This window comes from Haliotis rufescens, unplaced genomic scaffold (genome assembly GCF_023055435.1).
Source record: "Haliotis rufescens isolate VD_foot unplaced genomic scaffold, xgHalRufe1.0.p SCAF_23, whole genome shotgun sequence".
Lineage (NCBI taxonomy): Eukaryota > Metazoa > Mollusca > Gastropoda > Lepetellida > Haliotidae > Haliotis > Haliotis rufescens.
Window position 1 is genome coordinate 2234889 of NW_025963924.1, and position 72089 is coordinate 2306977.

At 41.7% G+C, this 72089-nt stretch overlaps 4 protein-coding genes across 4 annotated transcripts in view; 1 reads left to right on the forward strand and 3 right to left on the reverse strand.

The window, feature by feature from the left end:
• Window positions 1-6207, reverse strand: part of LOC124118664 (serine/threonine-protein kinase Nek6-like) — an 11527-nt gene extending 5320 nt beyond the window's left edge. Inside the window, exons 1-4 of the mRNA XM_048401648.1 lie at window positions 6053-6207; window positions 2964-3224; window positions 2158-2258; window positions 12-108 (exon numbers count right to left, since the gene is read on the reverse strand). Coding sequence (XP_048257605.1) covers window positions 12-108; window positions 2158-2258; window positions 2964-3224; window positions 6053-6142 — 549 coding nt within the window. The 5' untranslated portion in view covers window positions 6143-6207. The remainder of the gene's footprint in view (window positions 1-11; window positions 109-2157; window positions 2259-2963; window positions 3225-6052) is intronic.
• Window positions 6208-7405: 1198 nt separating this feature from the next.
• Window positions 7406-21032, reverse strand: LOC124118668 (serine/threonine-protein kinase Nek4-like). The gene is made up of 11 exons (XM_046480871.2): window positions 20763-21032; window positions 17883-18143; window positions 15969-16069; window positions 12307-12403; window positions 11900-12007; window positions 11653-11796; window positions 10805-11140; window positions 10009-10087; window positions 9269-9314; window positions 8867-8951; window positions 7406-8312 (listed from the first exon to the last, which is right to left on the reverse strand). The coding sequence occupies exons 1-11, from the start codon at window positions 20850-20852 to the stop codon at window positions 8211-8213; spliced, it is 1449 nt and encodes a 482-aa protein (XP_046336827.2). The 5' UTR covers window positions 20853-21032; the 3' UTR covers window positions 7406-8210.
• A 6663-nt stretch (window positions 21033-27695) lies between these two features.
• Window positions 27696-33943, forward strand: LOC124118676 (segmentation polarity homeobox protein engrailed-like). Its single transcript, XM_048401809.1, has 4 exons — window positions 27696-27761; window positions 29087-31118; window positions 31548-31951; window positions 32937-33943. Exons 1-4 carry the CDS (start codon window positions 27696-27698, stop codon window positions 33300-33302), a joined length of 2868 nt encoding a protein of 955 aa, XP_048257766.1. The 3' UTR covers window positions 33303-33943.
• Window positions 33944-38412: 4469 nt separating this feature from the next.
• On the reverse strand, window positions 38413-43982 carry LOC124118665 (cysteine and tyrosine-rich protein 1-like). The gene is made up of 4 exons (XM_046480867.2): window positions 43773-43982; window positions 40727-40853; window positions 40360-40505; window positions 38413-38684 (listed from the first exon to the last, which is right to left on the reverse strand). Exons 1-4 carry the CDS (start codon window positions 43831-43833, stop codon window positions 38413-38415), a joined length of 606 nt encoding a protein of 201 aa, XP_046336823.2. The 5' UTR covers window positions 43834-43982.
• Window positions 43983-72089: the final 28107 nt, after the last annotated feature.

The following is a 72089-nucleotide window of genomic DNA, read 5'->3' on the forward strand; positions in this document are numbered from 1 at the left end:
ATTGATTGTACCTTGTGGTTGTAGCCCTTCATCTGAAATATCTCGGGACTCATGTAGCACGGGGTCCCTGCCATTGTGGACGCCATGTCAGCTCCTTTGTCCAGAATCCTACAAGAGAACAAGGATGTTACCTTGTGGGAGTGTGGATGTTACCTTGTAGTAGTGTGGATGCTTCATTGTGGTGTAGTGTTAACTAGTACAGTCCGTTTGACTCCAAATGAGAACGATGAATTGCAAAATAACTCGAAATCCAGAAGTGTATGAAACATCAATACGGTACTTGACCATGAATACCCTGTACCCAACAAAATCTGAATTTTGTTTATTTTAAGACCCATGACGGATGAAGTTCTTTAAGAAACTATCATGTAATTTTGTATAGAAATGTGTACATGACACGTAGGGGGACAAACCGTGGAAGGAACAGTGACCGTGTTCATTCAATGACAAGATGCGCTACTCAGCAGAGGTTAAACAGTTGATGTTGAATGTGTATGATTTCTTTAGAAGTGAAGCAGAAAGAGCAAAGCCTTTTTATGCAATTAATAAATTCTTGAAACGAGCTTCAAAAGCTCTTGGTATGTCCCCTCAGAAACTAAAAAATGTTGTTAGTCGACGAGATACAAATAATCAGGCCAAGGAGGTAGCGAACATGTCAAAACCACGCAAGGTTGAAAAATTAGACAGTTTTCAGAGGGATCAAGTCAGACGTGCAATTGTTAAACTGCACTCAGAAAATAAGTAGAATTTTGAAGAAACACCTTGAAACTGACCATGATTTACGTGTTACAAAGTACAAACTATAGCCCGTCTTCTTGAGATGAGACATGGGTAAATGCGTCACACACAGCCAGCAGTCAGTAGGTACCCAGTGGTGACTGTAAGGCGTCTGGTAGAAAGTTACCAATGGGAAAGGGTGAAAGACTCATAGTTCTCCATGCTGGTTCTGCTAATCAGGGTTTTCTCCCAGACTGTGACCTCGTCTTTAGAGCCAAGGCCAAAGACAACAGGGACTACCACACAGAAATGAATGGCAATGTATTTCTGGAGTGGGTGAAAGATAAATTAGTCCCTGCTTTGCCTACCAAGTCTCTCATTGTCATGGACATTGCACCATATCATAGTGTGCAGGATCCAGAAAGCAAGACTCCAACCTCTGATAACCGGAAAGGAGACATGGTTACTTGGCTGCAACGGAGGAACATTACCTTTCCTTCTCGAGCGACGAAACCACAGCTCTATGAAATCATCAAAACTATTAAACCTGAACCCGTGTATAAAGTTGGTATGGGGCATCGTCAAGGGTGATGTTGGGCGATCGAACACAACGTTCAAATTACGAGACGTTGAACAGTTCGTAAAGGAATCCCTTGGTCGGGTAACAGTAGAGACATGGAGGCCGTGTGTGGCCACAGTCGTTGACGAGATAGAGCCACATAATTGGTCACGGCCAGCAACAGTCCAACCTATAATAGTGGCAGTCGGTTTAGGCACCAGCAGTTTCGACGACGAGATCTATGGCATGAGCGAGTCAGATTGCGACTGAAATTATCATGAGACGGCCCCTCTAACGCTCTGTCATTTCCCCTACCACAGAACGTGCAGTGCATGCGTGCGCTGTGCCTTCCACGGTTTGTCCCTCCTACGTGCCATGTACACATTTCTGTACAAAATTACATGATAGTTTCTTAAAGAACTTCATTCGTCATGGGTCTTAAAATAAACAAAATTCAGATTTTGTTGGGTACAGAGTATTCATGGTCAAGTACCGTATTGATGTTTCATACACTTTTCTGGATTTCGAGTTATTTTGCAATTCATCGTTCTCATTTGGAGTCAAACGGACTGTTGTAGTGTGGATGTTTCCGTGTAGTAGTGTTGATGTTTCACTGTGGTGTGGTGTTACCTTGTGGGAATGTGGATGTTACCTTGTGGGAGTGTGGATGTTTCCTTGTAGTATGGATGTCACCTTGTAGTGGTGTGAATGTTTCATTGTGGTGTGGTGTTACCTTTTGGGAGTATGGATGTTATCTTATAGTAGTGTGGATGTCACCTTGTGGGGGTGTCGATGTTACATTGTAGTAGTGTGGATGTTACCTCGTAGTGTGGATGCTATCCTATAAGAGCGGACGTTGTCTCAATTACTGGTATATTTACCTTGCAATACCGAGGTCCCCAAGTTTAACGTCCCCTTCGCCACTCAAGTAGATGTTCTGAGGTTTAAGGTCTCTGTGGAGGATCTTTCGCTGATGCAGGTACTGTAACATGGAGAATATGTCCGGGTCGAACGTTACTTTCAGCCACGATAAAAATGTAATTTTAGGATGTTCGAATGTACATGTCCTTCTCCTGTATTGCCAGTAATACAATTTTGTGTTACCTTCTGCAAACAGGATGAGTGAGTGAGTGAGTATAGTTTTACGCCCCTTTTAGCAATATTCCAGCAATATCACGGCGGGGGACACCAGAAATGGGCTTCACACATTGTACTCATGTCGGGAATAGAACCCGGGTCTTTGGTGTGACGAGCGAACGCTTTAACCACTAGGCTACCCGACCGCCCCGCAAACAGGACGGAGAAAGCACCTTAAGCGGCCGGTTAACGGGATCGTTGGTCACTCCGAAAATCCGAGTTGACGTCAATGATGTGTACATCAAAATAATGGTGTCCCATGCGGTGACACGACAGTCATATTGCTACAATCGTCGTCAAACCTTACTTACTCCCCATACCGAGCACTCCATGGTTTGTATATACCAGAACTAGTCATTTGCATTGACAAAATCGTGCAATAGCTTCATGGCTTGCTGTGATGTACACACCGCTTTGTGTCGGGAATAAAACGCGTGCCCGAATCAGCATATCCCCATTTTCGTATCTTCTGGTAATGCTCTTCCTGAAACAGTATCAGTGAAATTATGCCTGGATGGTTCTTTCAAATTAGGTATCAAAAATCTTTTACCTTCAAGGCCTCTGCTGTCTGATACACCCAACACACGATCAAGTCTTCCGGCAGTTTCCCGCTGGAGTCTTCCAGGAAGTGGGACAGATCCCCGCCCTCGCAGTACTCCGTGAAGATGAAGAGGGTGGACCCGTTGAAGGTCGAGGCCACGTAACGCACCACGTGATCATGGTCCAACTCTCGCATCAGATTGGCCTCCTTCTCGGCACTGGCCCTCTCTTCGGTGTTGGCTTTTGACAAATCCACAGTTTTCAGGGCGAACTGGTAGATGAAAAATAATAATTAATAACATTGGCTGATCCAGATGTACTATGTCGTAGGCAGTAAAACTGACTGGGAGAGGTCTCCTCATAAGGTCTCGCCCAATAAATAAGAGCTGATTACTGTATCCCGAAATGGAAGGGATTCTCAGACTTGGTAATCGGTATTTGCTAACATAGATTACAATTGTGCTTGTGACAATCAATCTGTTTGTAAAACGACGATCGTAGATATGAAATTTCCGTTTTCAAGAAATTGGTAAGCAAGGCTTTCAAACATGGATGCGGCTTAAATTCACCAAGATACATCACCCGTGAACATCCGGGTTACGATTGGTTTTCTTCATGCTTGTGGTAAGAGGCGACTATGCTTGTAATAGGCGACAAACGGGATCGGGTGGTCAGGATCGCTGAGATGGTTGATGCCTGTCATCGTATTCCATTTGCGTAGACGATGCTCATGATGCCATTCACTGGATTGTCTGATCCAGACAGATTATTCACTGATCGCCGTCATATTGCTGGATTATTGCTGACTACGGCGTTAGACAACTTTCATCCATTCATTCATTTAGTTATCGACAGCTAGTGAGTGCGGAGGTAAACAACAAGCAAATAAACATAACGACGATACATCATCCGTATTATATACTCAATATACATAGCGAGAATACAGTTATGTACACATTTTAGTAATCTATCATTATAAACCAACATACACCGGGTCCATGGTGACCTGGTAATGCTAATTGGTTTGTCGGTGCATATCCGTGTTCGTGAACATCTGAGATCCCCATCATCTTTTCTCCAACACAAGTAACTTATATTATGATGACTCTTTATGTGGCAGTATGAAACGGGCTATATCCTAATTTTCTATAAACAATGTTTGAATGTAGGTAAAACAGAATTGAAAATGCAATAACATATGGTGAATGTAGTCTCTTTCATTCTCATATGTAAAAGATTTAAAATATACTCAAACCATTTAAAGTTATGATGGAACCCGTTATTACATTTTAAGAAAGACCGTAGTCGCAAAAGTGGATGCCTTTTGATAACTGTCACCTCATTGCGAGAATGAGGTCTATCCGTGAAAAACGACGTTGTTTGCTAATACATTATATTTGCTGTTGATGCGGTTAGAGCCGTATATTGTTGAAAATTAGATTCATTGCCTCTGTTTGTCCAATTAAAATGACATACATCAACCAAGTCAGCGAGCCTGGTCACCCTATCCCGTTATTCGCCACTTACGACAAGCATAGTCGCCTTTTACGGCAAGCATGGGTTGCCGAAGACCTATTCTACCCCGGATCTTCACAGGTCCCATGTAGTAGTAGTAGTAGTAGTAGTAGTAGTAGTGGGTGAACATATCACTGTGTTGTATACTGCCGAATAAAGGTTCAAAATAGTAACCTTATATGTGACTTTACGCAGAGTTGCGTCCCTTGAATGCCTCCTGCGTACAGTGTCCGTTCGAGAAACGTTCTTATATCGAGGAAACGGGGGCCGTACAGCGAGGTGGTGGCGAGACAATGTTTACTGCAGTTCAAAAGATAAAGGTTGTACCTGTCACGCTAACCTATCAATAGAACAGGGTCTAGGTTTCAGTGCTACACAACAGGCTGTCCATGCCTCAGTTGAGCCCAGTCCACCCTGGCATGATTCAGTGTAAACTCGACCCAGCCCTACTAACACGGTCCCCACACGGACATCTACTTTTATGGCTGCGTCTTTAAGCTGAGTCATCTGCCTTAACATAACAATGTGCGTGCAGCTGTGCGAGTACTGGGTACTGTTGTATATAGGTCGCTCCATGGCAATCAGTGCTCCAAACGATTAAGGTAGTACAAAATGCACACACGGACCCAGAGGGGTGTGTCTGTCTCTTTCCGTCTGTGTTTGTGCGCTTATGTGGTGGGGACACGGGGGACTCCTTTGGGACTTTTGTAAATGATATTAATATTAAATGAAACTGTGATTTACTCATTCGGTTGTCTGTAACAGCTTCTTATGCATCGGGTTACATCGCGAATACACCTTGTGTCCCCTCTTGAAGATCTGACACGGTCACTGTACTCCACACTAACTTCTAGACATATATAAGTGTCAATATGACATAACTTAAAGAGTCTCAAAGCCCTCCTTCAAAACCCACTCTGACGGCTTGTTATAGTGATGCCAATACAGCGCAAGTTAAAGAGAGAGAAGAAAACCCACTATGATTGTAGTAGTTAAACGTTACCGTTATTACATTGAGATACTATATAGCACTAATTACAATTTCGAAACCTAGGCGACAGAGTCCTGCATCTCAATATGATGACATAGCTTGAAGGAATTTAGATATAGCGTTTGTTTACACGCGTCGAAGTGAGCTAAAACATACATCCGTGAATATTGCATGCCATCCACTTAACTGACAACAGGGAGGGGAAGGTCGCTGGATTCATCTCCGGCCGTAAGACAAGGACTGGTCGACTCGGAGTCCGTGTGCTGTGTCTGAGTTGGGCATGGTTAAACTGCTGCAGATCTTAGTCGGACTGGGCTACCACGAAAACCAGCATTTAGTCCGGACTAGTACAAGCACACACACACACACACACACACACACACACACACACGCACGTATATGCTATTAAATATGGAATAACGTCGTTCATAGTGAACAGAATGAGTTATAACAAGACATCCGCCAGTCCCATACTAGTACTTCTAGGAGGTCTACATAAGTGTTTACACCCTACCTTCAGTATACCATAACCACCAGGGCGTCATGCCAACAAAGATGAACGCGGGACAGCGAACTGGTGAACTGTACATTACCCATTCCTGTGCTCTTTTGTGTTTGATGAGGTACACTGTTCCAAACGCCCCCTTCCCCAGCTCCCTGATGATCTGGTAGTCCGACTCCATGACAGTTTTGCGTAGTACACTGTTGTTACTGTATGGAAAAACCCTAGATCGAATTCAACTTGTACTTTCGCTTTGGGACTTCCGGGTTAGAGTTGAATTATTGTCATGACACTCATATGGCGTTGTGACACGCTTTCAGCTAAATATGAGAAGCGACGTGCTTTGTTGGGCTGAGGTGCTGTTATTACCCTTTATTTGTCATATATCAAACGAATCTCGAGTATAATAGAATATTGTGCTGCATGGTTGGTAGAGGCATTTACTGATATGTAGTTGACCCATTTGCCGAGACCGACTTTGGTCTAGTTCTTTTGATTACACACGCATGTACTTTTACAGGTATTTCTGAACGATTTCTGATATAATTATTATATTTGCATGGATTTTAGTAACAGAAAAAAATTGCACTGGATTGCATTAGTGACAGAACGTGACGTCGCTGGAACGTTGCCAACTTCCATTCACTCAATCAAAAATATAATTCAAAGTAGTTCACCAGTATAGAAAGTGAATGAAGCAATCCTTCGTCATTACCCCAAAACATTTCACTGTATCTTTTTACAGAAATTAATATAAGAAATCAGCATATATAATATGTTTCTTAAGAAATAGAATGCAGCTGTTCGCGGATGGTTTGATCTTAAATTGCAGGGGCTCATTAATATGACCGGGGGCTGACCCAGTCGTCTCAGACGCCGTAAAGCTTTGCCAGGATCTATTCATCGTCAGTTAGAATCCCATATCCGCCCTTATTATTATACTTGTTCCACAAACATGGAAACGTCTACGATCTGTCGCCATTGGGCCTTCCCCCCATGAAGGTGCGGGGTAGAATTATCTTGAACAATCCCTGCCTGCCGTAAAAGGCGAGTATGCCGTAAGAGGCGACTAGCGGGATCGGGTGGTCAGGCTCGCTGACTTGATTGATGCATGTCATCGATCCCAAATGCGTGGATCGATGCTCATGATATCAATCACTGGATTGTCTGGGCCAGAATCGATTATATACACAGACCGCCGTCATATAGCTATTATATTGCTGAATGAGTTGTTAAACAACAAACAAACAAACAAATCTCATTTTAATGTAAATTTTACTGACATGTAACGATTGTGTCTCCTCGGCCTGCATGTCAGCAGTCACCTGATTCATGTCCCGCCACAGTATGTATTCCTACACCTGGAATCTTTATCAATCTCGTCATCTGTGTCTGCTTTGATATATACAACTGTTTTTAGTTAAACTATTGTAGATAACACACGTTTTCGTTGTCGAATTTTATTTTAAAGATTGATTTTTACAAAAGCGGAATCTATACAAATGTTTTCACATTTGTTTTCCGATTCATACATTAATGAACCGAAAAATATCCAGTCAATTCTTAAATAAAATATATCACATATTGTTTTCCCGACACAAGATATTAAACTCACCACGACATGTTTAAATAATTATTCAGGATCTTTGGTTATCATGACATTGAATTGTAATTATTATTGTATTTTGTAATACATGTTTACACAAAAGACAAAATATATTTGAAGGTGTTTTTTTTCTCACATATTCTCGATCAACGAATTCTAGTTTTGAGCGAAAAAATCAACAAAGAAACCGATAAAAAGGAACTTGATGCATTCATACATTAATTACATTTGCATTGAAATATGACATCCACGTAGCCGTGGGGGAGAACCTTCAAGTGGAAATCATCTGCACAGACCCACAAGTCGAATTTGAAACAGTTGGATGTCTAAGGTAAGATACGATACATACAATGTTCCACGCAGCCATTAATGATTTTGATGCGTTGTGTATGACCTTCATTGTGATAGGTAATGCATGATTGAGATACATGTTGACCACGAAGGTGCAGATGCTTCGACCGGAAGTCCCAGAAGTGTTTACTTTAGGTTCATCAGCCCAAGCTGACTAATACCGAATTTAGAATCAGACACATTCTTGATGGCCTTTTGCAGTAAGTTGTATTTTATTCTTCCACATTGTTCTTCCGTAGATATCAGTAGACATGGAATCCTGTTATCAGTTGGGAGTTATTGTCCCTTCTGATCATCCAATCTTCTTTGATCCCTTTTCGAACAGACGCAAGTACATGATCTTCTCGCCATATTCCCGATACCTATCCTCCCCGATCAACCCAACGAGATGTGCCTGCAAGTACAAAGAGAATGAATCAGTGATGTAAAACAGACTTACATAATTTTACCAATATACTACTCTGTACTCATATCAGAGTGAGTGAGTGAGTGAGTGATATATGACAGCTATGTCACCACGGCCTTGTGGTAACCGAGTGTGAGCCAATCGAACCAGTGTTTGATAGCTTGAGCAACGTTCCATACCGTCGGGGCACGATGACACCTTCAGCTAAGTATACACTGTGACCACCGGATCACCATTTAAATCGACTCGGGCCTTGTGGTTAAAGCGCCCGCCCGTCATGTCGAAGACCCAGGTTCGATTCCCCACATGGGGACAATGTGTGAAGCCCATTTCTAGTGTCCCTCGCCGTGATGTTGCTTGACTATTGATATTTCGTTGCATCAATTTGTAACTTTCTTTTACTTATTAAATGTTAAAATCGTCAACAAGTACAGCGAAGACTGTGTCGGGAATGAAGCCTGAATGTATTACATTGTACAGGTAAACTTTAGCTGAGCGAGTGAGTGAGTATGGTTTGACGAAGGGTTTAGCAATTCCCCTACTTTCAGTTTCCCAGCATCTGGAACCGAATCCAGGATAGAGTACGCCTCTTTCAGTTTGTCCTCTCCCAGTCCTTGGGCACAGTCTCTGTTAAATAATAAGGATTATCAAACAATTGTATACAGTTCATTACTATGGTAACCAATATCAGTACGTGATATCTCTGATTTTCAGTGTGTAAGACAACTCCAGGGTCGTACCTAAGATTCCGTATCGTATCGCCCTAGTACGTAACACGATGGAGTTTGATTGTCAAATAGCGTTACTTTTTCGTTATTTCACGATGTCACGTAAAAAATGGTGTGACTACATGAACAATGGATATTCTTCTCTAGAATCCCCACGGAAATGGGTTTTTTATGAGTTATGTATTTGGATAAAACTACCAGAATGTTAAGACTCACTTCTGTAAACGCTGTATCTGGCTCAACATGACATGGGTTACTATGTCTGAAATTGTAGATGAAAGTTCGTGAATTCTCATGAAACATTGACCTATCTTATAAAGCCGTCTTTGAAAAACACGTCCTGTCTAACTTTGTAGTTACAAAAGTGAACCCTTATTACTTATATGGGTACAGAATACATGTTTGGAACAGGGAAAATGACGATAATACGTTCCATGTTAAAGTAAGAAATTTTGTAACATAACAAGCAAATTCCGACAAATCCAGAAACAAAGACAGCAGCAGGTCATCTTCCAACCCATGTTGGAAAACGTATTGCAGACGCGGGAAGATCCGGGTTAGAACATGCCTTCAGCAATCCATGCTTGTCGTAAGAGGCCACTAACGGGATCGGGTGGCCAGACTCGCTGAATTTGTTGTCGACGTATCCTAATTGTGTGGATCGATGCTTACGATATCCATCACTGGATTGTCTGGTCTAGACTCGATTATTGACAGACCGCCGTCATATAGCTGGAATGTGACGTTATACAACACATACACAAACACGTATTGCGGAGAGGATTAGTTCGTATGCCTCGGATTAAGGAGCATGGATAAATATTTGAAGCTAACAATGTAATATTTATATAATGGTTTGCTCTTGGAAGATATTCCTGTGAGATGTTCCATTGATGTCGTCTTTTCGCGTTACTGTAAATCATGCGATACAGCTGTAAATATGCTAGGCTTCAAACCTTTCCTGGTTGATGTCCCCATGCCCCCTGTACGGTCCCTGTCCGAAGCCGGCAAGATGGTTGCAGCGTTGAGTGTGGTCTGAAATAACAGCTAACTTCATCAGGGATCTTCACCTGTATGGCTTCCGTTAGTTGCGAATAACTGAATGAATGAATGTTGTCTAACGCCGTAGTCAGCGATATTCCAGCTATATAACGCAGCTTGTAAATAATCGTGTCGAGAAAACCAGCGATTGGAACCATGAACAGTCACCCATCGACATCAGGTCACGAAAATCTACCCAGCCTGGCCACCCGATCCAATCACGTCGACTCTTTTGATATTCAGTTAAACATTTCCTTGCATGCAAGTGTACATTTTAAGTACACAACTCATAAACAATCTCAAATGCCTAGTTAGCCAACAGTAACTATTGTATTTCCGCCATATATTCGACTTTTATTATGAGCTCCAAACATTGCTGACATCATTATTTTCCGACCCGTGAAGAACCGGGTAGAGAAAAGGTCTTCAGCAACCCATACTTGCCGTAAGAGGCGACTAACGGGATCGGGTGGTCAGGCTCGCCGACTTGGTTGATGCATGTCCATCGTATCCTAATTTCCTAGATCGATGCTCATGAATACCAATCACTGGATTGTCTGGTCCAGACTCAATTATTTACAGACCGCCGTCACATAGCTGGAATATTGCTGTGTGAGGCGTTAAACAATAAACAAACAAAGCATAAATATCGTGACGGCTACTTCTGACATATAGAATGAATATCGTGGTGTCCATGGCATTAATACTCACATCGGGAGACTGTGCCATTTTGCCCATCAAACCCAGCATCACTGCCTGCGTAACGGCCGCATGACCTGGACTCGGGTTCAGATCGACTGTCTCCTCAGTCTTCATCCTAGGCATGTGTCTGTTCGCTTTGATGGTTTCGTATAGATCCGAGGGTGGAGGCCGACCCAACCTCTTCCTTTGCAGCACGAGAGAGTCTATAGGAATACATATATCCTGTTCTCTGAAGGACGGGGAAGTGTTCAGCTCCACTGCCTGGAACATCTTGGAGACATCTACAGTTGACTCACCTGTTCCCCACTTGGTCCTGAACTTAAATTTCTTCATAATTGTCCTGGGCTAAACATAAGAGTAAATCACAACATGTTGTTATAAAACGGTGGCTGACAGCACAATCCACGCCATCGTCCAGGTCCCACATCGTAACCACCCGATACTCATTAGTCCACCATATTGTTTGTTTGAGTTTTAAAGCCGCACTCAGCAATAATTACCGTTATTTAAATACTGCCAATACGTTGTACCCTTGGAGTACGTGAAGGCATTTGATTTAACGCCGCTTTGAACAGTATTTCGGTTATGGGATACAATGGACTCTCGTGTCAGACATTTGTGATGAGCATGCAAAGGGCTTTGTCGAAGATGCAGGCTTTGGCTGTTTTGTTTTACCCTGGCGATAAGGTGTTGATAAGCCAAGAAATATAATCAAGGCGAAATTGTTATTCGAACCTACGATCATATGTTTCTCGCATGCCCATATGAGACCCAATTCTGCACAGACAATTGTGCGCCTCAAATAACTTGACCACCCGCGCCAACTTTGTACCCTTGCACCTGCCCAGTGTACATACCCTTTCAAGGTTGTCACCAAACTCCTTGATCGGGCTGTGGTTTAGCAGTTCTTCAGCACCTGGTCGTTCATCCGGGTCCTTGTCCATCATCGACTTCACTAGTTGGCGCAGCCCACCACTGTAAGATGCATGTATCGCAGGAACCTATGACAGATGAACGATGCTGTCAAACCTGACTGATGCTCTGGAGATGTTTCAAAGCAAATGATAATTATATCGGGTAACTGTTATTTCAGTTTCAACCTACTTTCCCAGCGACAATTGTATAGATGAGGCATGGCATATTCGTGGCGTCGAAGGCATGTTCCCTTGTCGCCATTTCGTACACCACACAGCCGAAACTCCAGATGTCGGTCTGAAACAAAATGTGGAGAGATAAGGGACCGGCCAGTATTTCAGCTATATGACGGCGGTCTGTAAATAATCGAGTCTGAACCAGACAATCGTAATTTGTTTGTTTGTTTGTTGTTTAACGCCACACTCCGCAATATTCCAGCTTTATGACGGTGGTCGGGGATACGATGACATGCATCAACCAAGTCAGCGGGCCTGACCACCCGATCCTGTAAGTTGCCTCTTACGACGAGCATAGTTGCCTCTTAAGTGTCTTCCCGGGTGGTTAAAGAGGTTTCTAAAAGTAAGGAAAAGGGCTACCTTGTGGTCGTATCCTTTCATCTCGAATATCTCGGGACTCATGTAGAAGGGGGTTCCTGCCATTGTTGTTGCCATGCCCATCCCATTAGCCAGAATCCTACAATGAATATGTTCAGTTCGTATTTCTTACAAGTTCTTTGGCTGAATCGACTTGCCACATAGAACCTAAATGTGTTGTGTGTACGTGATACTTGCATACAACACAATCCCAAATATCTGAGTGTTCTAAAACTTATTTTGAGTCGTATATAGAGATTGTTATTCGAGCATGTGTGTTACACTGATTTTACGGATCGAATGTCAGAATGTTTGTATTTCTCGAGTTTCGTAAAATCAGTGTAACACACGAGCGAATGAAATAACTTATTTTGCTCCCATAACAGGGCTTGATCTTCAATCGCCAGCAGTGGTTGTTTATTCGCAGTGGTTTATTTTTTTCACCCAATCTGATTGGCTGGCTGAGTGTGGAGAGTTGTGTCATCGCGTTTTGATTGGCTGGCTAAAAATAATTGACGGCACTATTTTTGGATCGAGAATACACGAGGTCGTCTAGTACAGGAAATCCCCAGCTGTCAAAACAGTACTGTAGTGACAATGTTTCCATTGCCGAAAGTTGGTGAATGAGAGAAAATTTGTGGGGGAAGAAGTGGTGTGATACGTGGAGATATATCAGAGAATTTCGGCTTCCCAATGTACCAGATTCAGTTGCAGGAAATGAGAAGACGGTAACCGAAGCGAGATACCGCATCGATATTACGGGACCAGGTGAGCCACTCCTGTACATTCTTTACTGGGCGTTTTCAAGGCTAATAACAAAGCTCATGAAACAGTTACTTAATTCATGTAAAAATACCGATGAAATAGTGAAACAAACCATATTGTTTGGTATTTTTTTTTAAAATAACTATCAACCACATAAGAAATGTCACGTTATAACGAAGTGTTGATCTAGAGCCGATCGATCAAAACCATATTTCATAGTTATATTAAAATGATCGAGACTTAAATTTCATATTTTAAGAAAATAAACACTCAGATAATATGGATCTAAAGCAATACTCAATTTTAATGCAGGAAACGATCGATCTTTGCCGGACGGACCGTACAACTCACGACCAAGATGTTTTGCAACCACAGCAGTTGTTTTCCCTTTCAACAGGTGGAGTTTATCCAGATCAATATGATTAATGTATTTTGGCCTATAATTATTTGGTATCTTTTAAACATGAAGACTTCAATTATTTAAACATACTATCTAAGGAAATTAAGAAACTCTTTATGAACAAACAACATTACCCCCTTTAAACTTGAATGTATTAAGTCATACCTAAATCTAAATAAACTCCAGAAAGTAATATATGTATTTATATTTTTTCTTAAATATTTTGATTTATTATAGGGAGCAGACAAAATGATGAAGATAAAGATGGTGGGCACCAATCAACCTTATTAGGTATTTTTTTCAAAAACAATATTCTTTTTTTTTCAACAACGATGTACATTTATGCATCTCAAAATATGTTTTGTATTTTAGATAGGATGAAATAATCTCAAAATTAATTTCATATTATTAGTTTTAGGTAGAAACTCAATATCACAGTTAATTATTTTCAGAATTAACAGACAATACAGAGTATTAAGACATGTAGAATTAGGTTTGTCTCAAGTATATTCTTTAAACCAAAGATTTATTATTTACCATGATTACTGAAAAAAACACTTCTCTAATAATGCAATTGTTATATTATCATAGCAGATAAAGAGCCCCAATATGCATAGCTAGCTTAATTTTAATGATAATTATTAAGCATTTCTTGGGATGATAAACTAGACATATGACAAAATAAGAAATGTATTTTTATTTATTATTCTTCCTTTACAAGGTTTACAGTGGTTTATTTTTTTCACATAATCTAATTGGCTGCCTGGGAGTGGAAAGCTGTGTCGCTATTTTAATCAGAGACCTTAAATTATTCTAATGTGTAAATTTTTCAGAACATGGTAAGTAAAGAAAAACTCAAATTTATTGGTGATGAAGAAATGACCAACAAGAGGTCCTCTTATAACATTTTACCATAAACCTCATTTATTTATATTAGCAATGTCTAATTTCGATTTTAATACATTTTACGAAAAAAAATCACATATGAACAGGTCACTAAAATTCATATTTATTATTATGTCTTGTTTTCATGAAGATAAAAAGAAGAAAATGTTAATCTTAAATTACCTATTATCAGTAAGTTTTAACTTCTTATCTGATAAATAAACAAAAGAATAAAGTTTGGACGTAACTGTTGCAGTAAAATAACAATGTAAAATTACAAGGGTATTAAAATGCAAATATTTGTAGAACTACTGAAATGACAATTTATTGTTTACATATATCCTATGTATTTATGTTTCACACACAATAAATTATTGTGCTTGTCAAATTCACATTGTTTCTTGTCATTCACAAATATGGGGAAATTAGATGACTCATTTAGTAACATTTTTGGTGTCATGATTGTTCACTGAATAAGTGTTTTTTTATATAATAAAAACACATGTGCTCACAATGTTCAGGAACAAAACAAAAACAAAAAAAAGACGACATGAAATAATCATCATTTTACATATTAAATTATTCAATGTAAAATTTGTTTTAAAGAGGAAAATTCGTCCAAAAATATTACAATCCATTGATGGATTTGAGAAGATGTAATCAGCTGATCAGTTGCCTGAGTTGGTATTTATAGAATCTAGCCTGATCAATCCTGCTGACAGTTCCTTTGGGCCCTTGTTTTTCGTTAACAATATTTTACAATATATAAGACACTATTTAATTTCCTCTTAATTGGGTTTATAACATTTGTTTCTAGCGAACAAATAAACGAATAACGTATTTACATACACTAAAAAGGTGGGCCTATTTAGTGTTGCGCATTGAGAATGATAGTCACGGCGAGACGAATGCAAATAAAGTTATGGGCCGAGTAATCCAAAGCCATTAACGAATAACAATCACATTACTAATTCTCAAAACGTTACTCCCATCAGCTTTTAATAGTTAACAAAAAACATAACATGAATGGCTTGCCTGTCACGGAAAACTCGTGTGAGTTGTCTTCGCTAGATCCTTTTTACCTGTTTATGGTGCAGTTGTCTTACTGAGCATATTCGAAAACGAGGCTAGGGGAAATCCCGAGTGGTTACTAAACACGGGAAATCTTCAACTACGAGCTCGACTTTTTATGGCGTATTGTTATGGGAGAAAAAAAAGCCTCGTTCTAATCGTGATAGATTAATCACTCGTGTGTAGATTTTTCGGTAACAACCGAACACAGTGGTTAATCATCTATATCATCCATTATAATCTTAATTCGGATAGTAAACCACAATTGTCGAATGACGTCAACAATCTTCAGTTATGACGTGGTTTCTAGTGTGACATCATTCTCACCTTTTGTCACAATAATATTCGAAGACCATGACGTAGACAATACAATGGGGTGATATTTGCACTATTGCACATACGACTTTTTAAAAAGCGCTCGGTTCCAAATTAAAATAAGAGGTATCTATGTGTACACTACAGTGGGACTACATCAAATTTCAAAACACAGTAGGTTTATCTCCTAATTGTTTCTGGACAAGATGAGTGTCCCAAGTATTCATACCTTGCAATACCAAGGTCCCCCAGTTTAACGTCCCCCTCCCCAGTCAGGTAGATGTTCTGGGGTTTCAGGTCCCTGTGCAGGATGTCCATCCGATGCAGATACTGCAACATTGAAGGATTGACTGTGTATTTGTTTCGGTTCATTGAGGTATGAATCGAAAAACCAATGTGCAAACTGTATGAATCCGCGTAGCGTATTCTTACAAAAGTTTGCACATTGGTTTTTCGATTCATACCTCAATGAACCGAAACAAATACACAGTCAATGCTTATAATTAAATTCAAAAACAAAAAACATGTTTTATCTACAATAGTTTAACCAAAAACAGTTGTATATATCAAAACAGACAAAAATGATGAGATTGATAAACATTCCAGGTGTAGGAATACATACTGTGGCGTGACATGAATCAGGTGATCGTTTAATTTATGCACATCACTTGACACGCCTACACAGTCAGTAGCCAATCAACGGAGAGCAGGATCAAAACAATGTTCATTGGACCTGTTAATTAAGACAAAGAGGCGAAAAGAACTGCAACAGTCAAACTGTAATGAACCGGAAGAAATATGTCCGGGAAAAGGCGGCTGTTTCAAATTACATAGTAAGTTACCGCCAGATTCAAACATTACTTCCCTGATTACGGTAAAACACAGTTGGAAAAATGCTTGTTAGAAATGAAACCCGAAGACATGAAATTTGAACCGAGGCGAGCAGAAAAAAAACAGGGCAGCGAGCCTGCACGTTTGCGGTTTCATTCGTTCTCGGCCTTCGGTTTCAAAGGTATGTTTTGACAATGAACATGCATGAAAGTCGCCAAATGTCCTGTGCATGACGATAAACGTGAGTAGAAAGGGAATTCCCTCGACTGCAATATTGGGATTCCCCGACATTCCGAATTAATAAAAGTAGTGTGCCTCGGTGGGCGTGGCTTAATTTCTTACATTCATTGGGAAATAAATGCAATAACACGTGACCAATTCAGCAATTCAGATCACAGGAATTTCAATGAACACAACGAAAATTTAATTATAAGGGGATGCCATGATACTGCAGGTTCTCTCGGATTCTCTAGCTTCGGTAGGGAATTGTAAACAGTGAATTCTATCGCCTATCAAAACAACGCATCAGTGACAGAGAATGGGTTAAAAAAAAAAATAATTTAAATTTAACGTCGCATCGGTATTATTTTAGCCATATAGTGACCAGTGCCAGAGAGGTGGTGCTTGTATGTTTTCACAAAAAAGCGTCATACTTTTTTATGCTCATCCTCGATTATCCAGGGTATTATAATCGAGGATGTCTTATGTCTTATTCAACATTCAAAGAGGACGATTGTGTTAATGACTGGTTGATAGTTTATGGTTTTGCCCGTGAATTGTGAATTGACATGAAAATGGGATATATAAGCTGTTGACCTGATCATTTCAGAAAAGAGATTTCTGATGGTTTCATATTACCAATTAACGATCTGCCAATACGATCTGTCCGAAAATATAACATACGACCTAGGCCTGAAGGCGTTGCGTCCCTTAGCCGGACAAGATTCTCTTGTCGTGAAACGTGTGGAAATAGTAAAAGTCAATAAGCTGACACGTTGTGATAGAACTGAAATTAAAGCGCTGTTAAACCCAACTCATTCTCACCCCTCTCCTCTGGTCGCTATATGGCTGAAATAATGCCGATGCGACGTTAAATTTTAACTCACTCACTCCTCTGACCAAACTAAGATGTCATTATAAGATTCACCACATCCAAGGTATATTACCTCCCATGCTAGGGCGGTGGGGTGCCAAGGTGATTAAAGCCCCTGTTTGTCATGCCGAAGGCCTGGGTTAGATTCCCCACATCTTGCTCTTGTGGCATGGCTTGAATATTGACAAAGACGGCGTAAAAGCATACTCATTCACTTACCTCTAATGCTAAAGCCGTCTGATACACCCAACACACGATCAAGTCTTCCGGCAGTTTCCCGCTAGAGTCTTCAAGGAAGTGGGACAGATCCCCGCCCTCGCAGTACTCCGTGAAGATGAAGAGGGTGGACCCGTTGAAGGTCGAGGCCACGTAACGCACCACGTGATCATGGTCCAACTCTCGCATCAGATTGGCCTCCTTCTCGGCACTGGCTCTCTCTTCGGAGTTGGCATTTGACAAATCCACAGTTTTCAGGGCGAACTGGCGGTGTGGGGAATAAGGACTGAATTAGGGACCGACCGTTTGATATTGAGTTGAAAATTCTTGAAAAAAGTATACCTCATACTGTTTTAGAGTGTAATCTTGTTTCAGTTAAACTTATATCGGGTATAGCCGAAAACATATCTTATCTCCAGACAAAAAGTGGTTGACGTCTTTTCGACGCATTAAAGCATAATGCTGTGCCGTGCTAAAACTGAAGCAATAAATCAAAGCGGTGTTCAACGTATACATAGTAGTGTGTCGTGCTGTTCACCTGACCCAGATCCGGTTAACAGACAGTCGTGACATAGACAGACTATTACAGCGTGCCTTTGATTACTACATATTGAGTGACCTAAGTCAACTGAGGTTCCCACATTTCTGGCATGCATCAACCAAGTCAGCGAGCCTGACCACCCGATCCCGTTAGTCGCCTCTTACTACAAGCATAGTCGCCTTTCACGGCAAGCATGGGTTGCTGAAAACCTATTCTAACTCGGATCTTAACGGGTATTGACGACAATGAACATACCCGTATGAACACCAACAGTTTAAATATTAGTTATTGTAACACACGCATTGAATTGATATCCGGGAACAACGGTGTACAGAAAGTAGTTAAAGTATTTTGATAGAATTAGATTCACTGATTATAACAGGAAAGGCTGGGATTGTGAAGGTGTTAGAAATTTGAACCATTTAATATACATAGGTTTTGTCATAAAATGAAATTGGGTTTAACGTTGCGTCCATAGCGACGTGCATGTATGTGTGTGTTTGTGTGTGGCTGCTTGTACTAGTCCGGACTGATGCCGATTTATAGTGCTAGCCCACTGAGATACCATGCCGCAGTTTAACATGAACACCCCACTCAGACACAGTATACTGACTCCGAGCCGACCAGTCCTTGTTTTAGCCCCTTTATATCGAGCGCCAGACAGGGTAACAACAAGTACCATCTTTTAACGTCTTTTGGTATGACGCGGGCGGGGATCAAACCCCGGACCTTCCGCTCTCCGGGCGGACGCTCTACCACTAGACCACGGAGGCGGTCGAGCTTATTGTAAATGACACATGTAACCAGTGTTCGAAATAAGGGTCGACCCGTAGGCCCGTAAAAGGTAGAATTCGTATCGGGCCCGTAGTTTCAAATGTGTATGGGTCCTTATGGCCTACACTAAAGTTACGTCTTGATTTATCTTTCACAATAAGCTGCAATTATTTTAATGAGGGCCTGAAGAGTTTAGTCACGGCCTGCAGCTTCTAAAGTCTGTGTCCTGATGGCAGCCTGGCATTTTTCTTTCATATTTCGAACATTCAGCCAGGTCTCAAAGTGGTTCGCATGTAAGATGAATTTGTCAGTTTAAAGCACAAACGTTCGACGACTTGTTAAAAGGGTCTAGTAAGTTTGATCCGAGTAATCCAAACACCTGATTGTCTGCTAACCCAAATGTTATGTATGATGTATGTTTCATTTCCTGCACAATGACACGTGTCTTCGTGTCACGCAAGGTTCTAATTACAACGTCTAGACCTCGGCTGAAAAATGGAAAATAGACGGGGTAGCACGTTCTCTCTTGACGAAGGTATCCGCTCCTTCTTGGCAGGTTTGATCCCGACCACAACACCGGCAAGAGTGAGTGAGAGAGTGTGGTTTACGCCGCATTTAGCAATATTCCAGCAATATCACGGCGGGGGACACCAGAAATGGCCTTCACGGGTCTTTGGCGTGACGAGCGAACGCTAAAACCACCGCCCCACACCCGCAAGAGGTTGTCAGTACGGAAAGTCAGAGACCAGCCTTGATACCTTACACAATGCGACCCGTGAAGATCCGGGGTAGAATAGGTCTTCAGCAACCCATGCTTGGCGACGATGCTTGTCGTAAGAGGCGACTAACCGGATCGGGTGGTCAGGCTCGCTGACTTGGTTGATGCATGTCATCGATCCCAATAGCATGGATCGATGCTCATGATCACTGGATTGTCTGGTCCAGACTCGATTATTTACAGACCGCCGTCATATAGCCGGAATATTGCTGATGCGGCGTTAAACAACAAACAAACAAATCTTACACAATGCAATTTCCAGGTTTATCAAAGTATTTCCGGTCAAATAACCCATGCAATCAGATAATCGAGGGTATATGTTCTTTGCCAAAACATCAGGGAAGACGCCATTACCATAGAGACACGTCTTGTAAGTCGTTACCCCGATTCGAAGTCATTGAACATTCGAAACAGCACATAACTGCCATGCGTTGTCGTGCGTACGGTAACGGAGAGGGACGGGTAGACGGCACGTAAACACAAGCACTAACTATAAACCATGCAAGATTTAAAGCATTGCCGGCATATGTGTTGTGGGCAATATTCATCCGTGAAATATTCAGTGACATCATGAAGATCTTTGCGTTCTAAAGAAAACAAATTGCAACAATGACACGTGAATTTCCGAAACAAGTTTTAACTTGGCGTAGTGTATGTATTCATATGCAATCCATCGACAGGTGTCAAACCCTCCATGTTACAAGCTTACACCACAAGGCGCTGTGTTACAGCTTGGCACTGTATCAACAAACACGATCACAAAACAGAAGGCAAATAAACTGTACATTACCCATTCCTGTGCTGTTTTGTGTTTGATGAGGTAAACTGTTCCAAACGCCCCCTTCCCCAGCTCCCTGATGATCTTGTAGTCCGACCCCATGGTATAATGGGGTAGTGAGTTTCTCTGCTCTTATTCCACGCACAGTACGCACGTTCTTTGTTGCGGTACTTCCGGGTCCAAGCTGAGTGAATGGCACAGATAGTACTGATTGGTTGTTCTTATCAACCGTTCAAATACAGATCTTAAGTGCAGGGTTTGGTACAATTAATCCTGTAATCTATTGCGTCTTTACCAGGGAAAGACTACCTATATGTTTTACGAGGTAAAGAATGTGTGCTATCGCGCTCTTACCGGATTTCCTCCAAACGACGCCCAGACGATGCGGCGTCTTTTAATAGACCTGGTCCCCATTGCTCGACAGCCCGTGAACAATAGGGGCGATTGATTTTCTGTTCTACTGGTTCCGGCCTCTATTTCACCAGGGCCCGTGACAATGGCGGGGGCATTAATTTACTGTTTCACTAGACCCGGGCCGTGAAGATCCAGGTAAGAATTGGTCTTCAGCAACCCATGCTTGTCGTACGTAAGAGGCGACTAACGAGATCGGGTGGTCAGGCTCGCGGTCTTGGTTGATGCATGTCATCGTATCACAAATGCGTAGATCGATGTTCATCATGTCAATCACTGGATTGTCTGGTCCAGACTAAATTATGTACAGACAGCTGTCATACAGCTGGAATATTGCTGACTGCGGCGTGAAACAACAAACTAAACTAAACCCGGTCTCTATTTCTTCGCGAACCGTGAGAAATGGAGATAATTAATCAATTTACCGGAGAAGAATTCATGATTTATACATTCACGACCGAATCGGCCGCTATGCCCCGGTGTTGGTCATACATCTATTCCCGATTATGTTTCTGGGTTTGTCAGCATCATACCCGTGCTCGTGGATTGCACCGAAGTGGTAAACGTTCAAGACCTGCATCACTTGGGGCTTTCCTCCCGCATTGAGCTGACACGCCGTGATATAACTGGAATGCTGTTAAAAGTGGCGTTAAACCTATCTCACCTACTCACTCATACATCTTTTAGAGAAAGTACGGTATACACTTGGAGACGTTGGTATTCAATTGGTAATATGAAATTGAGTGTTCTACGTTGACTTGTTTACGGGCGTGTCGTGAGTTCGTCTGGCGCTACATGTATGTTGGCTGTATAGAACTAAGAGAAACGAGACAATCACACTTGCGTCATTTAGACGTGTCAAGATCCTATGGCGTGGGGTTCAAATCCCAGGTTCGTCCTGATTATGACCCTTGGAATGCCGGCACCGTGGATCTCACCAAAGTGGCAAACTTCTACAACATGCATCACTTTGGACTTGCCTCATCTGGAGTAAGCCTGAACAATTAAACCAAAACTCACTCACTCACTCTCTTGGGACACGTACATTGTAAACATGATATTATTATATATGACTTGTTGAGACATGACAAGAATTCAATAACAGATATATAAGGATTGTGTTTTCCATACTGTACAAACTTATAGGTTATAATAGGGGCGGTCGGGTAGCCTAGTGGTTAAAGCGTTCGCTCGTCACGCCGAAGACCCGGGTTCGATTCCCGACACTGGTACAATGTGTGAAGCCCATTTCTGGTGTTCCCCGCCGTGATATTGCTGGAATATTGCTAAAAGCGACGTAAAACCACTCTCACTCACTATAGGATATAATAAAAGGGGAAATGTTGTCACAATTATTACTGATTATGACTTGTGTATTGCGCGATTGTGTTTTTCTTGTTGAGCTTTATTTGGAGACTTGTCCTAAACGTATTGCAGGCAAAATAAAGAAATGTGTGTCGTTTTATTCAAGTAAAAGGGTAGATTACCTTCCTATTTTGACCTTCTTAGAATGACTTTATTGGGTTTTTTAGATAGCTTTTGTTTACATGTGAGTAAGTGAGTGAATGACCAAACGATGTTCCACGTCTACAGTATATGTGTTCACTTTGTTTAACGCCGCACTCGGTAATATTCCAGTTATACGCGGGCGGCCTGTAAATAGTCGAGCCTAGACCACACAAACCAGATATTCTGATCAACGGTACACAATGTCAGATTACGATGCCACTAATCAACCAAGTCACCGGATCCATTCAGTCGCCTCTTGCGACAAGCACAGGTTGTTGGGGACAATATTCTATACCTGGTATCCCCACGTGTCCAGCTCAAAGAAAAAGAGAATATTTGTCACACATTGTGTACTGAGATTAACAGACATCTTAAGAATAGAAAGGGGCATTGCTCAAAGAAATAACTAAAAAAAAGACCTAAGAAAAAGGAGATAATAATAAGACGTAAAACAGACACAGAATTTCTGTGACTTTGAGAACAGTAACAATGAAGCGTCCTTAAATAATCCACTGTCAGTGTGACCGTGTGGTTAGACCTTCAGATTGTGTGAGCGTGTGCGAATGTGTGGACATTATGTATTTATTGTATTTGGGTTGTTTTTAATACCCCACTCAGACACAGTATACTGACTCCGAGCCAACCAGTCCTTGTTTTAGCCCTTTAATGCCGAGCGCCAGGCAGGGTAACAACAAAAACCATCTTTTGGTATCCTTCGGTATGACGCGGCCGGGGATCGAATCCCGGACCTTCCGCTCTTCCGCTCTCCGCTGACGCTCTACCACTAGACCACGGAGGCGGTCTATTTACAATTGAACACAAACAAATAAAGGTACAATTTTCCTTATCTAGTATAAAATAAACAGTGAGTGAGTTAGATGTAACGCCGCTTTGAACAGAATTCCTATTATATCACAGCCTGTCAGCTTGATGTGGGAGGAAAGTCAGACGTTTACCACTTTAGTGAGTGAGTGAGTTGGGTTTAAAGCCGCTTTTAACGGTATTCCAGTTATATCAAGGCTTGTCAGCTTAATGTGGGAGGAAAGTCAGACGTTTACCACTTTAGTGAGTGAGTGAGTTGGGTGTAAAGCCGCTTTTAACGGTATTCCAGTTATATCAAGGCTTGTCAGCTTAATGTGGGAGGAAAGTCAGACGTTTACCACTTTAGTGATTGAGTGAGTTGGTCGTAAAGCCGCTTTTAACGGTATTCCAGTTTTATCAAGGCGTGTCAGTTTAATCAGGGAGGAAAGCCCAAAGTGATGCAGGTCTCAGACGTTAACCACTTCGGTGCAACTCACGAGCACGGGTATGGTGCTGACAAACCTAGAAACATGATCGGGGCGAACCGGGATTCGAACCCACAATCATAGGTTTCTGGTGTGTCCAAGGGACGCAACTCTGCACAGCGAAACTTCCGTGGCCCCTGCCACTTTAGTGACACCCACGAGCCCGGTTATGGTGCTGACAGACATAGACACATAATGTTGAAAGCTGTTCAATCCCTATATCAAGATGTGAGGTGTGCAGTACGCGTGAATGATTATATAACAGGCTCTTGTAATGTTTCCAAGGGTGTTAAGCAAGGTTGTAAATTGTCACCAACTCTATTTTCTATTATATAAATAATCTAGCCACGGAGATAACGAATCTCAAATGAGGTGTACCATTGGATAACGAAATGTTATCCATTTTGTTATACGCTGATGATATTGCGTTGTTAGCACCAAATGAAACATATCTCCAAAATATGTTAGATATTGCAAGTACTTGGTGTTTAAAATGGCGTATTAGCATTAATGATGACAAAACCAAAATTGTCCATTTTCGGAAGAAATCCTTTGTTAGATCTTGTTATCAGTTTTCGTGTGGCAATACTCACATTTCTTATGATAGCGCTTACCGTTATCTAGGATTGTGTTTAAGCGAATATTTAGACATGCACAAGAGCTTTGAAAATCCGCTAGTAGAGCGTTATCTGCTCTATACACTAAGAACATTTATGCTGGTGGAATGTCATATGATGTTTTTACGAAGTTGTATAAATCGCTGGTTGAACCAGTTTTGTTGTATGGTGCCAGTATATGAGGCTTACATGGTGTTAAAGAAGTTGAGGTTGTGCACCATAAGCCTACCAGGATGTTTCTTGGTTTAACTAAATCTGCTCCTGTTCTTGCAAGTAGAGGGGATATGGACTGGTGCTCAGTTTTGGTTACTCAGAAAATAGAATGTTTCAGATATCTTTTCAGACTTAAATCTATGTAGCAAAAGCGTCTGTCTAATATTCACCGATGGTCTGGATGTTTTACCACATCTAGGGATAGTAAAATAATGAACCTTTTGAACCAATATACTAGTAATTGTACTCACTGGAAATCAGATGGGGTGTTAAACGCTATGTTAGGTATATGAAAAACGTTTGATCTCAAGGTGACGCAGTTAATTGGCACACTTCGCTTCGGAATGATACGGGTAATGTGAATGGAAATAAGTTACGTACCTACAGAAAATATGTACACCTTCAGTTGATTTCTATGTAAAAAAACATTTTCTTTAGAGACCACCGCCGTATTTTAGCCAAGTTTAGATGTGGAATTTTACCATTGTTTGTTGAGACAGGCAGATATCCCAAGCCTCCTATACCACTATCGGAGAGGTTATGTAAATATTGCAATTGTGATTTGGTGGAAGATGAATGTCATTTTTAACTACAATGCAGTTTTTATGAAGATTTACGGCATGATTTATATTGTGCAGCTGAAGAAAACAACCGAAATTATAATGTGATATGCGAAGAAGAGAAATTTAATTATTTAATGAATTCAAACGTTTTATAAAAATTGCTTGCCGCAACGCATTTTTAAATGTTAAGAGACGACAATCATCGCCAAGATTATCAAATTACCTCTCTCTCAATCTATCCTTTATTTTTCTTTCGTTGTTGAATCGATGAGTTTGTTATTGTTTCCTGTGAGTCTTCTTATTTCGTAGCTTAATTTCCCACCTCCCACATTGTATATATTATGTATATATTTTGTTTATATTGTATATAGTGTCTCATAAGCCAATGTCTGGCTGGACGCACCCCATAAACCTTTTGTCTTATGTGCATCGATTTTATATCGTACATATTGTGCGTGTGACACTATGTAGTCATATCTGTTTATTTTGTATCTATTCGTGATTGAATAAACAGTACATATTTTTTTTCAATAAAAAATCAAATTTCGTCTAGACCCTTTGGTATGATATCAGTATAACCGTTTGTGGGATTACTGAAGTACTCACGGAAATGAAAAAACCCTGTTTTTTCGATCTCAGATTTTAAATAAATACAGTTAATATACAAAATATATAAATATTCAAACAGCTCAATTAGTACTAATTGGGCCTTGGCACAAATACAGCATTTCAAAGGTTTTTATGTCTTTTTACACGTAAAAGTGTGTAAAAATATGAACAAAACAGACTATTGTGAAACTGAACATAACCAGGTGTTAGTAGATCAAGGTGAATGCCCATGACACCTTGACGACAGGTGAAAACAGGTGCTTGAAACCCACGTGCATGTGATTTGTCAGTGGTTAGTGATTTGTGAGTGGCTTTTAGGGATAGTGAATCATCGTCAAAATATCAGAACGTAAAAGTAACATATTCCCTTCTCAAACAACAACTTACATGTCATTATTATTATGTACATGTACATAAACATAGCTGTTATTTTTATTGTTGTTGGTGTTGATACTTTTTTCTAGGCCAATTTGCATAATGCCTATAGCCTGTTTCTGCCATGTCAATTTGTGCCTACAAATTACCTCCTGTAAAGTACATTTTGTATTGAGCACTGAGATAAAACTAGCAAATCCAGACTAGTACTTTTCCAGTTGTTTTCTTATTTCGTATTTACATCTACGTAATGCTTTGTGTCGATTATTAAATCCGGCAAAACAGGTTTTTTTCATTTCCATGAATATCTGCACCTAAACATCTTCTTTGTTATAATAATCTCCCCTGACACTCACACGATCAGCCCGATCAAAGCATGCTGCACGTGCAGAATCTATCGGGGTATCGTGTTCATTTCACTGTGACGTGTTGTTTTGTTCGCACACTGACAAGATCATCGTCCACAATACTCTACCATTAGTGACGACAGTAATAAAAACTACATAATAAAACACACAATAAAAAGTAAACGGAAAAAAATACAAAAAGCATTCATGACGTTAATGACGATGAAAATTGCCAAACTCAAAATAGATACAAGGATAAAAACGAAAACGAATATTTTGAGTTAATATAAAAAATGCATTGAGTGGTAGCTTGTCAACTTATAGAAAATGACATGTACATTCGCTAGCTACAATGTTAACTGTAGATTCAATCATCCACTTACTCACACAAACAAATCCCGACTGACAAGATTAACTCACGAAAGCGTGTACAGTGATATTGAGACGGTGGTAAACAATAAACTAATCACTGACGTGGCGCTTAAAACAACACACGTAATGCAATTCGCAAAACACCAATCAAAAACAGCAAGACTCTAATCATCTCTATCACATGTTTTTACTAATCTGCTGAGTGGCATGATTGAGAAGTCTCCGGAATGTCATCACAGATGGCTGGGGTATAAATATCTGAGATGAGTTCACTGCAAGCATTCAACTTGTGATTTCTCCTACATCGAAAATAAGTCACTTGATTAAGCTGAAATATCCTGACCAACGAAATGGAAGCATACAATGAGGTAAGTTGTCATCTGGGTTTTCATTGGATGATGTGAAATATGGGTTATAGCGCGTAATGTAAATACTATTGACCTTATTCGGGGGTAATACACTTGGATTTACCCCAGGTGGAGATCTGAATTTTAACATCATACCTTTGCTGGATATTTAGGGTATATATGAAATATGTTAACTTCCATTGTTTATTTGACATTATTCGTCAATAGTTATTGTTTAATATCATATTAATATCATAAAATATATGTGCCATATTATTCATGATAAGTGGCGTAATATGATTTTACCAGAGTTATCTCCCTTGGAGGTTGGAAATGGATGTCAATTATTTGTGTCAGAAAAAGTAAGAACATTATTTTCAGTGTCTATTCATGTAATATGTGCATTGACAGTGTAAACATATTTTCAATAGATTTGACTAATTTGGAATTGAAGATATGACCATCGAGTTAGTCCCATTGGTTTCTGGCCAATAATCATTATTATCAGATAAAGACTATAGTTTCAATCTCATCACAGCGACGCGTGTCAACACCTGCCAGGTAAGACGGGTTGAATAATTGGATGTTGAGGATTCGTCCGTTAGTTGAATCACTACAGCGTGCAGTCGTGTGTTGTAGAATAGTTAATGAATGACGGCAGTGTTTGAACTTGACCGGGGGTAGTTTGAACTCATATCAGAGTAGCATTGTCCGCCATAGCAAACGTGTCAAAAAATCACATTCTTCTTTTGACACCACCCCTCACCCGAGCCGCATGCTGTCTGCATGCGCTTGTGAACCTGTATCACGAAAACTAAATCACCAACTTCAGAGCTTCAGTTATTGAGATTAGCTCACCTGTTAACGTTTTAGCTGGCTTTGACTTTTCTGTGAATTTCTTTAAGGTCATTTTAAATTACAGATGCTCTGATGTTATTTGCAACCATTAAAGGTTTTACTAAAATGATACTATTTGACACAGAATTGCAGGAAATACTGACCTCATTCTTTCATGCTAAATATTTGTCCCCATTGCATGTGGTACATGTCTAGTTTTAAACTTACATATTTATTTGCTTATATTTCTTTTTAAACTAATGTATTAACTGCCAACGATCCGCTTAGGTGTCACTGTAGACTTGAATAGCAGGTTTGTCTCTCTGATTCGAGTATGATCATCAAACTTATACGTTTTCGATAAATCAGACGGGTATACTTATGTATATATTTCCAAGTCATTAACAATATAACTGAGACGTCAATAATATCTGTTAGAAATCTGGTCAGGAATTTCATAATTAGACAACTCTTAATGTTTCGTTGAAAAATATATTTCTTTCCAAGAAATACAAAATAATATCACTTTGTCCAAGAACAGAAATATTTGTAAGCTACGTACGTGAAATCTGTAATTTCTTTTCAAAATTTCATTTCCTGGGGGTTTACACTGCTGGGTATAAAAATGTGTAGAGACCCACTGAAATATCTGAAAATGTACGTGCCAAAGATGCTTCAGCACTTCATCAGGTATCATCAGATTCATACAAGTTTTGCATCCTGCATGATCAAGAAATGAATCACGTCTCTCGAAACCGCGTCTCACAATACACACGACCATTGCAATATTAAAAAAATGTTCGCTACATATTCGGCCGATTTATACGTATCTGTAACTCATCTGTTTCAGCCTCCGTCCAGCGCTGCAGCGTTACTAGCTCCACACTTCAGCAACTCCAACAGCTCCGACCTCCTGCCATGGCTTGCCTTCCTGAGCGACAAAGTAGACGACATTGAACAGGGCATTCCCAGAGCAGAGACCGAGCAGACGATTTGGACCCAGAACACCGACCACCTAAATCTGAACGAGAAGACAATCAACCAAATCAGCACGATGTCTGACATTGTTAAAGACGTCGCCCCCACAACCTGCTACAGCGACTATCTGTCTGCTACGCCTGTCACCAGTATGTCATACACGCCCGTGACAGGACCTTTTCACACGGATACTCAGAGAAGTATGCAGGATACATTGCTAGGCAACCCTGGACAGTCCTTTACGTTCAGTGCAGCAGATTACGCCAACTTCAGACAACATTGGTCCCACCTTCAGTCAAGCGGACAGGTCGTGACTCAACAGCCCCAATCGTCCGAACATCCTCGGGATCAAGGTTTGGCAGAACCAGAGCAACAGCCAGAGTCCCAGTGTCAACCCAGTCCTCTACCACAGACTTCCAACCAGCCACAAATACAGCCATTTCCCACTCAGACTCAGATTCACCACTCCATCCAGCCCTGGAATACGTTCCAGGTTCAACCTCAGCCCGGTGTACACGGTCAGCCCAAACCAGATATCCAGTGCCAGACCAAGTCCAATCCCGAGCCCCAAGTCCAGCCTGCACACCAGTCTGAGGTGCATTCTGTTCAGCTGTCTCAAGCCCAGCCTGTGTCAGTATCACACCATAGAGCACCGCAGCCTACTCGAGTTCCCCAGCCCAGTCACCTCATCAGTCCTCTGCTGGCTCAACATCACCCCCAGCTGCCATCAAGGCTCCGTAACTCCAACTATCTGGTGCAACCAATCATAGCCCGTCCGTCAACACAACGTATAGAGCCGAAAGACGACAGCCAGACACATTATGAAGACAAGGCCCCCGAGTCAAGCCCTCCTCCGGCCAGCGAAGACAATACCAGCCAGACCAGCCTCCAGATGCAGCTGAACAATCTGATCAATAGCACCCTATCTGGGATGCCGCAGAGGACAGACCAAGACGGACACGACCCTGGCTTGACCTCGGCTGACCACAGCGCTACCATCATTTACGGCCAGGCTGTTCCACAGCCTCAGGTCCACCAGACAGTTCAACAAACTCACTCTACACGTCTGCTGCTACACGATGGAGAGTCCGCGGACTCGCTTTCTGAGCCCAACACTCCTCAACCACCCAGTAGCCACTCATCCGAGTCCGACTCCAGTGATGACGACCGACAGTCTGTTTCCGATAACACTCCATCTGATTCAAGTTCAGGAAATACTCCTTATAGTTCCCTTGGCAACCAAGCTCCTTCTACCAACCCAGTTAACTTCTGGGAACAACACGTCTCTTCTGCCAAGATCGCTTCAAGTGGTTTGGCACACCCCAAGCCAGTGAGACTATCCAACGGATACCCGCCTATGTTTCCACCAGGCTCCCTACCCTGGGTCAACAGTACAGCCTACAGCCAGCCCTTCCAGCATCCATATAACGCAGGCCTGGGGTCCGGATATGCACCAGATCCAAAGCCGCAAGTGCCACCAGTCTCGACTGAAGAACACATCCCGTCTGAATCAAACGATAAGCAGACTCCACAAGAGGAGTCACCCGCCCAGACAGTGAAACCAGAACCGCATCTCCCGAGCCAGTCTGATGCTTTGAGTTACTTTCTGAGTGAGTTCCCGAGGTCCATGGACAGCCAGCCGAGCCTCCAACACCAGCACATGGTGTCCAGGCTCCACGACCAATCAAAGACATCAGATGCCCTAACCGCGAGTTTGGCGTCCAGCGTTCCAGCTCAACCAACACCAGAGAAGCAGGATGCTTCTGTCAACCCAGCCATCTTTTCCAACAACATTTTCATGTCACCCAGTTTCTTTACCCAGCAGATGTCAGGCGTCAACACGCAGTTACCCCCCTTCTCATCATCCCCAGATTCAAACCCGAGTCCAACATGTACGGGGAAAGGTATGTTCAATGAATTATCTATTAAAAAAATCAATTACGGAAGTAGAACATATTTTGATATTCCCCTCGGATGTACAGATACAGTTGACAGTATCAGCTATATCACAGATACCTGTAAATAATTGAGTCCTGGCTTGGCAAATCAGATGTTGGCAGAACGAGCAACGTTCCAGCCCGTCAGGGTATGAAGTAACACGTGGCAGGTCACATATTGTAACACTCTATCAGCATTTAGCTCGGCTATAAGGACATTTGGTTCTGCTAACCTTTTCCATCACCAAACGTCAAAGGTGTTCGTTTCTGTAAGGGATATGTTTTCAATATACATTTAGCAAACGATCTCTCGAGAGAGAATACATATGTCGTGCTGTGAACTCGAGAATAATACATGGGTAACACTGCTATATATTTATCGTTGTCTCCTTTCAGATGACTCTGCTATCGACGTCAACTCCAGTAGTGTCTCGCCATCTTCTTCCATCGAATCCAGAAGTAGTCCTGAGCTCACCGCATCACACCTACCCTGTATGGAGGACTCCAACTCCAGCCTGAGCGACACCTCCTTGATGAGATCCAGGTGTTCGTCTGCCAGTTCCATCTGTGACACCTCCATCTCCTCGACGGCGTCATCCTCGTCGTCTACAGGCGCCACCAGGGGCAAGAGACCCAACCCCGACCCCGACATGGGGTCCTACAAGAAGAAGTCCCGCACCAGCTACACCCCCGGTCAGCTCCGGGCGCTGGAGAGGGTGTACATGGAAAACCCGTACCCGGAATGTGATACCATAGACAGGCTGGCCAGAGAACTGGATATCCCTGACCAGAGGCTGAGGGTACGTGTTGTCTCTGAAACTTGGAGTATATCTAGACCCGTGAAGATCCAGGTCGATGATAGGTCTTCAGCAGCCATGCTTGCTGTAAAAGGCGACTATGATTGTCGTAAGAGGCGACTAACGGGATCGGGTGGTCAGGACCGCTGACTTGGTTGATGCATGTCATCGTATCCAAATTGCCTAGATCAGTGCTCATGATATCAATTACTGGAGTGTCTGGCCCAGACTTATTTACAGACCGCCGTCATAGAGCTGGAATATTGCCGAGTGCGACCTCAAACAACAAACAAACAAATAAATAATATCTAAAACATCTATCTGAAATTGTTTGATAGGCATTATCTGAAAGTGGATCAGAATCTGTCTCATGTTGTATGGGGCACGAGTGGCCCAATCGATTAAGCCGATGGCAGAGTTGCGTCCCTTAGGCGTGCCAGAATCCCATCATCGAGGTTTGAAATTCCTGATTGTCAATGGCAGTTTCTAGGTCTTTCAGCACCATACCCGGCTTGTGGATTTCACCGAAGTAGTAAACGTCTAAGACCTGCATCACTTCGGGCTCTCCTCCCACATTAAGCTGACACGCCCTGATATAACTGGAATACTGTTAAAAGTGGCGTTAAACCCAACTACTCACTCACTCATGACTCTTGCGTAGTAACGGATGCAAACATATACTGATGTAAAAAAGAAAGAGAACATAGATCACAATTGCAGAATAATGTATTCCGTGTTCAAAAATATTCACCATGGCATTAAAATAAAATCCAATGAAACGTTATTCTCTGAGATGTTCCCTACGTTGCTCAGCTACTTGTTTGAAAGGAAGAGTACAAAATCTCCTCCTTAGCAGTTGTCTTCGTTTCCTTCATTATAGGTGCTATACATATTTAATATATTAATATATTTAATGTAACATATGAATAATGCATCTCTTCCCCTGATTATTGTGCCCTCTTCATGAAATATTTCGGGTCTGTTGTAGGTGTGGTTCCAGAACAAACGTGCCCGGATGAGACGCCAAGCCAAACAGAACAAGCAGTCAACGCCTCTACCGCAAGTCAATCCCTACAACGCTCAGCCAATGTCCGCTCTTATGTCAGCCGCTTCGCCATACTCCTTCCTCCCACCGAACGCCATGATGGCCCCCGGACAGGCAGCCCAGATGATGCCACGCCCATATTTCCCCTACCCCCAAGGTGCCCCAGGATCTATGATGCACCCAGGGGGGTCTCTACCCGGAGCCCCACCCCAGCACCCCTCCCTCCCCCACCAACAACCCTCGGTGCTCACACCCCAACAGAGCCAGGTACAGAGGCTGTATTCATTCATAGCGCACAAGCAGCAGTAGCTCCAACGACGTCATTGCAACATCGTCCACGACACGTGTGACGAGACTCCCGCTAAATGAAGACACACAAGTGCTAAACATCGTATAGTGACTAAACATTGAAATATATTTGGTGCAAAAGATCAATTCTTGTCAACAATATGTACATTCGTATGCTAACGTGTTTGTAGTTTTAGAGCAAATATTTGCATGGCTTATGTGACTAACATTTACTTTTGTTTCTCTCTTAGCTAATGTGTACAACTGTCACGTTAGGCTCCAATTCTTGTTGTATTTATAAGCAACCAAGTGCAATCCGATGTAACATGTGCATGCGTATTTGTACATGTGTTTTAATTTATTCAATTTTGCTACGGATTTTTATTCATACATTTCGATCAGTATGTATATTTAAGTAATAAAAAAATAATCAAATGTATTGTTTTGTTATTACAAACAGAGTTTACCAAAATACCTTATACACATTGATTAAATCGCAGGGACATAATCGATCCTCGAACTATAGATGTATTGTAATTGTCCGTGCTTTAGTTTCATTTTAGGGGGCACGAGTGGCCCAGTCGTCTAAGGCGCCGCAATTCTCTGTGCAGAGTTGCGCCCCTTGGGCACGCCAGAAACCCATGATTGCGGGTTCGAACCCCGGTTCAATCCGATTATGTTTCTAGGTTTGTCAGTACCATACCCGTGCTCGTCACCGAAGTGGTAAACGTCTGAGACACGGCTCCCACATTAAGCTGACACTCCGTGATATAACTGGAATACTGTTAAAAGCGGCTTTGAACCCAACTCACTCACTAGTTTTACGTTACACTATCATCATATAACATCGGTGTGGGGATGGGTATTGACTGCATGCTAGAGCTAAGAAGGGGGTGAGAATGGAATTGAGGTGAATGTGTTGTTAAATATATGCTCTGGGATCCTGTTCTCATATAACATTTCTGTGAAAATCCAACTCCTGACTGTCTTTTTTTCTATAACGTGAATTGTTCTTTGATTGGATTGAATATCAACTGGATAGGCTTTCTAAAACAAACATTGGATCATTACAATGGAAATATGCTATCTCTCTCTCTCTCTCTCTCTCTCTCTCTCTCTCTCTCTCTCTCTCTCTCTCTCACGTGCAAAACATGCCCTCGTATGACACATCTCTATAACAATTAGACTCAGAGCAGTCCCTTTTTTCAATTGGAATCTTCTTTTAATAGTTAATATCCGAGATATATATTTTGTTCTTTCCTTTGGGGTGTTCCGAATGCACTGACACCTCTGGAAACTGACAATGTTTCAAAACTTAATTTTGTATTTTCAAGATCATACGAGACATCATTTTTATTTTATTGCAACAAAATGCAGACTGCACTGGATGTGCAAATGTTTCAAAATACGAGGTGTTGTTAGTGGTTGTTCCACGCGTGAGCCTTTTGTCCTATTGAAACCCTGTATATTACTTGATAGTTAGATTGGTTCTCTTAAATCGGACAGCACTCTCCAAAAAACTATATGACTAGAGGGATGACTTCAACTTTCCAGTTGTCAACTTTCCCTTTATGTCGAGCAATATTCCAACAGCTCCAGCCTTATGTGTTTACATTTCACAACTTTTGGGGTACAGTCGAACATGCTCTTTCTACGACTCGTGCTCAAAAGTTGTTTGATAAAGGTTACAGCATTCAATGCCTCATTAAAGCTTTCAAAAGGTGGATGACATTTCCAAATCTGACGCATCAGTGACAAGAATGATGTCCGTTGCTATTCCCTATTTTGACTTGTACCATATGTTCCCCTTTTTCAGGTGAACAATTGACTTGCCTTTACATGTGTTTGTGACGGGTGTTACCGGTGGGGCAGGGTACGCTCACCTTCTCGCGAACACCTGGTATCACCACCATTTGATGGTGATTCATGGACGCATTCTCGTGATGTGGTCGGAATTGTACAACCGCCTCTGCTTTTGGTAGAGAATTATTATGATTACGGAAATGGTTTTGTCGCTTTTATTTTTCGCGAAGATACCATTGTTATATTGTTGCTGTGGTTATTTCTATAGACAAATGAAACGGGCAACTTCTTCAATTACAAAAATGCTACACAAAGTTAACGCAAAGCAATTAAATTCTTTTATTTTTTATTTATGTACATTATTTGCAACAAAACCATTATTCGCGTTTATCGAGTCTGTACCATACCATACAGTTACATTTGATTAATTAACACATTTCAGAATTAACAAACATTGTGAAAAAATCAACATTGTACGAAACGGAAAACTATTTTGCAAGAAGCAATTATTATATTATATCTTAAGACTGGAGGAACAAAACGGATGGCCTAAAGAAACTTTACCATAGTTTGAAATCACTGTAGTTTAAAAACCACAACCGATAGATGCATGAAGTAAAATATATTGAAAAGATCAAAATCAAAACGAAATCAATTTTAAATTGACAGTGATACAACATCCGATATTGGTATGACCGTTGACCGAATTGAGGTGGAGCAGCATAAACAAACTTTCAACATAATGGACAAAATGCATACCCATCGAAACTCGCTCACGTTCAATGACGTGTCACATGAATAGCGTGTATGACCAACCCCTGCTACAAGACACGCAAAAACTCTCCGGCACACGGAAAAAGTCAGTCGTCTGATGACGTCACGTGATATAGTCGCCATTCTCCTTGGAGCGCCTGGATCAGTTCTTGACGGTTGGCTGGAGGATGTGGACGCTGTCGAAAAAAACGATCCTTGGCATCTCAGAGGTGTTCTCTCGGGGAGAAGTCTGAGGACGGCAACGCGTTGACGTTGTTGGCTGCAAGGAAGTGCTGTACGATTCGGACTGTATGGGGTTTGGCGTTGTGATGCTGGTTGAGGACACCACGTGGCAGCTTTTGTAGAAATGTTAGGACAATCGGACGAAGAATGTCTTTCATGTAACCCTGAGCTGTCAAATTTCCTTTACTGATGACCATTAGTGTCCTCTCCTGCCCACAAATTCCTCCCCACACCATAACGCCCACTCCACCACACGGCACGACCTCCCGAACGCAATATGCCGCTGTTCGTTCTCCCCTTCGGTGGCAAACGCGTTGTAACCCATCAGTTCTAAACACGCAGAACCGCCTTTCATTAGTGAAGTCGACCCTCTGCCAGCCACGTCGCTGCCAACGATGTTACGCTGTCAATAACGTTCCTCTGTAAGGTCTGTAGGGCCCTAATTCCTTGAGCCAAGAATCGCCAAGCCACTGTCTGTCGACTGACCATATGCCCTAAGGAATTCGTCGCTGACGTCACTGTCAGGAATGCATTGTTTTTAGTCGATGTGTTTTGCATTGATTTAGTTTGAACTTGTGTTCCCTTATTTTTGCAGTTTCATTTTTAAAGTGGTAAAGTCTCTTTTGGCCGTCAGTTTATAATAGTATACCCTTTCGGTACACTGGGGATACTAAGCTCCAATGGATTCAATATATAATTCTACATCACTCCCTACCTACTAATAGCAGATTATTCAAAATGGGATATGTAGACAGTAATACATTGAGCCTTTGTGACACAGACTGACAAACTCTTGAACACTTGCAGCAAAGTGATAATCATCTGGACATCACTGGAACTGTGGCTAGATACCACTGCTCAAATTAGCTTGGACCGCCTCCGTTGTCTAATGGTAGAGCGTCAGCTCCGGAGAGCGGAAGGTCCGGGGTTCGATCCCCGTCCGAGTCATACCAAAATACTTTAAAAGATGGTACTTGTTGTTACCCTGTCTGGCGCTCGGCATTAAGGGGCTAAAACAAGGACTAGTCGGTTAGGAGTCAGTATACTGTGTCTGAGTGGGGTATTCATGTTAAACTGAGGAATGGTATCTCAGTGAGCTAGCACTATAAATCGGCATCAGTCCGGACTAGTACAAGCAGCCACACACACACGTACATGCACGTCGCTATATAAGTGCAATAATCTTTGACGCGACGTTAAACCCCATTTCACCTCACCTCAAACTAGCGTACAGGTCACCAAACGTCATGATTTTCCCGTATTTTCAGAAATAATGACCCATTATATTATTTTTAACTATTCTTTACAAAACCCAGATTCCATCGTTCCTGATCTTCCAGAATGAACTTAACTTAAGCAGGATTATTTCATCTCAAATGTACAGCACTTGTGAGTGGGAAGACTGTCAAATTTGGCCATCGTGCCATACACCTTTTGTGTGACATAAGTCATTGTTTTTCTGTTTGTGAAAACGATATGAAATGCAACAAATATATACAGTAAAGTACGGTTATAACGAACTCAAAGGGACTACTAATTTTAGTTCGTTATAACCGTAGTTCGTTATAAGCATATATACAGCATAATACATATAATAATAATATATCGGGACCAAAAAAGTAGTTCGTTATATCTGTCAGTTCGTTATAAGCGTGTTCGTTATAACCGTAGTTTACTGTATGTATATTTTTAATCCGGATGAACGAATAAGGGGAAAGTATTATACAAACACGTTGCCGACAGAACTTCGGAGTTTTCAAACTGACGAAGATTAGAGGTATACATGTATATATATACAAACAGCTTGAGACTTCTCGGTGTAGACAGTATTGTCACAACAACTGAATGGCATGGCTGCATGGATGGGTTCGTGGGCGCCGGTGTTTCGAGATCAATCAACATTCTAAGTTAGTGAGTGAGTTGGGTTTAACGCCACTTTTAACAGTATTCAAGTTATATCACAGCGTGTCAGCTTAATGTGGGAGGAAAGCCCGAAGTGATGCAGGTCTCAGACGTTTACCACTTCGGTAAAACCCATGAGCACGGGTATGGTGCTGACAAACCTAGAAACATAATCGGGGCGAACCGGGATGCGAATCATAGGTTTCTGGCGTGTCCAAGGGACGCAACTCTGCACAGCGAATTGCGGCGCCTCAGACGACTGGGCCATCACGCCCCCACACTCTAAGTTAACAAGTGACATGGTTATTATAAATTCAGTGGGAAAGTCGACATTGATATCATTCTTTTTTGTCTTTTGATTTCTCGAGGCTCCAAATAAAACAAAAGCACTTCTGGGTTGATGTTTTCCTAAATGCTGACAATAGCAATTTCAATACACATGGGTAGTGGTCGACATTGTGCTGTAGACAGGGGGCGGCGGAGGGTAAGCTGGGTCGTTTGAGGGGTGGGGTTGTTGGGGTTGGGGGTAAGGTGGGTTGTTTGAGGGGTGGGGTTGGGGGTAAGGTGGGTTGTTTGAGGGGTGGGGTTGTTGGGGTGGTGGGGGGTATGGTGGGGGTGGATAGGCAGGGTAAGGGTTGTGTGGGACGTGTGGCGCCACCTGGACTGTGGAGACAGGCTTGCTGGCCGTGGTCGAACTGCTCACTGAAAAGAAAGGGCGAGCTGGTTAACTGTCGCAGATGATGTAAGTATTTGACTCTACTGTTGGGAATATATGTATTGATAAATGATAAATGTGAATCCCCAAAAAAGTAGTTTATGCGTTCTAAATACATGTAGATGTATTTAGTCACGGAGTTAGTGGTAGTGCTATAAACAGAATTTCAGCTATATTAAGCCGTGTCAACTTTTTGTGGGAAAAAAGCATGAAGTGGCGTAGATCTTACACTTTCATCACTTTGTTACTGAAACAAAATCGGGGAGACTCTAACCCACGGTCATAAATTTGTGGCATGCCTATATGAGGCACCACTGCACGACAAATCGCGGCACCTTAAACAGGCTAATGTAAGAAAACAATAGAAACTTTGCTACAAGGTTTACAATCATCAAAAAACATCTCTTTTCAAAAAACAATGTTGCCAGTTTTACCACGAACTTTCTACCACGGCGGTCATCTTGGATTTCAAAATGGCCGACATTTGTCATCTGCCCTGATCAAATTTTAACTGTCCTGATATTGTGCCACATAGACATTATATATATCTTTCTCAAATAAAAGCTCGTTTTATGCACTTTCAATTATAATTACTATTCGGTTATATCTCAATCGCAACAAAACACATATCTCGTGGAAAAACAATATATTTTCTACTCATTGGTGTTTGGTGATTTTAAACATTGTTGCCAAGATTCTACCCAAAATAATCTTAAACCCGTAATTTCTGACATCTGTCAATATACTATGCTCGTGACCAATGGTCATAGTGAGACTCGCTAAAACCTTCTGTTGTCTTTCAACACGGCCACGTTGTAGCTCTTACAAGAGTTTCGTCCCTTAACTACAAGGGTCAGCTCACGTAGGTTTCTTCGCGATTATGACCCTTGGTCTCTCACTACAGAACACACTTTGTTGGGTTTAATCAAAGTGGTACACGTCGTCGAAACCGATATCCCTTAATTCTGTTCAAAAGTACAAACTTTCTCTGATATGCATGGCTTAGAAAAACGCATGACTGGTTATAATAAATTCGTGGTTCGGAATAATGCATGAGAGAGGATAATGCTTGGTTCTGAATAATGCAAGATTGGGGATGATGCGTAGTTCGGAATAATGTGTGACTTGCATAATGCGTGGTTCGGGATAATTACATATGATAATGCGCGGTTAGGAATAATGCATGAATGAGGAGAATGCGTGGTTTGGGATAATGCATGGGAGAGGATAATGCGTAGTTCGGATTAATGCAAGATTGAGGATAATGCGTAGTTCGGAAAAATGTATGACTAAGAAAAATGCGTGGTTCGGGATAACGTATGGCAGAGGATAGTGCGTGGTTAGGAATAATGTATGACTTAGGATAATGAGTGGTTCGGGATAATTACAGAGGATAATGCGTGGTTCGGGATAACGTATGGCAGAGGATAGTGCGTGGTTAGGAATAATGTATGACTTAGGATAATAAGAGGTTCGGGGTAATTACAGAGAATAATGCGGGGTTTGGAATATTGCATGAATGCGGGTAATGCGTGGTTCTGAATAATGCATGATTGAGGATAATGCATGATTCTGAAAAATCCTTGGCACGGAATAATGCGTGACTGAGAACAATGCTTGGCTGTTGAATAATGTATGGCTGACGGCGACGACGATACTCACCTACGATGTTGTTCCGGTTACCGACGATGCTCCGGCCTCTCCAGTACCGTTTTTTCTTCAACAGGATGAGGAAGGCGGCGATGCAAGCAACACAAAAACAGGCCCCAATCACAATACCTGTGATGGCGCTAGCAGACAACACGATCCTGAAATTACAAATCATGGCTTTATGCCTTGGTAAAACCCATGCATATGTCGGTCATATCCGCTGTATACTTCCAATGCAATTATTCGGTGTTTCTACCCGCGGAGCCCAACTCACTAACTCACTCACTCACTGCGGCGTAAAACAACGATCACACCAACTCAATGCATGTTCACTTATTGCTCTACATCAAGGGATGTGTTATACAGAGTATCCACTTACGTTGGGGAAACGGAACAGCAGACGTATGCGTAGGTGCTGCCGCAGCAGCCACGGCTGCAGTAGCGGTAGCGGTAGTAGCCGTAGGAGTTGTAGTAGCCGCAGTTGGTTCCTGCACTCACATCTGGAACTAAAATGTTTGTGTTCTGAAAATTGGGTTAAACTAAAACATATATATAGTTCTATTTCCTCCCGAGTGATAACCAAAACGACCAATCACTGCAATTTCCCGGTAGTATTCAATCTTATTTAAAACACACTTGTGTTTATCCTAACTACCGATCGATACTCGATACGGCCATGTTACAAGCAGGTGACCATGTGACAGGTAAACTGAGGGACAAAAGAAAGTACATCGAGTTTGTTTTTTATGTAATTGAAAATTGAAAGAACTGTTTTAAATTTGATTATTTCTATTTAACCATTAATCACTCTTTCCTGCAACAGTTTGTAAATGGTAACCTGTGGCTTGATAATGTTCTGTAAAAATTAATTTGTTTAATGAAGACTGATAGAGAAATTAATTTGCAATCACATTTCCACTGCCGTGTTTGAAATGTTAATTTGTGCCGATATGATACCCATCACCAGTTGTGTTTTATGCGAAAGATTTTTTTGAAATTATTGAAAGAGCTGACTAAGCGCTTTTTGAGATATGATATAGTTAACTCAAGATTTTTAGAATTAATAATCAAACATACTTTTTTAGGATAAAATCAACTGCGACTTATGGTTTTTTTGGGTCCTCAGTTTAGTTTATTGGATCTAGGTTTTCCACATTTTCTAGCAAAAAAACGCATTCATTACACAATTTGAGGGACGTAAAAGTCAGCACCATCGAGACCCAGGGACTATACTATCATAGGCAGACTGTGAGGCCAGACAGTAGCGGTTCCAGGAGGGGCCACCCATTTTTCACATCTGATGACATTTGGTATGCGCATTTTCTACCATGATAACATGTTGATTTGGTCGGTAAAGTAAAAATATCAATAATGGTTTACATAATATAGAGTTTTGTGATTTTGGGGGTTGGTTTGGGACCCACCCCCCACCACATGTAAAAAATTGAGTCTGGACCTGACAATCCAATGAGTGACATCAATCCATGCAATTGGGATACGACATGCATCAACCAGGTCATCGAGCCAGACCACCCGATCCTGTTAGTCGCCTCTTCTAACAAGCATTGTCACCTTTTACGGCAAGCATGGGTTGCTGAAGACCTATTCTACCCCAGATCTTCACGGGTAGTACTGAAAAAGGAATGGAAGGTTCCGTCCAAGCTTTGTTTATTTACACTTTTAACTTTTGATTATACAAAACGCTCAGTCCACAAAATTCAGATAGGATCATGATGCCACAGTCACATTCAGTTAAAAAAGTGTATGTCCACCAAAGGCACTTATTCATAGCAACATAACAACAGCATTGTGAAATACACTGCATTTCATTTCGCTGTCAAGTGACGAAATATGTATCAAATTTGCATGTACACAGAGCATTGGTGCATAGAACAGAATTCTGTCGGAGCCTTTCAAGGTCATCGAATGGCACCCAAAGGCTGGAAGACCTAAAGTAACACATGACCTAATAACGTAACAATGGGTTTCCATTTCTGCACACTACATCAGTGTTATAATTAAATATGTGTGTATTAATATAAATAGCATGATTATGTAAATCTCGTTTTGGGAATAAGCCGCGCCCGGGATGGACTCTCGAACGCCACCTTTAACAACCATCATCTCAAGTTGCTTATGCAAGAGCCAATGTACACACTATCACACGCACCTCATCTTCCCGAGGCAAGAGAGTTAACTGACTATAAAAGTCCAGTTTCCACCCTTGCCGAACTAGGCTGGTATTATGGAGTTACATTTTGGCTGGGCTAACGAGTCTATGCATTGTCCAATCAAAATCGCGGAACGAAATCGAAAAACGGTTCGTAGGCTGTCGTTCTGATTTCGGTCGATTGCAGGATTTGCAAAGCATTTGCACCTCCAACTCGTTGTCAACAGATATTTTCCAAACCTTTTCATGATCTTAATCAAGGTGCTCGCGTGATTTGATGCACTTCGCGATGTAAGACTCGTTTTATCACAATATAGATCTTGAATATCGATCTGGGCCCACTTGCACAGAACGATCTAAGCGCTAAGATGATCTTAACTCCCATACTTTACCATAGGCTTACAATGGTCTTAACGCTAAGATCGCTTTGTGCAATTGGGCCCAGATCGTCTTGACTGTGCGCCGCCATTTTGTTTGAATCAAATGCAAGAGATACGAAAGGTGGAATCGGATTGGTCCATAGGAGAGGCACAGAAGGGTCATAACTCGTAATAACCACTGGTGGCGCTACGATCGAGCCCAGGAATTCCAGCCTAGTTCGGCATGGGTGGAAACTGGACTTCTAAAGTCAGTTAACTCTCTTGCCTCGGGAAGATGCACGCACCTCGACTTGGACCCTTTCTGAACCATGTTTAAACCGTTGATCATGAACATCGCTTTGTCGAACTCTAAGGGGCGTGAGGAAAAGTTCGATTTTCGTGTTTGTTACTTGTATTTGTCATTTGGGAAAACAAGTAAGTTCAATGGTGCTAGTTTTCGTCACAATGGTGATCAACTATAATTGAATAATGTTGTAACGTCCTTAATTTCAAAGGGGCCCAAAAGGGTCAGACGGTCAAACTGCGCCGTAACATACGCTGTGTGCACACCACATACTCAGTGAAGGACAATGGTTTTGTTTGGTGGTTAGTGTCTGGTTAGACTACCGCAATGAGTGCAACCGCAATGGGGATGTTTGTTAGAGAATTATATAGATGATGGTCATGTCATGACACACAATAACAGAAAAAAGTATTCTTTACAAAAATTCTTTCACGTATCCATCACGTCCACGACACTCTAATTTTATTTATATAACCTGGAGCAAAATTATTGTTTCCAATATTTCCTGACACACTTTCGAAAAATAATCCCTGCCCTCACCCAGTAAATCAAATGGTTTTGAGTAAAGAGATCTTTAGCCCGCACTACTTACCAATGAAACTAAATATCCATAGAGTTGTTAGGAGAAGACAGCCCAGGCTGGGAGTCGCCATAACGGTACACTACAGTCGCAATATCCACCTGGTAGGTACACTGTGTACAAGAGAAGCTGGATCACAACAAACCAGCTCTGGTCGTCCAGGGATTGACGTTCGGCAGTATCACGTTATGTCCTGAGCTCGCATGGAAACGCCCGCACATACACACACTAACCGGCGTATAGTTACCCCACAAAGAAGGTATACCCGTGGTAAATAATGCATCGCAATGACAAAGGGATTAATTGCTATGTGTGCCAAAATCCATCGGACCTCATAATCCTATTCATGCATCGGTTAAGCGTAAGCGGCCTATGTGATGATTCGGCTTTCAAACATTGCCAAATACCCCTGCCTGTATGAAATGGGGCTAATTAGCAGATATAATACACATTGGACCAAAACAAAAACATTAATTACGAAACATAATGTTTAATTATTATTATTATTATTATTATTATTATTATTATTATTATTATTATTATTATTATTATTCCTCAAGGTGACAGTGTACAGAAGATAAATGGATGGACAAACATACCAGCATTTTGGTAGTGAGTGAGCTAGTTAGATTAACAATATTTCAATCATATCACGGCGTGTCAGCGTTACATGTATGTGGGACGCAAGCCCAAAGTGATGCAGGTCCAAAGCAGGGTATGAAACTCCCCAAAATTTCAGCCAGACCACAGGACTGGCTAGCTGAAATACTTGCCAGCCCTGACCAAAACCTGCCTGCCCACTATAATCATATGTTTCTCAGGATAAGCTAACAGGGTTTCTTTTTGGTTACATTTTATCATTCATCTTTACATGTGAATTAATGCTTGTCATTGGGAAATATTTAGAATATTTTCACATATGAAATATAACCTGACCGTCGGGCAGGGTGATTTGAAAATCTGGCAGCCCGAGTTGAAATCAACCCGTCTCGGACGGTCGGGCAGGCAGTTATTTCGAACACTGTCTAAAGCGTTTACCACATTGGTGAAACCCACGAGCACGGGTATGGTGCTAGCAAACCCAGTCACATTATAAGGGCGAATGTGGGATTCGAACCCACGATAAGTGTCTGACACGCCTAAAGGACAATCCTTTTCATGGTGAATTACAAATTGTACAGCCACCGGTATCTCCTCCGAAGGTAAACACCGAATACACGATAAGTACATATGTAGTAATTATTGAGCGGCTCAACAGAAACACGTGTACATTATGGGGGTATTTTATTCGGACGTCGGTAAACTCTGACAAGAGAGCTGAAACGATCTGTTTTAATGAGATAGTGAATTATGGAGTATTTTGTTTCAGTTATGCCATTTCAAGGTGTCTACGCTTCATTATATTTAAGGAACGAGGGTTTGCGGACCCGTGTGTGCTGTGTAATTATGAACGATTTGAATGGAATAACACGCACGACGTTTTTATACAAAACATAGTTGTAGGGATGTTTTTTACTGAGATTATCTTATTACTTGAATAGCTTACTGTCGGCGCCGTTTTGTCTGATTGGGTGTGCATGTGAGAGGATGAGTTTTGCATGAGTGATTGGAAGGAAGTGTGTTTTAGTGAGAGCATGGATTTTGCATGTGTGATTGCATGGATGTGCATGCGAGATGTGTTTTGCATGATTGTGTGATTGTGTGTGCATGTGAGAGAGTGTGTTTTCCATGTGTGATTGTGTGTGCATGTGAGAGGGCCTGTTTTGTATGTGTGATTATGTGTGCATGTGAGGGGTGTGTTTTACATATGGATTGTGTGTGCATGTGAGAGGGTGTGTTTTGCATGTGTGATTATGTGTGCATGTGAGAGGGTGTGTTTTACATGTGTGATTGTGTGTTCATGTGAGGGGTGTGTTTCCATGTCTGATTGTGTGTTCATGTGAGAGGGTGTGTTTTGCATGTCTGATTGTGTGTGCATGTGAGAGGGTGTCTTTTGCATGTCTGATTGTGTGTGCATGTGAGGGGTGTGTTTCCATGTCTGATTGTGAGTTCATGCGAGGGGTCTGTTTTGCATATGTGATTGTGTGTGCATGTGAGAGGGTGTGTTTTGCATGTCTGATTGTGTGTTCATGTGAGGGGTGTGTTTTCCATGTCTGATTGTGTGTTCATGTGAGGGGGGTGTGTTGCATATGTGATTGTGTGTTCATGTGAGAGGGTGTGTTTTGCATATGTGATTGTGTGTGCATGTGAGAGGATGTGTTTTACATGTGTGATTATGTGTGCATGTGAGAGGGTGTGTTTTGCATGTGTGATTATGTGTGCATGTGAGAGGGTGTGTTTTGCATATGTGATTGTGTGTTCATGTGAGGGGGGTGTTTTGCATGTGTGATTGTGTGTTCATGTGAAGGGTGTGTTTTGCATATGTGATTGTGTATGCATGTGAGAGGATGTGTTTTGCATGTGTGATTATGTGTGCATGTGAGAGGGCATGTTTTGTATGTGTGATTATGTGTGCATGTGAGAGGGGTGTTTTGCATATGTGATTGTGTGTGCATGTGAGAGGGTGTGTTTTACATGTGTGATTATGTGTGCATGTGAGATGGTGTGTTTTACATGTGTGATTGTTTGTGCATGTGAGGGGTGTGTTTTACATGTGTGCTTGTGTGTGCATGTGAGAGGGTGTGTTTTACATGTGTGATTATGTGTGCATGTGAGAGGGTGTGTTTTTTCTTGTCTGATTGTGTGTTCATGTGAGGGGTATGTTTTGCATATGTGATTGTGTGTTCATGTGAGAGGGTGTGTTTTACATATGTGATTGTGTGTTCATGTGAGGGGTGTGTTTTTCATATGTGATTATGTGTGCATGCGAGAGGGTGTGTTTTGCATGTCTGTTTGTGTGTTCACATGAGGGGTGTGTTTTGCATTAGTGATTGTGTGTGCATGTGAGGGGTGTGTTTTGCATTTCTGATTGTGTGTTCATGTGAAGGGTGTGTTTTCCATGTCTGATTGTGTGTTCATGTGAGGGGGTGTTTTGCATATGTGATTGTGTGTGCATGTGAGAGGGTGTGTTTTGCATGTCTGATTGTGTGTTCATGTGAAGGGTGTGTTTTGCATATGTGATTGTTTGTGCATGTGAGAGGGTGTGTTTTACATGTGTGATTATGTGGGCATGTGAGAGGGTGTGTTTTACATGTGTGATTGTGTGTACATGTGAGAGGGTGTGTTTTGCATGTCTGATTGTGTCTTCATGTGAAGAGTGTGTTTTACATATGTGATTGTGTGTTCATGTGAGAGGGTGTGTTTTACATGTGTCATTATGTGTGCATGTGAGGGGGGGGTTTACATGTGTGATTGTGTGTTCATGTGAGGGGGGTGTTTTGCATATGTGATTGTGTGTGCATGTGAGAGGGTGTGTTTTGCATGTGTCATTATGTGTGCATGTGAGGGGGGGGGGGGGGGGGGGTTTACATGTGTGATTGTGTGTTCATGTGAGCGGGGTGTTTTGCATATGTGATTGTGTGTGCATGTGAGAGGGTGTGTTTTGCATGTGTGATTATGTGTGCATGTGAGAGGGTGTCTTTTACATATGTGATTGTGTGTTCATGTGAGGGGGGTGTTTTGCATATCTGATTGTGTGTGCATGTGAGAGGGTGTGTTTTACATGTGTGATTATGTGTGCATGTGAGAGGGTGTGTTTTACATGTGTGATTGTGTGTTCATGAGACGGGTGTGTTTTACATGTGTGATTATGTGTGCATGTGAGAGGGTGTGTTTTACATGTGTGATTGTGTGTGCATGTGACGGGTGTGTTTTACATGTGTGATTGTGTGTGCATGTGAGAGGGTGTGTTTTCTCTTGTCTGATTGTGTGTTCATGTGAGGGGTATGTTTTGCATATGAGATTGTGTGTTCATGTGAGGGGTGTGTTTTGCATATGTGATTGTGTGTGCATGTGAGAGGATGTGTTTTGCATGTCTGATTGTGTGTTCATGTGAGAGGGTGTGATTTTCATATGTGATTGTGTGTGCATGTGAGAGGGTGTGTTTTAAATGTGTGATTCTGTGTGCATGTGAGGGGGGTGTTTTGCATTAGTGATTGTGTGTGCATGTGAGAGGATGTGTTTTGCATTTGTGATTGTGTGTGCATGTGAGAGCGTGTGTTTTGCTTGTCTGATTGTGTGTGAGTGTGTATGGGTGATGAAGATGTGTTTTGCGTGCATGTTCGGGTGTAAGTGATTTTGTGTGAGAGGGTGTGTTTTGGTGCTCGTCTAGTAAACTATTCCCCCTTTTGGTCTATTTTGGCTACATCCTTTTGGCTTATGTTTGGACTCACTCTTTCGATCTAGTAGGTTTTGGCATACCCTTTGGCTGTCATTTCGAGGTTATTTGTCTTCTATTCAGAGGACTGTTCTTCCTTTTTGGCCCCGATTCAGATACTTTCTTTTAGCACTTGCCATTCTATTACTTGATTATATCTAAATAAATATTGATGAATGGTATACACACGAGTCTGTTTTCCTTCCTTCCTTGGATCTTATAACGACAAGATGACAGCAACACAGCAGGTGAGGCGGCTGTACCGAGTCAGGTCTTAAGATATCTTGAAGTTGTTATAGAGAGTAAACTAATCAACAACTGAAGAAGTTAAGGGGATAATTTGCCCTATCCCGCTGTGTTGCTGTCTTCTAGCCGAGAGTATTCCACTAGCAGTCTGTGACGGCAAACCCGAAGTTAATAGATCAACATGGGTTGCCATAGCTACAAAGTTGATGTCGGAACACTGGTTATTTTACGATCACTTCACTTACTATAAGTTTCATGAAAATGTGAATGATCGAGAGTAATCTCCCTTAGTTGTTTGAGACTGTTTTACCGTTACCGAGTCTTTAGATATTTAGATATATTTTAAGACAGAAAGGGGGCTTGTGCTCCTCGACTCGCGCTCATTTTCAGTCCAGGTATAGACGTCGTACTTAATGCCTTGTATGAGACTGGGACAATCGGGGTACTCCTTACTTCTTAGATAGATATTGACTACATACAATCCGATCAAGCAAACAAAGTTATGTTTGAAAAACGTGAACCAACCCGACAAGAACTGACAATTTGAGCATGTTTAGTCTCCCCTTGAGGCACGACGGCCCCAATATCCCCATACATATGCATGGCCATGACTCCCAAGTGAGTGAGTATGGTTTTACGCCAGCTTTAGCAATATTTCAACAATATCACGGCGGGGGACACCAGAAATGGGCTTCACACATTGTACCCATATGGGGAATCCAACCCGGGTCTTTGGCGTGACGAACGAACGCTTTAACCACTAGGCTACCCCTTAATTGTGGTAGAAGTAGTAGTAGTAGTAGTAATAATAATAATAGTAGTAGTAGTAGTAGTAGTTGTACCAGTAGCAGTAATAGTAGTAATAGTAGTAGTAGTAGTTGTAGCAGTAGTAGTAGTAATAGTAGTAGTTGTAGCAGTAGTAGTTGTAGCAGTAGTAGTAGTAATAGTAGTAGTTGTAGCAGTAGTAGTAGTTGTAGCAGTAGTAGTAGTAATAGTAGTAGTAGTAGTTGTAGCAGTAGTAATAGTAGTAGTTGTAGTTGTAGCAGTAGTAGATGTAGGAGTAGTTGTAGCAGTAGTAGGAGTAGTTGTAGCAGTAGTAGTAGTAGTTGTAGCAGTCGTAATAGTAGGAGTAATTGTAGCAGTAGTAGTAGTACTAGTAGTAGTTGTTGTAGCAGTAGCAGTAGTAGTAGTAGTAGTTGTAGCAGTAGTAGTAGTAATAGTAGTAGTTGTAGCAGTAGCAGTAGTAGGAGTAGTTGTAGTAGTAGTTGTTGTTGTAGCAGTAGCAGTAGTAGTTGTTGTTGTTGTTGTTGTTGTTGTTGTTGTTGTTGTTGCAGTAGTAGTGGTATACATAGATGGCCTACCTATAATCATGTTTGATTTAAAAAGTAGGGAATGTTAAAATAAAAGTGATGCGTTTAATCTTGACCAGGTGGTAGATCAGGTTCACTGACCAAATACATGCACGGACAACCAATGCTGAATGTCAAAACAGGTCACTCATTACGATCAGGTGAACACGTACTTTGCCTTACAATTAAAGAGGCTTCCAACCCCCTTTTGGTACGCGGGATTCTGGGGTCTATTTAGAGGGTATTGGGGATTCAGCAATGTGGTACGGGGGTGGCAAATATAATCGCTTTTGGTTCGCAGATTTAACATTTAAATAAAAATAATGGTGCACGTAAATATTTCCTGTATATTTTTAATGTATTATATATATTTATTTTAGCAAGTAAACCTCAAGCCACACCCTTTTGTCAGTGCTTTTGAGATTTGTGTTAAGTACTTGGTATTCGGGATTCAGGGTTGAGCAATGAGAGTGAAAAATGAGATGATTTTCGGGATTCAGGGGAGTGGGGCTTGGCACTCTCGTTAAAAAGCCGGGCCCCTGCCTTGGCATTTGGATGAGTGGTAATACAGCTGGAAATATTATGAAGAGCCGGCATTAAATTCTCAAACGAATCATGTATACAATAAACAAAGTAATGCCACAGGTAAGTTAATTAGCTTATATCTCCTGTGTATTTGCGGGGAATGGATGGACCGGTCCCTTATCCAGCTTCTTCTCGACCAATGACTAAAGGGAGACCACTCTTGTCGGATTAATAGTGCGACTTTAGTGGTTACACACAACCAAATGTTTTCCAACAGACCTCTATGATAACGTTATAATGATTTTAACAATTGTTATCCATTCAACAGAAATTGCATGTACGTGAGTGCACAGTCTGGCCTTAGAGCAACAATAAAAACAAAGAAATGACTTGTTTAGCCAGCTCCGGGAAGCTAAACACACCACCCCCAGTCCCGCGCCAAATGTCATCTACTTGAAAATATCTGTGGTCACATCAAACATAAGTCATCATGTTGAAAACGACAGTACTAAATATAGAAAAACATGGTCAGTTTTAATAACTGGATGGATGTACATTTAAAAGACATAAAAATCTTACACAAAATCATCCAAGCACAGCCTGCAGATATCTCCCGGTCTGCATTGAAGACTCCCTACGAAAACGGCACAGTCACACCTGGTTCTGATTGGCTGTAGTAGAACCTAGTAGACGAATTGCGCAGCTTGTCTTTCCGCAGCAATTAGTGCAGCTACCGGCAACCTTAAACGTACATCACGAGCTACACACCAGCAGACCGTTCCCAGGTCGGATGAACTGTCTTTGCCAGCAATTAGATACGTTCCCCAGTTAGCAAGTTAATACTCGCGGTCAAAACAAACACAACCTGGCCTTCATTTTATCACCGCCGGAAACCATGACAACGGCCGTCTAACCAGGATCATCTGCTTCCTTTTATTTAGTCGTTTGTTTCTCCGCCGACAGTTTAGGACTTTCTTCCAGTCTTCATCACAACAAATGGCCCCGTCCAGTAATCTTATCCTCTGTATTTCAGCATCATGCAATTGGCGTTAATAACGAAGTACAAGTGGCCATTATAATCGTGACTGCAAGTTTATAGACTGCAACGTCTGTTTCTTTTATAAACATGTATGAAATAGCGAAAAGGGAATCGGAAGACTCAAATCTTTCTGACTGAAAACGAATCCTATTTTTTCTTATTGGTACAAATCTTAACACGGCTTTAGAGAGTGAATAGTTTGTTTTCAACAGCTAACAGGCACGAATTGGCGGTGAACTACCATATATCCGCCGTTTGGGTATACACTGTATAGGCAAAGGTTTGAAACCTAAAAGTCGCCAAGTGTTTGGCCCCATGGCATGCAGCTACTCCTGGCTGTTTGACGTTGCCGGAAATGGACGATGACGCTTCGTTCTGACTTCGTCTTCATAACATAGTTACCGTTGTCGTTGCCAACGTCCCCCTCTGTTTTTAACAGATTCACTATCGCTCTTGCTCGCTATCGCTCTGCATTTCATTGACTACAACATGGTTTCGAGGACTTCGACTAACAAGATGTTTACTAGGCTGCATATTCAAGGTATTTAAGAAGACAGTTATTGTATTTTAAAGTGTTAGTATGTAGATTTACACTGAAATTGGCCGTTGTTCACCAGCTGGATCGGTGGGGATGACTCTGGCCGCCATTTGCAATTTGTGAAAATTCAGAAATCTATATCTTGTCAATGTCTTTTCTGTGACTGAAATGAGAGCTGTTGGTATTTACATATGACGGACGATGTTGTTAAATTACTAAAGATGTTTTTTTCTTCATATACATAAGACTTAACTTTGTTACATTTAGATTTGTGAACTTCTCTTTCAAACGGGCGGTCTATTACTTAAAGATGCACTGTATATCAACACAACGATTAAATGCCCGTTTTAATTCCTTGAACGCATTCTCGTGGCCTATACGTGTCCCCTAAGGGTCTATATTGGCGGAATCTGCTTGACTCACTTTCCTTCAGACGGCCCCAAATCATTTTGTTTCCATTGTACACGTCATGTATGTAGAGTTTATCTAAATGTGTTGTTTTGATGATTTTCAGCACGGGAAGATATGATCCGGTATCATGTCACTCCTGCTGCGAGTTTATGGCCGTCGCTGGATGAGGAATCCGACTGTGTATGTATCTTATCTACCTGTTCTTCAGATTCGACCGAATAGCTTGCTTCTTTTGGCCTTGTATTCATGTCCCCTTACGCATACTAGTGACATTATATTATATTTCCACCGTTATGATGTGCTGTAAATGAGTCTCAGGGTACCCCTCTCCCATTTACCCACTAACATTTCTTTCTTATAACAGTCTATCAGCTTGTTTGTCATGAGTTACCGTCTCATATAATGTGTAACCAGGGGCAATGCACTCTGACTTTCTCTTGCAATTTGTCTTTGAAAACCTCCTAAAAACCTCGCCCAATGACCCTCCTTTCTCTCTCCCTCCCTCCCCCATCACTGATGTAGCGTCCCCAGGCTGCGTCCCCGACCCCCTCTCCCAATCCTCTGAGTGTTTTCACCCCCTTCTGGGCCCGCCCTGACCACGGCGAGACGCTCCCTGCCCCAGTCACCATCACCTACGTCGATTACTTCCCTGCCCCTAGTGACGACGACAGTGACTACTGGGTCTATGAGGACGAGGACGACGACAGCTTCGTGGAGGACCGAGAAGTTCATCCTCTGAGGAAGGCACTGAGGAGAGTGGCTGCCTTCTGGAGGAGAATCTTCTCGTAGATTTCTCATCCAGTGTGCTTGTGTGTGCGTGCGTGTGTATATGTATGTGTGTATGTGTGTGTGCGCGCGTGCGAGAGGGCGTGTTTTGCATGTGTGATTGGATGTAAGTGTGTATGTGTGTGAGGGTGCGACTTGTCTGATTGGGTGTGCATGTGAGAGGATGAGTTTTGCATGAGTGATTGGGTGGAAGTGTGTTTTAGTGAGAGGATGGATTTTGCATGTGCGATGGCATGGATGTGCATGCGAGATGTGTTTTGCATGATTGTGTGATTGTGTGTGCATGTGAGAGGGTGTGTTTTGCATTTATGACTGTGTGTGCATGTGAGAGGGTGTGTTTTGCATATGTAATTCGGTTTTGCATGTGAGAGGATGTGTTTTGCATGTGTGATTGTGTGTGCTATGAGGGGTGTGTTTTGCATGTATGACTGTGTGTGCATGTCAGAGGGTGTGTTTTGCATATGTAATTGGGTTTTGCATGTGAGAGGATGTGTTTTGCATGTGTGATTGTGTGTGCATGTGAGGGGTGTGTTTTGCATGTATGACTGTGTGTGCATGTGAGAGGATATGTTTTGCATGTGTGATTGTGTGTGCATGTGAGAGGATGTGTTTTGCTTGCCTGATTGTGTGTGAGTGTGTATGGGTGATGAAGATGTGTTTTGCGTGCATGTTCGGATGTAAGTGATTTTGTGTGAGAGGAAGTGTTTTGGTGCTTGTCTAGTAAACTATTCCCCCTTTTGGTCTATTTTGGCTACACCCTTTTGGCTTATGTTTGGACTCACTCTTTCGATCTAGTATGTTTTGGCATACCCTTTGGCTGACATTTCCAAGTTTATTTGTCTTCTATTCAGAGGACTGTTCTTCCTTTTTGGCCCCGATTCAGATACTTTCTTTTAGCACTTGCCATTCTATTACTTGATTATATCTAAATAAATATTGATGAATGGTATACACACGAGTCTGTTTTTCTTCCTTTCTTGGATCTTATAACGACAAGATGACAGCAACACAGCAGGAGAGGCGGCTGAACCGAGTCAGGTCTTAAGATATCTTGAAGTTGTTATAGAGAGTAAACTAATCAACAAATGAAGAAATTAAGGGGATAATTTGCCCTATCCCACTGTGTTGCTGTCTTCTAGCCAGGAGTATTCTAAAAGCCGTCTGTGATGGCAAATCCGAAGTTAATAGATCAACAAGGGTTGCCATAGCTACAAAGTTGATGTCGGAACACTGGTTATTTTACGATCAAGTTTCATGAAAACGCGAATGATCGAGAGTAATCTCCCTTAGTTGTTTGTGACTGTTTTACCATTACCGAGTCTTTAGATATTTAGATATATTTTAAGACTGAAAGGGGGCTTGTGCTCCTCGACTCGCGCTCATTTTCACTCCAGGTACAGACGTAGTACTTAATGCCTTGTATGAGACTGGGACAATCGGGGTACTCCTTACTTCTTAGATAGATATTGACTACATACAATCCGATCAAGCAAACAAAGTTATGTTTGAAAAACGTGAACCAACCCGACAAGAACTGACAATTTGAGCATGTTTAGTCTCCCCTTGAGGCACGACGATCCCAATATCCCCATGCATATGCATGGCCATGACTCCAAGTGAGTGAGTATGGTTTTACGCCGGTTTTAGCAATATTCCAACAATATCACGGTCGGGGACACCAGAAATGGGCTTCACACATTGTACCCATATGGGGAATCGAACCCGGGTCTTCGGCGTGACGAGCGAACACTTTACTAGGCTACCCCTTAATTGTGGTATTAGTAGTAGAAGTAATAATAATAATAATATTAGTAGCAGTAGTAGTAGTTGTAGCAGTAGCAGTAGCAGTAGTAGTAGTAGTAGTAGTTGTAGCAGTAGTAGTAGCAGTAGTAGTAGTTGTAGCAGTAGCAGTAGCAGTAGTAGTAGCAGTAGTAGTAGTTGAAGCAGTAGCAGTAGTAGTAGTAGTAGCAGTAATAATAGTAGTAGCAGTAATAATAGTAGTAGTAGTAGTAGTAGTAGTAGTAGTTGTAGCAGTAGTAGTTGTAGCAGTAGTAGTAGTAGTAGCAGTAATAATAGTAGTAGCAGTAATAATAGTAGTAGTAGTAGTAGTTGTAGCAGTAGTAGTAGTAGTAGTAGTAGAAGTAGTAGTAGTAGTGGTAGAAATAGTAGTAGTAGTAGTAGTAGCAGTAATAATAGTAGTAGCAGTAATAATAGTAGTAGTAGTTGTAGAAGTAGTAGTAGTAGTAGTATTAGTAGTAGAAGTAGTAGTAGTAGTAGTAGTAGCAGTAATAGTAGTAGTAGCAGTAATAATAGTAGTAGTAGTAGTAGTAGTAGTAGTTGTAGCAGTAGTAGTAGTAGTAGTAGTAGTAGTAGTAGAAGTAGTAGTAGTAGTGGTACAAAATATATGGCCTACCTATAATCATGTTTGATTTAAACAGTAAGGAAGCTTAAAATCAAAGTGATGCGTTTAATCTTGACCAGATGGTAGATCAGGTTCACTGACCAAATACATGCACGGACAACCAATGATGAATGTCAAAACATGTAAATCATTACGAGCAGGTGAACACGTACTTTGCCTTACAATTAAAGAGGCTGCCAACCCCCTTTTGGTACGCGGGATTCTGGGGTCTATTTAGAGGGTATTGGGGATTCAGCAATGTGATACGTGGGACGCAAATATAATCGCTTTTGGTTCGCAGATTTAACATTTAAATAAAAATAATGGTGCACGTAAATATTTCCTGTACATTTTTAATGTATTATAGAAATTTTTTTAGCAAGTAAACCTCAAGCCACACCCTTTTGTCAATGCTTTTGAGATTTGTGTTAAGTTGTCGGTATTCGGGATTCAGGGTTGAGCAGTGAGACTCAGAGTGAAAAATGAGATGGTTTTCGGGATTCAGGGGAGTGGGGCTTGGCACTCTCGTTAAAAAGCCGGGCCCCTGCCTTGGCATTTGGATGAGTGGTAATACAGCTGGAAATATTATGTAGAGCCGGCGTTAAATTCTCAAACGAATCATGTATACAATAAACAAAGTAATGCCACAGGTAAGTTAATTAGCTTATATCTCCTGTGTATTTGCGGGGAATGGATGGACCGGTCCCTTATCCAGCTTCTTCTCGACCAATGACTAAAGGGAGACCACTCTTGTCGGATTAATAGTGCGACTTTAGTGGTTACACACAACCAAATGTTTTCCAACAGACTTCTATGATAACGTTATAATGTTTTTAACAATTATTATCCATTCAACAGCTATTACCTGTACGTGTGTGCACAGTCTGGCCTTAGAGCAGCAATAAAAACAAAGAAATGACTTGTTTAGCCAGCTCCGGGAAGCTAAACACACCATCCCCAGTTCCGCGCCAAATGTCATCTACTTGAAAACATCTGTGGTCACATCAAACATAAGTCATCATGTTGAAAACGACAGTACTAAATATAGAAAAACATGGTCAGTTTTAATAACTGGATGGATGTACATTTAAAAGACATAAAAATCTTACACAAAATCATCCAAGCACAGCCTGCAGATATCTCCCGATCTGCATTGAAGACTCCCTACGAAAACGGCACAGTCACACCTGGTTCTGATTGGCTGTAGTAGAACCTAGTAGACGAATTGCGCAGCTTGTCTTTCCGCAGCAATTAGTGCAGCTACCGGCAACCTTAAACGTACATCACGAGCTACACACCAGCAGACCGTTCCCAGGTCGGATGAACTGTCTTTGCCAGCAATTAGATACGTTCCCCAGTTAGCAAGTTAATACTCGCGGTCAAAACAAACACAACCTGGCCTTCATTTTATCACCGCCGGAAACCATGACAACGGCCGTCTAACCAGGATCATCTGCTTCCTTTTATTTAGTCGTTTGTTTCTCCGCCGACAGTTTAGGACTTTCTTCCAGTCTTCATCACAACAAATGGCCCCGTCCAGTAATCTTATCCTCTGTATTTCAGCATCATGCAATTGGCGTTAATAACGAAGTACAAGTGGCCATTATAATCGTGACTGCAAGTTTATAGACTGCAACGTCTGTTTCTTTTATAAACATGTATGAAATAGCGAAAAGGGAATCGGAAGACTCAAATCTTTCTGACTGAAAACGAATCCTATTTTTTCTTATTGGTACAAATCTTAACACGGCTTTAGAGAGTGAATAGTTTGTTTTCAACAGCTAACAGGCACGAATTGGCGGTGAACTACCATATATCCGCCGTTTGGGTATATAGGCAAAGGTTTGAAACCTAAAAGTCGCCAAGTGTTTGGCCCCATGGCATGCAGCTACTCCTGGCTGTTTGACGTTGCCGGAAATGGACGATGACGCCTCGTTCTGACTTCGTCTTCATAACATAGTTACCGTTGTCGTTGCCAACGTCCCCCTCTGTTTTTAACAGATTCACTATCGCTCTTGCTCGCTATCGCTCTGCATTTCATTGACTACAACATGGTTTCGAGGACTTCTACTAACAAGATGTTTACTAGGCTGCATATTCAAGGTATTTAAGAAGACAGTTATTGTATTTTAAAGTGTTAGTATGTAGATTTACACTGAAATTGGCCGTTGTTCACCAGCTGGATCGGTGGGGATGACTCTGGCCGCCATTTGCAATTTGTGAAAATTCAGAAATCTATATCTTGTCAATGTCTTTTCTGTGACTGAAATGAGAGCTGTTGGTATTTACATATGACGGACGATGTTGTTAAATTACTAAAGATGTTTTTTTCTTCATATACATAAGACTTAACTTTGTTACATTTAGATTTGTGAACTTCTCTTTCAAACGGGCGGTCTATTACTTAAAGATGCACTGTATATCAACACAACGATTAAATGCCCGTTTTAATTCCTTGAACGCATTCTCGTGGCCTATACGTGTCCCCTAAGGGTCTATATTGGCGGAATCTGCTTGACTCACTTTCCTTCAGACGGCCCCAAATCATTTTGTTTCCATTGTACACGTCATGTATGTAGAGTTTATCTAAATGTGTTGTTTTGATGATTTTCAGCACGGGAAGATATGATCCGGTATCATGTCACTCCTTCTGCGAGTTTATGGCCGTCGCTGGATGAGGAATCCGACTGTGTATGTATCTTATCTACCTGTTCTTCAGATTCGACCGAATAGCTTGCTTCTTTTGGCCTTGTATTCATGTCCCCTTACGCATACTAGTGACATTATATTATATTTCCACCGTTATGATGTGCTGTAAATGAGTCTCAGGGTACCCCTCTCCCATTTACCCACTAACATTTCTTTCTTATAACAGTCTATCAGCTTGTTTGTCATGAGTTACCGTCTCATATAATGTGTAACCAGGGGCAATGCACTCTGACTTTCTCTTGCAATTTGTCTTTGAAAACCTCCTAAAAACCTCGCCCAATGACCCTCCTTTCTCTCTCCCTCCCTCCCCCATCACTGATGTAGCGTCCCCAGGCTGCGTCCCCGACCCCCTCTCCCAATCCTCTGAGTGTTTTCACCCCCTTCTGGGCCCGCCCTGACCACGGCGAGACGCTCCCTGCCCCAGTCACCATCACCTACGTCGATTACTTTCCTGCCCCTAGTGACGACGACAGTGACTACTGGGTCTATGAGGACGAGGACGACGACAGCTTCGTGGAGGACCGAGAAGTTCATCCTCTGAGGAAGGCACTGAGGAGAGTGGCTGCCTTCTGGAGGAGAATCTTCTCGTAGATTTCTCATCCAGTGTGCTTGTGTGTGCGTGCGTGTGTATATGTATGTGTGTATGTGTGTGTGCGCGCGTGCGAGAGGGCGTGTTTTGCATGTGTGATTGGATGTAAGTGTGTATGTGTGTGAGGGTGCGACTTGTCTGATTGGGTGTGCATGTGAGAGGATGAGTTTTGCATGAGTGATTGGGTGGAAGTGTGTTTTAGTGAGAGGATGGATTTTGCATGTGCGATGGCATGGATGTGCATGCGAGATGTGTTTTGCATGATTGTGTGATTGTGTGTGCATGTGAGAGGGTGTGTTTTGCATTTATGACTGTGTGTGCATGTGAGAGGGTGTGTTTTGCATATGTAATTCGGTTTTGCATGTGAGAGGATGTGTTTTGCATGTGTGATTGTGTGTGCTATGAGGGGTGTGTTTTGCATGTATGACTGTGTGTGCATGTGAGAGGGTGTGTTTTGCATATGTAATTGGGTTTTGCATGTGAGAGGATGTGTTTTGCATGTGTGATTGTGTGTGCATGTGAGGGGTGTGTTTTGCATGTATGACTGTGTGTGCATGTGAGGGGTGTGTTTTGCATATGTAATTGGGTTTTGCATGTGAGAGGATGTGTTTTGCATGTGTGATTGTGTGTGCATGTGAGGGGTGTGTTTTGCATGTATGACTGTGTGTGCATGTGAGAGGGTGTGTTTTGCATGTGTGATTGTGTGTGCATGTGAGAGGATGTGTTTTGCTTGCCTGATTGTGTGTGAGTGTGTATGGGTGATGAAGATGTGTTTTGCGTGCATGTTCGGATGTAAGTGATTTTGTGTGAGAGGAAGTGTTTTGGTGCTTGTCTAGTAAACTATTCCCCCTTTTGGTCTATTTTGGCTACACCCTTTTGGCTTATGTTTGGACTCACTCTTTCGATCTAGTATGTTTTGGCATACCCTTTGGCTGACATTTCCAAGTTTATTTGTCTTCTATTCAGAGGACTGTTCTTCCTTTTTGGCCCCGATTCAGATACTTTCTTTTAGCACTTGCCATTCTATTACTTGATTATATCTAAATAAATATTGATGAATGGTATACACACGAGTCTGTTTTTCTTCCTTTCTTGGATCTTATAACGACAAGATGACAGCAACACAGCAGGAGAGGCGGCTGAACCGAGTCAGGTCTTAAGATATCTTGAAGTTGTTATAGAGAGTAAACTAATCAACAAATGAAGAAATTAAGGGGATAATTTGCCCTATCCCACTGTGTTGCTGTCTTCTAGCCAGGAGTATTCTAAAAGCCGTCTGTGATGGCAAATCCGAAGTTAATAGATCAACAAGGGTTGCCATAGCTACAAAGTTGATGTCGGAACACTGGTTATTTTACGATCACTTCACTTACTATAAGTTTCATGAAAACGCGAATGATCGAGAGTAATCTCCCTTAGTTGTTTGTGACTGTTTTACCATTACCGAGTCTTTAGATATTTAGATATATTTTAAGACTGAAAGGGGGCTTGTGCTCCTCGACTCGCGCTCATTTTCACTCCAGGTACAGACGTAGTACTTAATGCCTTGTATGAGACTGGGACAATCGGGGTACTCCTTACTTCTTAGATAGATATTGACTACATACAATCCGATCAAGCAAACAAAGTTATGTTTGAAAAACGTGAACCAACCCGACAAGAACTGCCAATTTGAGCAGGTTTACTCTCCCCTTGAGGCACGACGATCCCAATATCCCCATGCATATGCATGGCCATGACTCCAAGTGAGTGAGTATGGTTTTACGCCGGTTTTAGCAATATTCCAACAATATCACGGTCGGGGACACCAGAAATGGGCTTCACACATTGTACCCATATGGGGAATCGAACCCGGGTCTTCGGCGTGACGAGCGAACACTTTACTAGGCTACCCCTTAATTGTGGTATTAGTAGTAGAAGTATTAATAATAATAATAGTAGTAGCAGTAGTAGTAGTTGTAGCAGTAGCAGTAGCAGTAGTAGTAGTAGTAGTAGTTGTAGCAGTAGTAGTAGCAGTAGTAGTAGTTGTAGCAGTAGCAGTAGCAGTAGTAGTAGCAGTAGTAGTAGTTGAAGCAGTAGCAGTAGTAGTAGTAGTAGCAGTAATAATAGTAGTAGCAGTAATAATAGTAGTAGTAGTAGTAGTAGTAGTAGTTGTAGCAGTAGTAGTTGTAGCAGTAGTAGTAGTAGTAGCAGTAATAATAGTAGTAGCAGTAATAATAGTAGTAGTAGTAGTAGTTGTAGCAGTAGTAGTAGTAGTAGTAGTAGAAGTAGTAGTAGTAGTGGTAGAAATAGTAGTAGTAGTAGTAGTAGCAGTAATAATAGTAGTAGCAGTAATAATAGTAGTAGTAGTTGTAGAAGTAGTAGTAGTAGTAGTATTAGTAGTAGAAGTAGTAGTAGTAGTAGTAGTAGCAGTAATAGTAGTAGTAGCAGTAATAATAGTAGTAGTAGTAGTAGTAGTAGTAGTTGTAGCAGTAGTAGTAGTAGTAGTAGTAGTAGTAGTAGTAGTAGAAGTAGTAGTAGTAGTGGTACAAAATATATGGCCTACCTATAATCATGTTTGATTTAAACAGTAAGGAAGCTTAAAATCAAAGTGATGCGTTTAATCTTGACCAGATGGTAGATCAGGTTCACTGACCAAATACATGCACGGACAACCAATGATGAATGTCAAAACATGTAAATCATTACGAGCAGGTGAACACGTACTTTGCCTTACAATTAAAGAGGCTGCCAACCCCCTTTTGGTACGCGGGATTCTGGGGTCTATTTAGAGGGTATTGGGGATTCAGCAATGTGATACGTGGGACGCAAATATAATCGCTTTTGGTTCGCAGATTTAACATTTAAATAAAAATAATGGGGCACGTAAATATTTCCTGTACATTTTTAATGTATTATAGATATTTTTTTAGCAAGTAAACCTCAAGCCACACCCTTTTGTCAATGCTTTTGAGATTTGTGTTAAGTTGTCGGTATTCGGGATTCAGGGTTGAGCAGTGAGACTCAGAGTGAAAAATGAGATGGTTTTCGGGATTCAGGGGAGTGGGGCTTGGCACTCTCGTTAAAAAGCCGGGCCCCTGCCTTGGCATTTGGATGAGTGGTAATACAGCTGGAAATATTATGTAGAGCCGGCGTTAAATTCTCAAACGAATCATGTATACAATAAACAAAGTAATGCCACAGGTAAGTTAATTAGCTTATATCTCCTGTGTATTTGCGGGGAATGGATGGACCGGTCCCTTATCCAGCTTCTTCTCGACCAATGACTAAAGGGAGACCACTCTTGTCGGATTAATAGTGCGACTTTAGTGGTTACACACAACCAAATGTTTTCCAACAGACTTCTATGATAACGTTATAATGTTTTTAACAATTATTATCCATTCAACAGCTATTACCTGTACGTGTGTGCACAGTCTGGCCTTAGAGCAGCAATAAAAACAAAGAAATGACTTGTTTAGCCAGCTCCGGGAAGCTAAACACACCATCCCCAGTTCCGCGCCAAATGTCATCTACTTGAAAACATCTGTGGTCACATCAAACATAAGTCATCATGTTGAAAACGACAGTACTAAATATAGAAAAACATGGTCAGTTTTAATAACTGGATGGATGTACATTTAAAAGACATAAAAATCTTACACAAAATCATCCAAGCACAGCCTGCAGATATCTCCCGATCTGCATTGAAGACTCCCTACGAAAACGGCACAGTCACACCTGGTTCTGATTGGCTGTAGTAGAACCTAGTAGACGAATTGCGCAGCTTGTCTTTCCGCAGAAATTAGTGCAGCTACCGGCAACCTTAAACGTACATCACGAGCTACACACCAGCAGACCGTTCCCAGGTCGGATGAACTGTCTTTGCCAGCAATTAGATACGTTCCCCAGTTAGCAAGTTAATACTCGCGGTCAAAACAAACACAACCTGGCCTTCATTTTATCACCGCCGGAAACCATGACAACGGCCGTCTAACCAGGATCATCTGCTTCCTTTTATTTAGTCGTTTGTTTCTCCGCCGACAGTTTAGGACTTTCTTCCAGTCTTCATCACAACAAATGGCCCCGTCCAGTAATCTTATCCTCTGTATTTCAGCATCATGCAATTGGCGTTAATAACGAAGTACAAGTGGCCATTATAATCGTGACTGCAAGTTTATAGACTGCAACGTCTGTTTCTTTTATAAACATGTATGAAATAGCGAAAAGGGAATCGGAAGACTCAAATCTTTCTGACTGAAAACGAATCCTATTTTTTCTTATTGGTACAAATCTTAACACGGCTTTAGAGAGTGAATAGTTTGTTTTCAACAGCTAACAGGCACGAATTGGTAGTGAACTACCATATATCCGCCGTTTGGGTATATAGGCAAAGGTTTGAAACCTAAAAGTCGCCAAGTGTTTGGCCCCATGGCATGCAGCTACTCCTGGCTGTTTGACGTTGCCGGAAATGGACGATGACGCCTCGTTCTGACTTCGTCTTCATAACATAGTTACCGTTGTCGTTGCCAACGCCCCCCTCTGTTTTTAACAGATTCACTATCGCTCTTGCTCGCTATCGCTCTGCATTTCATTGACTACAACATGGTTTCGAGGACTTCTACTAACAAGATGTTTACTAGGCTGCATATTCAAGGTATTTAAGAAGACAGTTATTGTATTTTAAAGTGTTAGTATGTAGATTTACACTGAAATTGGCCGTTGTTCACCAGCTCGATCGGTGGGGATGACTCTGGCCGCCATTTGCAATTTGTGAAAATTCAGAAATCTATATCTTGTCAATGTCTTTTCTGTGACTGAAATGAGAGCTGTTGGTATTTACATATGACGGACGATGTTGTTAAATTACTAAAGATGTTTTTTTTTCATATATATAAGACTTAACTTTGTTACATTTAGATTTGTGAACTTCTCTTTCAAACGGGCGGTCTATTACTTAAAGATGCACTGTATATCAACACAACGATTAAATGCCCGTTTTAATTCCTTGAACGCATTCTCGTGGCCTATACGTGTCCCCTAAGGGTCTATATTGGCGGAATCTGCTTGACTCACTTTCCTTCAGACGGCCCCAAATCATTTTGTTTCCATTGTACACGTCATGTATGTAGAGTTTATCTAAATGTGTTGTTTTGATGATTTTCAGCACGGGAAGATATGATCCGGTATCATGTCACTCCTGCTGCGAGTTTATGGCCGTCGCTGGATGAGGAATCCGACTGTGTATGTATCTTATCTACCTGTTCTTCAGATTCGACCGAATAGCTTGCTTCTTTTGGCCTTGTATTCATGTCCCCTTACGCATACTAGTGACATTATATTATATTTCCACCGTTATGATGTGCTGTAAATGAGTCTCAGGGTACCCCTCTCCCATTTACCCACTAACATTTCTTTCTTATAACAGTCTATCAGCTTGTTTGTCATGAGTTACCGTCTCATATAATGTGTAACCAGGGGCAATGCACTCTGACTTTCTCTTGCAATTTGTCTTTGAAAACCTCCTAAATACCTCGCCCAATGACCCTCCTTTCTCTCTCCCTCCCTCCCCCATCACTGATGTAGCGTCCCCAGGCTGCGTCCCCGACCCCCTCTCCCAATCCTCTGAGTGTTTTCACCCCCTTCTGGGCCCGCCCTGACCACGGCGAGACGCTCCCTGCCCCAGTCACCATCACCTACGTCGATTACTTTCCTGCCCCTAGTGACGACGACAGTGACTACTGGGTCTATGAGGACGAGGACGACGACAGCTTCGTGGAGGACCGAGAAGTTCATCCTCTGAGGAAGGCACTGAGGAGAGTGGCTGCCTTCTGGAGGAGAATCTTCTCGTAGATTTCTCATCCAGTGTGCTTGTGTGTGCGTGCGTGTGTATATGTATGTGTGTATGTGTGTGTGCGCGCGTGCGAGAGGGCGTGTTTTGCATGTGTGATTGGATGTAAGTGTGTATGTGTGTGAGGGTGCGACTTGTCTGATTGGGTGTGCATGTGAGAGGATGAGTTTTGCATGAGTGATTGGGTGGAAGTGTGTTTTAGTGAGAGGATGGATTTTGCATGTGCGATTGCATGGATGTGCATGCGAGATGTGTTTTGCATGATTGTGTGATTGTGTGTGCATGTGAGAGGGTGTGTTTTGCATTTATGACTGTGTGTGCATGTGAGAGGGTGTGTTTTGCAAATGTAATTCGGTTTTGCATGTGAGAGGATGTGTTTTGCATGTGTGATTGTGTGTGCATGTGAGGGGTGTGTTTTGCATGTATGACTGTGTGTGCATGTGAGAGGGTGTGTTGTGCATATGTAATTGGGTTTTGCATGTGAGAGGATGTGTTTTGCATGTGTGATTGTGTGTGCATGTGAGGGGTGTGTTTTGCATGTATGACTGTGTGTGCATGTGAGAGGGTGTGTTTTGCATATGTAATTGGGTTTTGCATGTGAGAGGATGTGTTTTGCATGTGTGATTGTGTGTGCATGTGAGGGGTGTGTTTTGCATGTATGACTGTAAGTGCATGTGAGAGGATGTGTTTTGCATGTGTGATTGTGTGTGCATGTGAGAGGATGTGTTTTGCTTGCCTGATTGTGTGTGAGTGTGTATGGGTGATGACGATGTGTTTTGCGTGCATGTTCGGGTGTAAGTGATTTTGTGTGAGAGGAAGTGTTTTGGTGCTTGTCTAGTAAACTATTCCCCCTTTTGGTCTATTTTGGCTACACCCTTTTGGCTTATGTTTGGACTCACTCTTTCGATCTAGTATGTTTTGGCATACCCTTTGGCTGACATTTCCAAGTTTATTTGTCTTCTATTCAGAGGACTGTTCTTCCTTTTTGGCCCCGATTCAGATACTTTCTTTTAGCACTTGCCATTCTATTACTTGATTATATCTAAATAAATATTGATGAATGGTATACACACGAGTCTGTTTTTCTTCCTTTCTTGGATCTTATAACGACAAGATGACAGCAACACAGCAGGAGAGGCGGCTGAACCGAGTCAGGTCTTAAGATATCTTGAAGTTGTTATAGAGAGTAAACTAATCAACAAATGAAGAAATTAAGGGGATAATTTGCCCTATCCCACTGTGTTGCTGTCTTCTAGCCAGGAGTATTCTAAAAGCCGTCTGTGATGGCAAACCCGAAGTTAATAGATCAACAAGGGTTGCCATAGCTACAAAGTTGATGTCGGAACACTGGTTATTTTACGATCACTTCACTTACTATAAGTTTCATGAAAACGTGAATGATCGAGAGTAATCTCCCTTAGTTGTTTGTGACTGTTTTACCATTACCGAGTCTTTAGATATTTAGATATATTTTAAGACTGAAAGGGGGCTTGTGCTCCTCGACTCGCGCTCATTTTCACTCCAGGTACAGACGTAGTACTTAATGCCTTGTATGAGACTGGGACAATCGGGGTACTCCTTACTTCTTAGATAGATATTGACTACATACAATCCGATCAAGCAAACAAAGTTATGTTTGAAAAACGTGAACCAACCCGACAAGAACTGACAATTTGAGCATGTTTAGTCTCCCCTTGAGCCACGACGACCCCAATATCCCCATGCATATGCATGGCCATGACTCCAAGTGAGTGAGTATGGTTTTACGCCGGTTTTAGCAATATTCCAACAATATCACGGTGGGGAACACCAGAAATGGGCTTCACACATTGTACCCATATGGGGAATCGAACCCGGGTCTTCGGCGTGACGAGCGAACGCTTTAACCACTAGGCTACCCCTTAATTGTGGTAGTAGTAGTAGTAGTAGTAGTAATAATAATAATAGTAGTAGTAGTAGTAGTAGTTGTACCAGTAGCAGTAATAGTAGTAATAGTAGCAGTAGTAGTTGTAGCAGTAGTAGTAGTAGTAGTAATAGTAGTAGTTGTAGCAGTAGTAGTTGTAGCAGTAGTAGTAGTAATAGTAGTAGTTGTAGCAGTAGTAGTAGTTGTAGCAGTAGTAGTAGTAATAGTAGTAGTAGTTGTTGTAGCAGTAGTAATAGTAGTAGTTGTAGTTGTAGCAGTAGTAGATGTAGGAGTAGTTGTAGCAGTAGTAGGAGTAGTTGTAGCAGTCGTAATAGTAGGAGTAATTGTAGCAGTAGTAGTAGTACTAGTAGTAGTTGTTGTAGCAGTAGCAGTAGTAGTAGTAGTTGTAGCAGTAGTAGTAGTAATAGTAGTAGTTGTAGCAGTAGCAGTAGTAGGAGTAGTTGTAGTAGTAGTTGTTGTTGTAGCAGTAGTAGTAGTAGTTGTAGCAGTAGTAGTAGTAGTTGTAGCAGTCGTAATAGTAGGAGTAATTGTAGCAGTAGTAGTAGTACTAGTAGTAGTTGTTGTAGCAGTAGCAGTAGTAGTAGTAGTTGTAGCAGTAGTAGTAGTAATAGTAGTAGTTGTAGCAGTAGCAGTAGTAGGAGAAGTTGTAGTAGTAGTTGTTGTTGTAGCAGTAGCAGTAGTAGTTGTTGTTGTTGTTGTTGTTGCAGTAGTAGTGGTATACATAGATGGCCTACCTATAATCATGTTTGATTTAAAAAGTAGGGAATGTTAAAATAAAAGTGATGCGTTTAATCTTGACCAGGTGGTAGATCAGGTTCACTGACCAAATACATGCACGGACAACCAATGCTGAATGTCAAAACAGGTCACTCATTACGAGCAGGTGAACACGTACTTTGCCTTACAATTAAAGAGGCTTCCAACCCCCTTTTGGTACGCGGGATTCTGGGGTCTATTTAGAGGGTATTGGGGATTCAGCAATGTGGTACGCGGGACGCAAATATAATCGCTTTTGGTTCGCAGATTTAACATTTAAATAAAAATAATGGGGCACGTAAATATTTCCTGTATACTTTTAATGTATTATATATATTTATTTTAGCAAGTAAACCTCAAGCCACACCCTTTTGTCAGTGCTTTTGAGATTTGTGTTAAGTACTTGGTATTCGGGATTCAGGGTTGAGCAATGAGACTCAGAGTGAAAAATGAGATGGTTTTCGGGATTCAGGGGAGTGGGGCTTGGCACTCTCGTTAAACAGCCGGGACCCTGCCTTGGCATTTGGATGAGCGGTAATACAGCTGGAAATATTATGAAGAGCCGGCATTAAATTCTCAAACGAATCATGTATACAATAAACAAAGTGATGCCACAGGCAAGGTAATTAGCTTATATCTCCTGTGTATTTGCGGGGAATGGATGGACCGGTCCCTTATCCAGCTTCTTCTCGACCAATGACTAAAGGGAGACCACTCTTGTCGGATTAATAGTGCGACTTTAGTGGTTACACACAACCAAATGTTTTCCAACAGACTTCTATGATAACGTTATAATACTTTTAACAATTGTTATCCATTCAACAGAATTTGCATGTACGTGAGTGCACAGTCTGGCCTTAGAGCAGCAATAAAAACAAAGAAATGACTTGTTTAGCCAGCTCCGGGAAGCTAAACACACCACCCCCAGTCCCGCGCCAAATGTCATCTACTTGAAAATATCTGTGGTCACATCAAACATAAGTCATCATGTTGAAAAAGACAGTACTAAATATAGAAAAGCATGGTCAGTTTTAATAACTGGATGGATGTACATTTAAAAGGCATAAAAATCTTACACAAAATCATCCAAGCACAGCCTGCAGATATCTCCCGATCTGCATTGAAGGCTCCCTGCGAAAACGGCACAGTCACACCTCGTTCTGATTGGCTGTAGTAGAACCTAGTAGACGAATTGCGCAGCTTGTCTTTCCGCAGCAATTAGTGCAGCTACCGGCAACCTTAAACGTACATCACGAGCTACACACGCGCAGACCGTTCCCAGGTCGGATGAATTGTCTTTGCCAGCAATTAGATACGTTCCCCAGTTAGCCAGTTAATACTCGCGGTCAAAACAAACACAACCTGGCCTTCATTTTTTCACCGCCGGAAACCATGACAACGGCCGTCTAACCAGGACCATTTGCTTCCTTTAATTTAGTCGTTTGCTTCTGCGCCGACAGTTTAGGACTTTCTTCCAGTCTTTATCACAACAAAAGGCCCCGTCCAGAAATCTTATCCTCTATATTTCAGCATCATGCAATTGGTGTTAATAACGAAGTACAATTGGCCATTATAATCGTGACTGCAAGTTTATAGACTGCAACGTCTGTTTCTTTTATAAACATGTATGAAATAGCGAAAAGGGAATCCGAAGACTCAAATCTTTCTGACTGAAAACGAATCCTTAATTTTTCTTATTGGTACAAATCTTAACACGGCTTTAGAGAGTGAATAGTTTGTTTTCAACAGCTAACAGGCACGAATTGGCGGTGAAGTACCATATATCCGCCGTTTGGGTATACACTGTATAGGCAAAGGTTTGAAACCTAAAAGTCGCCAAGTGTTTGGCCCCATGGCATGCAGCTACTCCTGGCTGTTTGACGTTGCCGGAAATGGACGATGACGCCTCGTTCTGACTTCGTCTCCATAACATAGTAACCGTTGTCGTTGCCAACGTCCCCTTCTGTTTTTAACAGACTCACTATCGCTCTTGCTCGCTATCGCTCTGCATTTCATTGACTACAACATGGTTTCGAGGACTTCTACTAACAAGATGTTTACTAGGCTGCATATTCAAGGTATTTAAGAAGACAGTTATTGTATTTTAAAGTGTTAGTTTGTAGATTTACACTGAAATTGGCCGTTGTTCATCAGCTGGATCGGTGGGGATGACTCTGGCCGCCATTTGCAATTTGTGAAAATTCAGAAATCTATATCTTGTCAATGTCTTTTCTGCGACTGAAATGAGAGCTGCTGGTATTTACATATGAAGAACGATGTTGTTAAATTACTAAAGATGTTTTTTTCATATATATAAGACTTAACTTTGTTACATTTATATTTGTGAACTTCTCTTTCAAACGTGTGGTCTATTACTTAAAGATGCACTGTATATCAACACAACGATTAAATGCGCGTTTTAATTCCTTGAACGCATTCTCGTGGCCTATACGTGTCCCCTAAGGGTCTATATTGGCGGAATCTGCTTGACTCGCTTTCCTTCAGACGGCCCCAATTCATTTTGTTTCCATTGTACACGTCATGTTTGTAGAGTTTATTCAAATGTGTTGTTTTGATGATTTTCAGCACGGGAAGATATGATCCGGTATCATGTCACTCCTGCTGCGAGTTTATGGCCGTCGCTGGATGAGGAATCCGACTGTGTATGTATCTTATCTACCTGTTCTTCAGATTCGACCGAATAGCTTGCTTCTTTTGGCCTTGTATTGATGTCCTCTTACGCATACTAGTGACATTATATTATATTTCCACCGTTATGATGTGCTGTAAATGAGTCTCAGGGTACCCCTCTCCCATTTACCCACTAACACTTCTTTCTAACAGTCTATCAACTTGTTTGTCGTGGGCTACCGTCTCATAGCATGTGTAACCAGGGGCATTGCACTCTGACTTTCTCATGCAATTTGTCTTTGAAAACCTCCTTAAAACCTCGCCCAATGACCCTCCTTTCTCCCTGCCTCCCCCATCATTGATGTAGCGTCCCCAGGCTGCGTCCCCGACCCCCGTTCCCAATCCTCTGAGTGTTTTCACCCCGTTCTGGGCCCGCCCTGACCAAGGCGAGACGCTCCCAGCCCCAGTCACCATCACCTACGTCGATTATTATCCCGCCCCTAGTGACGACGACAGTGACTACTGGGTCTATGAGGACGAGGACGACGACAGCTTCGTGGAGGACCGAGAAGTTCACCCTCTGAGGAAGGCACTGAGGAGAGTGGCTGCCTTCTGGAGGAGAATCTTCTCGTAGATTTCTCATCCAGTGTGCTTGTGTGTGCGTGCGTGTGTATATGTATGTGTGTATGTGTGTGTGCGCGCGTGCGAGAGGGCGTGTTTTGTATGTGTGATTGGATGTAAGTGTGTATGTGTGTGAGGGTGCGATTTGTCTGTTTGGGTGTGCATGTGAGAGGATGAGTTTTGCATGAGTGGTTAGGTTGAAGTGTGTTTTAGTGAGAGGATGGATTTTGCATGAGTGATTGCATGGATGTGCATGCGAGATGTGTTTTGCATGATTGTGTGATTGTGTGTGCATGTGAGAGGGTTTGTTTTGCATGTGTGATTGTGTATGCATGTGAGAGGGTGTGTTTTGCATGATTGTGTGATTGTGTGTGCATATGAGAGGGTGTGTTTTGCATGATTGTGTGTGCATGTGAGAGGGTGTGTTTTGCATGTATGACTTTGTGTGCATGTGAGAGGGTGTGTTTTGCATATGCAATTGGGTTTTGCATGTGAGAGGATGTGTTTTGCATTTGTGATTGTGTGTGCATGTGAGAGGGTGTGTTTTGCTTGTCTGATTGTGTGTGAGGGTGTATGGGTGATGACGATGTGTTTTGCGTGCATGTTCGGGTGTAAGTGATTTTGTGTGAGAGGGTGTGTTTTGGTGCTCGTCTAGTAAACTATTTCCCCTTTTGGTCTATTTTGGCTACACCCTTTTGGCTTATGTTTGGACTCACTCTTTCAATCTAGTATGTTTTGGCATACCCTTTGGCTGACATTTCCAAGTTAATTTGTCTTCTATTCAGAGGACTGTTCTTCCTTTTTGGCCCCGATTCAGATACTTTCTTTTAGCCATTCTATTACTTGATTATATCTAAATAAATATTGATGAATGGTATACACACGAGTCTGTTTTCCTTCCTTCCTTGGATCTTATAACGACAAGATGACAGCAACACAGCAGGTGAGGCGGCTGTACCGAGTCAGGTCTTAAGATATTTTGAAGTTGTTATAGAGAGTAAACTAATCAACAACTGAAGAAGTTAAGGGGGTAATTTGCCCTATCCCCCTGTGTTGCTGTCTTCTAGCCGAGAGTATTCCACTAGCAGTCTGTGACGGTAAACCCGAAGTTAATAGATCAACAAGGGTTGCCATAGCTACAAAGTTGATGTCGGAACACTGGTTATTTTACGATCACTTCACCTACTATAAGTTTCATGAAAACGTGAATGATCGAGAGTAATCTCCCTTAGTTGTTTGTGACTGTTTTACCGTTACCGAGTCTTCAGATATTTAGATATATTTTAAGACTGAAAGGGGGCTTGTGCTCCTCGACTCGCGCTCATTTTCAGTCCAGGTATAGACGTAGTACTTAATGCCTTGTATGAGACTGGGACAATCGGGGCACTCCTTACTTCTTAGATAGATATTGACTACATACAATCCGATCAAGCAAACAAAGTTATGTTTGAAAAACGTGAACCAACCCGACAAGAACTGCCAATTTGAGCATGTTTAGTCTCCCCTTGAGCCACGACGATCCCAATATCCCCATGCATATGCATGGCCATGACTCCAAGTGAGTGAGTATGGTTTTACGCCGGTTTTAGCAATATTCCAACAATATCACGGTGGGGGACACCAGAAATGGGCTTCACACATTGTACCCATATGGGGAAT

What these genes read in the sequence shown, in the direction of transcription:
- LOC124118668 (XM_046480871.2), bottom strand. Translation starts at nt 20,852, where the DNA reads ATGGGGTCGGACTACAAGATCATCAGGGAGCTGGGGAAGGGGGCGTTT. An exon ending in AAATGGCACAGTCTCCCGAT is followed by an intron (nt 10,088 to 10,804) that starts GTGAGTATTAAT and finishes CTGTTATTTCAG; the next exon opens with ACCACACTCAACGCTGCAAC. An exon ending in CAGATGCTGGGAAACTGAAA is followed by an intron (nt 8,313 to 8,866) that starts GTAGGGGAATTG and finishes TTGTACTTGCAG; the next exon opens with GCACATCTCGTTGGGTTGAT.
- LOC124118676 (XM_048401809.1), top strand. Translation starts at nt 27,696, where the DNA reads ATGATTTTACCAGAGTTATCTCCCTTGGAGGTTGGAAATGGATGTCAA. An exon ending in AATTATTTGTGTCAGAAAAA is followed by an intron (nt 27,762 to 29,086) that starts GTAAGAACATTA and finishes CATCTGTTTCAG; the next exon opens with CCTCCGTCCAGCGCTGCAGC. An exon ending in TCCCTGACCAGAGGCTGAGG is followed by an intron (nt 31,952 to 32,936) that starts GTACGTGTTGTC and finishes GGTCTGTTGTAG; the next exon opens with GTGTGGTTCCAGAACAAACG.
- LOC124118665 (XM_046480867.2), bottom strand. Translation starts at nt 43,833, where the DNA reads ATGGCGACTCCCAGCCTGGGCTGTCTTCTCCTAACAACTCTATGGATA. An exon ending in ATGGATATTTAGTTTCATTG is followed by an intron (nt 40,854 to 43,772) that starts GTAAGTAGTGCG and finishes CAAACATTTTAG; the next exon opens with TTCCAGATGTGAGTGCAGGA. An exon ending in TAACCGGAACAACATCGTAG is followed by an intron (nt 38,685 to 40,359) that starts GTGAGTATCGTC and finishes CTTTCTTTTCAG; the next exon opens with TGAGCAGTTCGACCACGGCC.